Source organism: Vicugna pacos, chromosome X (genome assembly GCF_048564905.1).
Source record: "Vicugna pacos chromosome X, VicPac4, whole genome shotgun sequence".
NCBI classification, from domain to species: Eukaryota; Metazoa; Chordata; class Mammalia; order Artiodactyla; family Camelidae; genus Vicugna; species Vicugna pacos.
Window position 1 is genome coordinate 37588380 of NC_133023.1, and position 72089 is coordinate 37660468.

Here is a 72089-nt window from a genome sequence, read left to right on the forward strand (position 1 = left end):
CACTACTGATTGGCAATGCTAATCCCACCTTCCTCCTAAAATGTGCATCTGGGTCCTAAGGATGGTTTTTCAAGCAAAGCTGTAAAGCTGGGTGGAGTCACACTGAGGAGACCGTTCACACATCCCTGGTTTAGACTCATCTTATTCTACACGTTCAAAAGCAGACACAGAGCTTCCGGTTCTGCAGAAGCTGGAGTGAGCACGCTCCACCCTGTCTTTCCCAGTGAACATGAACTAGAAAACCTGGAAAGACTGCCTGGAGCAGCTCCTTGAGGCCTGCAAAGTAAATAGGAGGAGGCAGATTAGGAAAAGACCAGAATTCGAAATAGCACCAAACTGCCCGTGAGTTTACCATTACATTTTCCTCCAGCTTGCCCCAAGCCCGAACCCAATACACTGCCAGCAGGCACGGAGAACTGACAGAGAGGGAGCCAGGAGATGCCCTGGGGCTCTGGCTCGGGGAACAGGAAAGAAAACTCCAGACGCTCAGAGAGTGGGGGAAGTCCCCCAGTTTTTCCCCTCCTCTCTGTTCTCTCAGGCCACAGCCCCCAAGTGGCAATAGGGGCCCCCAGGACCAGAATTCTCAGGGATGAGGACCTTCCTCTGGGTTCAGCAGGGCTGTGGTTCCAAGAGGATGGGGCCAAACCTATTATTGTTTGGACACGGGGACGTGGGGACAGTTGTGAAAGTACGTGCCAGAGCAGAGTAATGAAATCCCCAGCTTTCTGGCTAAATAACCAGAAAAAAAAAAAAAGGTGGTGGGGGGACTGGAGTATCAGAGAGATCGCTGAGGGGGAAGAGTTCGGTAAAGAGACCCCGTAAGTTGTTTCTGAACTTGCGGGCTCACCTACAGCTTTGCATGCATGGATCTCCTCCAGAACAGCTTCCCGGAGACTTTGGGAACCGAACTGCCTAAGTCCCAGACCAGGTGGAGGGGTACGTGTCAGACACATCCAAACAGCACTGCCAAGGCTTGGGAAATTGAACTGCCATTGGGAATGCACCTCACAGAAAGTGGGTTAGAACTTGCTCTACGAACCTCACCAGGTCGAGACTGCCTGCTAAGATGAAAATATCAACATTCTCCATGGGATTTCAACAAGATGCAGAGTCTCATAACACAATATTCAAAATGTTCTGGATAAAATCCAAAAGAACTCTGCATGGAAAAAGACGATCAACAGATGCCAGTGTCACGATGACAGAGCTGTTTGAACTGACAAAGACTTTAAAGCAGCTATTATAAAAATGCTCCAAGCCACCAATCATGTGCAATCTTGAAACGTACAGAGGAAAAGAAAGTCTGAGCAAAGACATGAAATGTGTAAAGAAGAACTATTGGGAACTTGAGAACTGAAAAAGAAAGTAAGTGACATAAACACTCATTGGATGGGCTCAATGCAGCATTGGAGATAAGAGCCCGTGAATCTGAAGATAAAGCCAGAGAAATTAGCCAGTCTGAGCAACAGATGAAAAAAAGAGTTAAAAACAAAACAACAGAGCCCCAGAGATTTGGGGGACAAGGACAGAAGGTCTGCCTTCTGTGTCACGGGAGTCCCAGAAAAAGGAGGAAGAGTTTAGAGCAAGAAAATAAAATCTAATAATATAACAGCTGAAATTTCCTAAATTTCTCAAGAGACATAACTCTATGCTTTCAAAAAGCTATCCTTCAGGGATGAAGGTGAAATACAGATCTCCTCAGATGAAGGAAAGCCAAGACCATTCACTGGCAGCTGACTTCCTCTGAGATAACAGCTAAAGAAAGCTCAAAGGGAAATGATACCACAAAGAACATGAGGAATGAAGGAAAAGAGAAGTGGTAGATATCTGGGTAAACAGAAAACACTATACTTCTCTTGAGTTCTTTGCTGAAAGCAAAAATTCTAACATTGTGTATGGGGTTTTCAAAGTGTGCCAACGTTAACAGATCAGATAAAAGCAGCAAAAGAAGGGAGGATAAAGGGACCTACATCATGGTTAAGTTTTCTACAGGCCACTTAAAGTGATAAAGTATTGATTCTAAATTGACTATGAAATACTTACATTGTAATTCCTAGAGTAGGTACCAAAAAAAAAACCATACAGAGAGATACAGAAGAGATCAATTAAAATAAAACACTAAGAAAAATTCAAATAACTCAAAAGAGGGCAGAATACAAGAAACAGGTCTGAAAAATAGAGGGAAGAAACAGAAAACAATAATGAAATGGCAGGCATAAACCCAAGCATACCCATCATGATGTTAAACTTAAATGGTCTAAACATATGAATGAAAAGGCAAAGACTATGAGGATGAATTAAAAATATGAGCCACATGCTAACAAAAACTCACGTGAAGTATAATACTGTCAAGAGGTAGGTTAAAAGTAAAAAAAAAATAGTAAAAGGATAGAAAAAGGTATACCATGAAAACACGTCCAAAAGAAAGACAGTTGCCAGGTACAAAGAAGGACACTACATAACGACAAAAGGGTCAATTTGCCATGAAGACATGACAATCCTAAATGTATTTGTACCCTGCCACAGACCTTCCAAACATACGAAGCAAAAAATTGACAGAACTCGGAGGAGAAACAGGTAAATCTAAAGTTATACTGCAAAATTTCAACACTCCTCTCAGTCATATATAGAAATAGTAGACAGAAAATGACACCAACCAACTGCATCTCATATTTATAAAACATTTGAACCAACAAAATCAGAAAACACATTCTTTTAAAGGACATATAAAACATTCGCCAAGATAGACTATACCCCGAAGTACACTTTAGCAAATTTAAAAGAATTCAGATAATGCAAAATATTTTTTCTGATCATAATGCAATTAAACTAGAAACCAGTAACAAACCAATAACATTGGGAAAATGAAACTTCCCGAATACTTGGAAATCATACAACATACTTCTAAATAATGTATGGGTCCAAAGGAAAAGTCTCAAGTAAAAAAAAAATCTTTTTTGAAATGAACAAAATGAAAATACAACATATCAAGATGTCTGTGATGCAGCTGAAATGGCGCTTACAGGGAAATTTATGATCAATATTTCTATTAGAAAAAAAGAAAGATCTCTAATCAATCACCTAAAGTTCCACTTGCAGAAACAAGAAAATGAAGAGAGAGCAAAGAAAAGGAAAGAAAATCAATGAGAAAAATACCAGTTATTTGAAAATATCAATAAAATTGTTAAGCCTCTAGCAAGACTGGCAAAGCAAAGGAGAGAAGGAGAGAAAACACAACTTTCTAGTATCAGGAATGAAAGGGGTGGTATCACTTACAGATCGCACTGACATTAAAATTATAAGGGAATATTACGAACAACTCTACATACATACATAAATTTGATAACTAATACTGCTAGTGTTTTTGATGATTTTTAACATCGGTATTCATAAGGTATATTGGTCTGGGGTTTTGCCTTTGTTATTTTGTTTTTAACCATCTTTGGTATCAGAGTGATGCTGGCATCCTAGCTTAAGTTGGGAAGTTTCCCCTCTCCTGAAAGAGACTGTCTAAAATTAGCGTTGCTCCTTCCTCAAATGTTTGTTAGAATTTCCCAGCAAAACCACCTGGGTCTGGAGATCTCTTTTTCAAAAGGTTTTTTAAACTATGAATCCAGTTTTAGTAATGATTATAGAACTACCCGGGTTGTTGATTTCATCTCAAGACGGGTTTTGGTAGGTTGCAGTTTTTGCAGGAATTAGTATTCAAGTTCTTGTTGAATTCTCAAGTTTGATTCCCCTTGGATGAGGGAAGAGACAACTCGATCCAGGATTTTCCAGATTGGCACTGAAAGCTTTCCACTCCTCTTGGCAGTAATCAGATCATGGTAGGGGGAGGTTACCGGGGGATCAGGGGAGGGTAAATTTCAGGCTCCTAGCTCCTGAGATTGGCCTGTCACACTCCACTGTAGTTCCTACAGTCATCGGAATCCCTATTAGCTGGCCAGGGCAGAGGATTTGAAATGTTCTGAGTTAGCTGGGAACTGTGGGGCTGGAGGTGAGGCAGGGGTGGGAGGTGAGAGTGGGGAGTGAGGTCAATTTTAAGTGTAAAGCTGGCCAGGGGAAGGCCACGGTGTCTCTACCCTCCTCTTCCACCAGAGCAACTGCCCTTTGAACCACCTTCTGAGATTCCTCCATCTTCCACGCAGCAGACACCCAGACCCCGGTTAAGAGCTGTCATGGCTTCTGTCCACACATTACGAATAGTCTCTTGAATTCTTTTCTTATTTTGAAGAGAATTAGGCTGCTACAGAAAAAGTTTGGAAAACACTGGCCCCAGATGTCCCAAAGGAGGTGACTCGGGTTCTGGCATGGGCTCCTGGGGAAGGCGATGGGCCAGCCATTCTCAGCTCAAGGCCGGGCACCTCAATGGAGTCAGCCTGGGTTTGGAAACAAGGTCGTGGCATCCAACTGACTGGCTGCAATCCTTCCTCCATTGAGTCAGACACACAAACTGAGACTCATAAAGCTGAAGGCAACCTCATGAATCTCCCTGTCTCAGCCCTTATTTCGCAGATGAGGAGACTGTGGTCTTGTTACAGGAAGCAGCTGGCCCATGGAATTTGAACTTCAGTGGGGAATGTGGACGTTAAACAATCAGACAGATAACTAAATAGGAAATAAGGGTGGGGAAGGTATAGCTCAGTGCTAGAACGCATGCTTAGCATGCATGAGGTCCTGGGTTCAATCCCCAGTACCTCCATTAAACAATCAAATAAATATTCTGTATAGCACAACGAACTATATTCAGTATCTTGTAGTAACCTATAATGAAAAAGAACATGAAGATGAATAGACGTATGTACACGTATGACTGAAACACTACGCTGTACACCAGAAATTGACACATTGTACCTGACTACACTTCAATAAAATAAAAAAATAATAAATAAACCTAATGACCTCACCCCTCTAAAAATTTTTTTAAAAAATTAAATAAAATGGAAACGAGTATTAAATTACTAAGGAGCAATGCAAGGAGTGGAAATCCACTGCCTTAAAGTTTCTTCCCAAAATATATAACCCACCAGCCCCAGAGTCATAGTGATCCCAATGGAAAAGTTTCACTTTGGAAGACTGGGGAATTATCCTATGTGATCTTTTGGTGATGGAGTGAAATTTCATGTTGTTCAAGTCTGCAAGCCAGTGAGTGCTTTTGCCCTACATCGGAAGCACAATCGTAGACAGGGACATGGAGAAGGTCCCATGTCCTAGGAGCTAGACAAAATGATGGACACTGAAAGAGGTGATGATTCTGGCCATGAATCCTTTCTTGGACCAGGATGAAAGAATAAGGGGATTCAAGCTAAGTATGACCTAGATACTGCAGGTGAGTTAGCACCACAGCCACGAAGGCTCTGAAACAGGCTCCAGCAACCAGCCTGATAGACCCCAGAGAGCAGGAGCCCTCTGCCGAGTCAACCCAAAGTTCTACAGAGCAGAGAACGGATGAATGTAGGATTCTAGGTTTCAACACCTTGACAGTGAAGGAAGACCATGATGAAATATGCACGGATAAAGCTCCTAGTTTTAGCTCGGAATCTGATCAATGGAACACTTTGAACGGGAAACTCCTATGAAAGTTAGACAAGTCACTCTTTGGGGAGCACCCTCATGATGGAAGCATTTCAAATGTCTCTGATTGTCTCCTGTGCTTTCAAAGGATTAAACACAATCATAGAATCTGAGACTTGAGGTGTAAGTGACCATCACTTCTGCTCCACACCTGGTAAGTTACCACATGAGACAATTTAACAGAACAGACTCAAGTCTGTAGCCCAACCTGAGAATTGTATTGTATCAGGAGGTCAGGCTCTTGTAACCAAAATGATAATGATCAAAGTAAGTATGCAGTTCTATATGAAGCACAGAGCCTTCTGGAAGACAAAGCCAAGTCAAGTCACCTCCGAGATGACTGAGATAACTCCTAAAAGAGACTGTTTCCAGAAGCTTCTAAATCACAATGCAAAGTGGGGTAAACTGCACACATAGTTTGCGACAGAAAAGCAGGAGTAACTGCTGGGGATTGTTACCAGAATGGGTAAGATTCAGGACACAGCACTACCAAACAGGTGTCTGACCACCCACCTGCCTGGGCTCTTGGCTCATCATTTCAAAACCTCTAAAGGTGCTTATTTTGGTAAAAGGTATAGAACTGAAGATTTTTTTTTAAATTTCTTAATGCATTCAGCTTCAACCTCCATTGATACCTGCCAACTCTGCTGGTGTAGAAGTAACTGATCATCATTACAACAGGCTGCAGACGTCAAAAGCAGCAACGACCACCAAGGCTGAGTGGGGTCTCCCTCCTTGAAAGTTACTAACAATAGAATGGTTTAGTTCACGTTTTCCTCAGCCCCTCAGGAACTGGCCAAGTTCAGTGATTTTGTGAGTCAATGGAAAAATGACGACCATTAACCTTGGGCTCTATGTTTCTGTGCCTTGGGAGTGAAGACAGGACAGGATGAAATATGTACAGAGCTCTCCTGGTTTTATCTCAGGACGGGGCCAGAATTAACACTTATTTTTATATATGTTCACTGCTGTATCCAGAACACCTAGTACAGAGTCTGGAGTACTGCGGGACCTCCAAAGACATTTGGGGGCGTAAATTACACAATCACATGATTAGACAAAAATTCTGCCAAGCTAAAAATATCTGCCCTGAAAAAAATCACTGTTTTGTTGTTATTCGTATTGATATGAAGTATCAAGTAAGGAAGTAAATAGCAAACCAAACATTCATTTTGGTTTTTTTTTTTCTTGGTATGGTTTGGTGAAGTCAGATAAGTGAGGATAATGCATACCTTTTAATTGGTCACCAATTTTGTGATTTGGGGCAAATGACTTGGATGTCTCCTCAGTATCTATGGCCTAATATCTAAAATGAGGCCAATAATCTCTTCCTCATGGCATCGCAGTAACAATTAAGTGCAGTCATACTATTTTTGAGTCTGACACACAAAACAGTTGTCCAACAAACCCAGGATAGACTATGAGAAAACCTCTCATATTGTCCTTTGACCCCCAAACACAAATTCCAAGTAGAGGTTCATATCATCCATGTCACTTTCTGAGTTTCTGCCCAAAGAAATGAGTCCTTCAGTCATTACAGCAAGAATTCTCTACCCTGACTGCAGATCAGAACCTCAGGGAAGCTTTCCAGTCAGGTTACCAGCTCACTGGAACTCTCCAGTCGTGGACAGGGTTGGGGGGACAGAGCTGCCTGGGAGGGCTTCTCCACCTGGCCCTGAACCCCCAGGCCCCATGCCCTTAGGGAGGGAGCCCAGGTACTTGGGGACAGAGGAGCACCAGAACGGAAGTAGTCAGTACACGAGGAGCGCGATGCTTTAGAGGCGGGGGACAGGCAGGCACAGCACAGGGAGCACCAGGGAAGGATGGCGGGCCCAAATCAGGAGCATACAACCTCTTTCTCGGAGAAGCATCCTTAATTCACCAGTAAGTGAAAGGACGTTTGGAAAAAACTTCCGCAAGCTGTGATTTGACAGAAATTTCAAGGGAATATATACCTAAGCTTTCCAAAAAACAGATCTGAAATTGGCTGGTTCATTTGGCCTAAACCGTAACATATGGACTGATCTAAATGCTGCCGAAAGCTTCCATTTTTAAAGGCAACGTACGTGTTTTTTCCAATAGAAGTTTAACATTTTTTAAAGAAATCACAAGTGATGTCATCAGAAGGTCAATATACTCACCGAGATGAGCAAAAGGATTTCTCTTCAAGAGAGCACCAATCAAGGAGAAGTTGTTCCCATCTTTCCGTCCTAAATTAGCCATATGCTATTTTAGTTCTTTCTAGAACTCCAAGGATGCTGCAACGTTTTGTGACTCAGTTTCTCCACCTGTTAAAAAAAAAAAACGCAGGACGGATGAATCTAGCTAACTCTAAAGCACGATGTTTCTCTTCTGAAAACAGCATTCATTGTCACTTCTCTCTAGGCCAGGAATTTTATTACCAAATACGCTTATCTTTTAATATGTGGTTCCTGAAAAGGAGGGACCAGAGTTTAAAAAAACAACACAACGAAAGGAGGGATAAATCAGGCGTTTGGGATTAACAGATACACACTACTACATATAAAGTAGATAAACAACAAGGACCTACTGTATAGCACAGGGAATTATACCCAGTTTCTTATAATAAGCTATAATGGAAAAGAATCTGAAAATAGATGTATGCATGCATAGGTATAACTGAATTGCTTTGCTGTACACCTGAAACTAACATTGTAAGTCAACTACACTTCAATAAAAAATAAAATTTTACAAATAAGTAAGTAATAAAGACTTCTAAAGGGGGGGGGAATAACACAATGAGTGAAAAGCAGGCTTAAAGGAAGTTTTTTAGACCCCCGTTGTTCACCCCAAAACAGGATAGACCACAACGCCTCCTTTTTCTTTTAATCAAATTTCCAAGGGGAGGGCATAGCTCAAGTGGTAGAGCGCATGCTCAGCATACATAAGGTCCCAGGTTCAATCCCCGGTACTTCCTCTAAAAATAAATAAATAAATAAACCTAACTACCTCCCCCTCAAGATTTTTTTTTTAATTAAAAAAAATTCCCATAACCTCATCTCCCAAATGCCACAAACCCCTCATATTAGCCAAGGCCTGTCTTGAGATAGAATAAATCTACTTACAGGCTGGGGACTCTCTTGCTAAGTCTGTGGTTATTATAATCACAAAAGATGAGCACAGCATCGAGTCAATAGCTTACTGGGCACCCAGTGCTGCACACTAATCTGAACACCCTTGCTTATTAGCCCAGAGCTAGGAGGGGAGGATGCTGAATGCCACACTGCCCCCCCAAAAAAATCCAAGACTCAAAGAGTGCTCTCATTTAGTACTGATGATGGAAGAATCACGTATATTTTTGTGATACATACAAACTAGAATCAAGTTAACATTACCAGCAAAGGCCTCATTTTGTAACATTCTTGATAATGGAGGACAAGTCATAAAAACACAGTGTGCCCAAAACCAGACTATTTTAAAAGCATGGGATGGTTAGAGTACATGAAGAAAAATGGATTTTTCATAAATTTCAATACAGAGAAAACCTTAATATTCATTCAACACTGCATAGACTCTTTCATAGGCCTTCAATTTGATAATACTACATGCTCTAAGAACCCAATGTAACTATAGAATATTCGACTTTTTTTTAAGGACTAAGAACTGTACAAACTCCATAAGCAGAGAGATCACTCGTTGACAGAACATAAGGATTCAAAAGCATCTAACAGTGACCAAGTTAGGGAAGACTTTAACAGTTTCCTTCATTACAACAGCCCTGTTCTATAACCACTTGAAGTGTTCTCGGTTTGTAATCATACAAGTCCAATTTTTTTAAAAGTGGAGAATTATTACTGTAGCCAAATGTTAAGAAGCACCTTCGTTGAGAGTCGGTAAAAGAAAATCCATTAGGCAGAAGTGGCTTTGTATTAAAAGACAGTGTCTGCAAAGTGAAACTTCAACTCTCCATATTTCTAAGGGGAGCGTGAAGCCCTCTTTTCTTAGCCCAGCTTGTTTTTTGGGGAGCTTACCACCACGCATAAAATGTCTTACTTCTACCATTTTGAAAAGGTTCTCCTAAAAAGCACCAAGAAATGTTTAAGTAGAAGAGAACTGAAGAACCAATATGATTTTTTTCCACTTTCTCTAAGAGGAGAAATACACAAAGGAAGCCAAAATGCTATCAAAAGTGCCTGATGGTAACCTCAAGCTGTCAAAATAAAATATGGAGGTTCATGAAAAATAATATCAACCTTGCAAAACAGCAACATAAAAAGTATTTCTTAATGTGAAGATCATGTCTTAAGGGTCCAGTCTCGAATGAACATATAAACTTTTCCAGAAGTCTATAGTTACATAGGTAAATCCTTTATTTCTCTCGTATTTTTCAGAATGTGATCACATAGCTCTTAAGTTTCATTCACAAGACATAAGATGATCTAGTATGCCATGTAAATGGCTTCATTTGGAAAGCCTCCTTTCATTCATAGGCAAGAAGAATGCTTGCTTCCTGAGTTCCAGGAGACCATATTTATATAATTAGTAGTTTTTCTAAGATTTACTTTGCATGCTTCTCGTGTGATTGAGATACTGGCAGGGAGAGCCCCAGTGTTGGGTAGCAACTGAGCAGTGGCAAGATGCTCACTTTCGAGAATGTTCCCAAGCCTAACGTGGTAAGTCCTTGGTCTCTGGTGATTACGCCCCCGAGGCTTTGGTTAAGTTTCAGGTATTTTACCTGAAAAGAATAATACGGCTGACAGTCACCAATAAATTAATAAATACAACATGCTAATATATTTCTGTCAGCAAACAGGACACCAAGTGAGAGGAAATTAAAAGTGTCTCTCCTCCCCCTCTTCCCCCATCCCCAGTGGCCCAGCTGGGTGGCCTGGGGTCTAGGAAATGAGAGAAAGGAGGAGGGTTCCTAATTGTAGGTGAGAAACCTGAAAGATTGATTTACCTACTTCCCTAGGCTGCCTGAAAGGCAAGCAATTCTGTGTTGTGTTTGTTTCCACTCTCAAGTAACTTTACCTATGCACATAGGGAAAGACAGAAATTAATATGTACTAAGAAAAACACAATGTAGAAGGCCCAGTTACACAATTCATAGAAAAGCAACACATCTGTATCATTCAGTCAAGAGAAGCGTTCTGGGAAAGCAGACATTCTGGCTTCCCAAAGCCCCACCAGCATCTGCAGTTTGGCTACTTTATGGGCGGACCACAGCTCAAAAGACCTTTTGGCATCTTGGCGCCAGAGCGCATCCATCCTTCCCTCACGCAACGTCAACCGGATGATGCGTTTTCCGAGTAAGGTGACTCTGTTGTCTGAAGGAGGCTCTCGCCACATCAGTCCTCTTTGGGAGGCAGTTTCATTTCATAGAGCATCACCCAGTGGGAGCTGATCTGGGAAAGGCCAGTATGAAACTGCACTAGACGAAAACATTATATCCTCCGTGGATGTTCCAGGCCTTTTCACTACTTTCCGCCACACCAGAGTTCACTCTGATCGCAGTGCAAAAGGCAATACTCTGGGTAATGAAGCCCATAAACCAATAAAATAAGCTTCAGGCTGCATCTTCTCAATGTGTTATCTTCATTTTTATACACAGTGTCTTCTAAATTTAATCATGACTCTTCAAACCATTATACTAATTGGGGGCAAAAAAAAAAGCCCTGATGCTGTTTTAGGGTCAAAAATTACTTGTATTTTTCAAAATAACTTGTAATAGAAGTATTTGTTTCAATATGCAAAGCAGCAAAACATTAGTTTGGAGCTCATGAAATAGATGGTTAAACTATTACTTTAAAAAGAGAGGTAAATACATATGTTGTTTAAATGTGACAAATATTTTGAGAGCATTTGAAAGTATTTAAGATATCACTTTTAAAGAATAAAACCCGATTTATTAGACAGTCTAATTTCAGAAGATTTGTCTTTCATTTCAAAATTTCAGTTACTGTCATAATAAAATTGTTGGGAAAATGAGATTTACTTTGCAACTGCTGTGTAATTTGTCCTCTTTTTTTTTCCTACCTGCCAGTGTATATGAGACTGCTGTTCCAATTAAGGCAAAATATAAAACTTCCCTATGGCTTAATTTCCTTTCTAAGTAAAATGAGAAAACTGTCAAAGATTAGTTCCTGCCTCTACTTTTCAGAACAAGTAGAACTTATAAAGCACTTTGCAAATACAAAAAGCTATTTTAAAGGATCGGGGGGATGAAATTGTCTAAGCAGGATAAATATTTGTAGATGACAATTCATATTTTATAACTACCTTTTAATTGTCTATCTCCTGTATAATCAGATGTGTTTTACAACAGCCATGATCTCTAGAGACATGTTTTTAATAAATACTCTTTGAACTAAGGAACCGTCTCAGATTGGAGACTATAAAAGAGATATGATGACTAAAAGCACTGCGGGATGGGATCCTGGAACAGAAGAAGGACATAAATGGAAAAAACTGGTGAAATGTGAATCAAAGTCTGGAGTTTAACGAGGAGTTTTGCACCAGTGTTCACTTCCTGGTCTTGGTTAACTGTTCATGGAAGATTGAGGGAGCTGGGTGATGGGTAAATGAGACCTTTCTGTACTATTTTTGCAACTCTTCTACAAATGTAAGATTAGTTCAAAATAAAAAGTTTAAGAAGTTTGAAGACAAAGAATTTAAGATAACTGTGAGAAAGGAAAACAATGTTACAAGTTTTCTTAAGAACTTAAAGCTTCTAAAATAGTGTTTAAGGCATTACATACGCTTTGATTCCACTAATGAAATGATTCCACTAGATGGCACCCTATTTTCTTCAGTGACCAGAGACCTCTCTTCACCTGTCTACCACCCATCACCTGACAGAAATGTTTCCTAAGCTCATTTTATAGCTCTACTGGGCATGGTGCCCAGTATATCTTTGCATAACAGATTCTATGCTGTGATTCCCCGCATAAAACAAGGTTTGCTTTCTTTGCTGGAAATGTCTTCTTTTGGGATTCAAGCTTCATTATCATTCTAGAAATTTTCAGAGGTTTGTGAATTTGGTCTTTCAACGCATTTCTCAAGCCCTTACTTTGTGCCACCTCATCTATCTATAGCGTCCGTGGCAACTGATTCTCTTGGCCGGTGACCGACAGGAAAACCTTCGCCTCCTCCTGCACACTTGAAAAGTGCCTGAGATCTGGAAAGCAACTTTGAAGAGGGAGCAAACGGCAGTCCGCTTTGTTTCCATGACTCTGATGCTGTTCAACACCTCCCTGAGCTTTCCTGCTCAAAGGAAAGGATTGCTATTCTAGATTCCTTTTTTTTTTATATGAAAGTTAAAACCTAGGCTCCTTTTTAAGTTAAAACCAAATAGCTAAGAATCTACCTGGTGCCAGTATGGTTTGCCATCCGTACTCCAATCTTCTTTATCTGCAGCATTTCCTGGTCCATTCGATATCCTCCTTGTAAAACATCCCTGCCGTCCACACTCCTCGGTCTGCCACTGCTCTCTGCTGAGAAGCTCTAATAAACCCACGACGCCCGGTGCCATTCCCTTCTGAAGTTTCATTTTAGGAAAGCTATTTAGAACATCACTCATGTGAATTTTTTTTTAAGGATTAAAAACCATTCGGAGGCACTTATATGTCAAAATGAAAAGAGACTCATGCTGTTTACTAACCTATTTCCAAAGTTCGAAACTTAGATAAGGTTGGAAAACATTCAATCTCTGAATTTTCTAGAATAAGCATTTATCGCACTATGGAATAAACTGAAAACAGTGATTCTACATAAGCGAGACAATACTTACTTACGCCTGGCCCTAGCCAAAAGCAGAAGACATAAAAACAAGGAGATGCCCTCAATTTGGATTAAGGGGTCATGCTGCTGCAATTCTTAAATTAAAAAGTCCACAGGAATCCCTCTCTCTGCGCGCGTTTCTCATTCTCATGTACCAACAAAACCTATAAAGCATAGGATGTAATAACTAAACTCCATCTTAAAAACTCTTCCCTTTTAAAAACAATTTGCTCCAATTGTGATTGCAAAATTTGTGGATGAAATTTTCCCTAAATATAACACAAAGCGCTACAGTATAGCTTTTCTGGTGCTCTAAACTTACCACCTGTAAGTCTGGAAAATGGGTCTGTTAAATTTAAGATAAAATTACTTAAATTAGCTCCAATTTTAAATGCAACCATATACCTTTTCACATTGAAGACATTACACCGAGGGGACCTCAGAATACGTGCTTTCATAAAAATTTCAATTCACTATTTCTAAACCATTAGATTTCTTTAGGAAAAAAGCAAGACTGTTCATCAACTTGCCTGTGGGCTCACATTTATTTAAATAAATATTCCATTTAATTAATTGTTCAAAGAACTTTAGATAATATCCTCACCAAGGAAACCTGAGGCTTTCTCTTTCCTATTCCTGCCATTCAAATTCATGTACTTTCGAGTTAATTTTCTTACTTCCGTATCATACAAAAAGGGGAACATTACTTATTTATTCAAAGCCTTACCCAAATGAATAGAACTTGAGATTATCTTCCATATGTATGTGGAATATACTTGTATTTCATATACATTTTATATAGAGAATATAAAATTAAAGAGTGACCCAAGTCCTTGGAAATCTCAAATGAGAAAAAAACAAAACAGCAGAAAAAAATGGGAAAATAAGCTCATTTAAAGATTTGAGCTCAAAACTGAATATCCAGCTGTGCCCTAGGTGTAGCTCTTTGATACCTTTTTCTAGAAAAAAAAAATTATGACATCATAATCCCCAAGACACAGCCAGATGAATCCATCTTTAATGTGTGATTCATGTTGTTCTAAATTATTTCTTTGATCCAATAATAAGCGCCTGCTATATGCTAGACACTGGGTTAGGTGGGCGCTGGTATGACAATAATAACCCACGTGGTGTCCTTGTCCTTGGGGAGTTTAAGTCAAATGGGGACAAGAGACCACTCAATAATCAATGTCAACAAAAATAAAAGATGCTGTGATAGACGGCAAATCCCCTTATCTGGCTTAGGGTCAAATACTGCTGGGAAAAAAGAGTTTCAAGGAAAATAAATGAACATTTCAAAATGTTTTCAACCAGAAGGAAAATATTTTCTGATCAACACTCACATAACTGGAAATTCCACAAAATGTCTTTGCACATTTTGGCCAGTTATATTTTTGCTCTATTTATAGTCTATAATCATTCATTTAAAAAAAAAAGATAGCCTCTATGTTTATAAAAAAGATGGTTTGTCAGTTCTTATACTTTTCGACCATGATTAGAAACAGACACTAAGAAAATAAATTCAAACAAACCTTTTTGTTTCCAGTTTACAGGCACCACCAACCAAGCTTTCTGAAATCAATTGCTTGTTCTTGCTTCCCACCGGACACCTATGGCATTTCTTCCATGCAAAACCCCAAGCAAGTTCATCTGCCAAGAATTCCCCCCCAGGAAGCAAGTGGAAAAGGAGCCATATTTGAAAGAACTCGGTCTAACTTCCCTAAGATGACTCCTTTGGAGAAACAGAACTTTGTAGGGGTGAAATGAACTACTTCCATATTTCCCAGAGGGAATCCTTCCTTGCGACCAATTCAGCTGCCTTCTGTATTATAGCAATCTTTAAATAGCTCCCCTTCTACTTATAGCCCTTCTAAATTCACTATTGTTACTCACTATGAGTTCACTGGCATTAGTCAGGACAAGTCAGTTAGTCACTATATTTTTTAAACCACCAACTCCCCCCGCCCTTTCTGGTTTTCCTATCCCTTCAGTATTTTGCAACATTTAAAAGATGAGTAACTAGACACAAGGAATGCTGCTGGGCATTCTGAGTTCGTTTGTGGTTTAAACAGTGACCATATCCCCATCAATAAAAGGCGTACATGGTCACATTTCTTCTCGTGAAAGGTGACACCTACATTTTAAAACTTAGGATGAAAAATTCAAGGCATATATGTTTGCTTGACCATCATTTCTCATAAACCTATTTAGAAATAGTTCACACAAATTCTTTATTCAGACAACACGGCAGTAAATGGACACCATTCCTTCTTTTGACAAAAAGACCCTTGTCTGCTAAGATTTCTGTTAATCCCAGGAGGGGAGTGGAAAATAATCCAGGAAATTTCGGACTGGGTTCTGGTCTTTTAAAATTATCTGTCAATTAAGGCCTGATGTAATCGCCCCAACTTATCTTTTCAACCTTATCTGCCAGGACTTCCCCAAATCTGCCATCAATTTATGCTGCATTGAGGAAAAACGCATCTCTGCTGTGAGCCATTCAGAGACCTTCAAAGCCCCCGCCCCTTCCTCGCTCCATCCACACCCAACCATTGCAAAGTACATGCTCCCCTAGAACCCTCCGCTAACCACTGCAGCTGCCAGCCACTGCATGCTCTTTGAATTCATGCTACACTTTACTGTCTTAAATCCTTCCTGACCTATTATATACCTACATCCCCTCTTCCTGAGCAGACAGGAGGCTCCTCCTAGACATTCTGTCTTTACAGATGTCTCTTTAACCCACAGCATCTGGCATTTGGACACACACACTAAATTACATGCAAAACCAAATCTCCTCCATTTCCCCTTTTAAAGGCGGGACATCACACATACCCACAGCAAATTCTTGTCCTATCTGAGTAGCTTCTTTTCCATCATTCAAGCAGCTTAGCATAGCCGTGGTGTATGGACAATTAAAACAAACGTTACAAGGAAGGATTCCCCAGTGAATCAGTAATAAACAGAAATCAACATCTGCATCGCCCATTTTCCTAACGAGCATGACAAATGCACCCTCGCATATTAAAATCATCCACCACTTCACAGGGACATTTAATTCTACGTGGACACACCATCATGAACTGCCACGGAATTAGCTATTTGGACTTTATAAAATGGCTATACTGAATCGAGGAACAGTTTTTTTGTTTGTTATGAAATATTGTGACTAGACGTTCTCATTGAATTTCTTAAGAAACGGAAAAGTAGAAAGTGGTTGCCAACATGCAAATGGCAAAAGCTAGAAGTTGCTTTTGCGCTTGCCCTTCACTTCGGAGCATCCTAAAAAAAAAAATCTTCACCAATTAATTGCTTTACTTTTCTCCTCTCTCCTGTGTGTGGAGGGGATGGAAGAGAGGGGGAGGGAAGCAAGAGAAGGGCCAGGATTCATGTTACAGTGAGCATCATCTTTCCAATATGCTCGTCATATGCTATAGTTCCCAACTACTTGCAAAACTTCACTTCTTAAATCATTTATGGAAATTCTGTGGCTAGCCAGCAGTTCAATTCTGTCCAAAAGAAAAAGTTTGGTTTTGTGAAAACCTGACAAAATGACAGAAAAAGACAGCACTTTACACTTAAGATTTGTACATTTCATTGTATGTCAGTTTGATCTCAGAAGGAAAAAAAAACATTGAAAAAGAAATACTGAACTTAGAATGCAGAAGCACTGATGGGTGCCTTTTTTTTTAATGCATCAGAAAACAAGATGGGTTAATGGATGACTAGATGAACAACTAGATGGTTAGATATTTGATAAAGCAAGTATCTTAAAAGCAAGTATCTAGTGTTCACTGTAAAATTCTTTCAACTTTGCTACAGACTTGGAGATTTTCATTAAAAATGTGAGGGGACAAAATTCAATGATGTAAACTTATCTCTTGGAAGCCATACACATCCACAAAATGACTTGCTAAAGATCTTTTCAACTATTTCTTTGTACCGCCCAATTGGCATCCACAAGGCAGAAAGCCGTTGGCTTCCCTCTTGCTCTTAACGCAGAGCCCTCACTGCAGGGGCCAGATCTGTCAGGGCCCTCACTTGACTCAAGCCTGAGAATTAGCTGACTGCCCTGCCACTTGGCAGGGCTGGAGTGTGCCCCTCCTCCCCGGCATGCTGCCCCAGGAGGCAAGACAGAACCAGCTGTCCCTGCTGCAGGACCGCCCCACCTGCCCCACATCCTCAGGCTCCATCCCTGAAGTGCCAGAGGGTCTGGTGTCTCCAGGTAGCCACATGCCAGGCACATAAGCGTTTCCCCAGACACCTTAAGTTTCTCTAGAAGCCGCTGGCCACTTCCCTAAGCTTTGCTTCTCCCCTCACCCAGCCAGCAGCAAGCACCCTGCCTAGCTTTCCTTGGAGGAAATCCAAGAAGAAGCAGAGAAAAAGGCAAGTCTCCCCCACAACCCCAGTCCCGAGCCCAGGAAGGACCGGGACATTTTTCGATGATACACAGTGAGGACCACACGCTCTGCGCATAGGTCCCAGCAACTCACAGGGCAAAGAAAAAGAAGGGACTCTCCCATCCTCTGTTGCGCCTCACCCTTATCCAAAACTCAGGACCAGGGAGGGAGGAAAAAAGGCTCATTCTCACAGCTCGTGCTTGCCCAGGACAGGAAACTCCCGACACGACAGCATCCCTGAGGACAAGGACCCCAGCCACAATCCAAACCCAGCCTCCCCATCCGCCTCATCATTTTGCTCAGAGGAAGAACCGGAGCTAAGAAGAAGTGAAAGTCACACTGCGTGATTCAGCCTCCCGAACGACGGGTTCCTCCTAGTCAAAACTTTTGTCCTCTGGTCCTCCGGCAACACTGAGACTTGACCCAGAGCACAGAGGGCATTGTTTTTGTGGTTCGGCTTGGGCCAGAGTTGCTTCGACTCTGAGCTTGGGGCTGAAATCCACAGAGCCGCTCATCTATGAGAAAAGCCCAGAGTCCAGGGCGAAATCCCATTATTAACCCTCATGATCTCATAGGTCACCCCTTCCTGCCCTGCCCCAGTCCCCTTATCTCTTCCCTCTAGACACTGGCGTGAAACACAGACAGCTTGAGGAGAAAATGCCATGGTTTATGACGCCCTCCAGTAGTTCAGAGTGTCCTGCCTCCCAGGCACCCTGTCCCTTAAGGGACAGTCCAAGGGACTGTAATTCCAAGAGGGCTGGGCAGGAGTAGGGGAAACCAAGAGGAAGGGGGAAGTTGGGAACCCAAACCACTTATGCTAGAATTCGAGGTGAGGCAATTCCAGGTTTGGCGAGTATGGAAGTCCAAGTCTGACACTAAATATCACAAAGAAAAATTCGAATTCTTACCACACGTGACTGGGACTTGAGTTCTCGAGATCCTCTGTGGTTAGGTTGCTTTAACTTCCAAGAAGAGCCTGCATCAGAACACTTTACAAAAAAGACACACGACTTCCACAGGTAAGTGGATGAAGAAGATGGGGTGTCTACGTGCGATGAAATATTATTCAGCCCTACAAAAGAAGGAAATCCTGTCATATGCTACAAACATGGATGAACCTTGAGGACATGATGCTATAAACCAGGTGAGCCAGTCACAAAAAGACAAATACTGCATGATTCCATCTATGCAGTCAAACTGTTAGAAACAGAAAGTAGAATGGTGGCGGCTGGGGCTGGGGGGTGGGGTTGGCAGGGAGATGATTGATGTTTAATAGGTACAGACTTTCAGTTTTGCAAGATGAAAAAGTTCTAAAGATCAGTTGCACAACAATGTGACTATAGTTAACACCACAGTACAACATGTTTAAAAAAAGGTTAAAGTGGTCAAATTTATGCCAGGGTTGTTTTTTTTTTTTTTTAACCACCCTTCACTCTATATTTTGGATATATTCTAAATCTCCAACTCCATATTTTGATATTAAAAAAAAACCAGAACAAATATTTAAGTGATTTTTTTTCTGATTGAAAATGAAAACTCTCAAATTAAATTGCTGCGAAGATGCAAGCAGAATGATTAGAAAGCACTTCAAAGCACTGCTTGCGACAAACTTTGTCATTTTCAGCATGCGTGACATTTCCATAGCAGGAAGGAGCCTGACGTTCTTCTTGGATGGCACGCGTGGTATGCTGAATTGGCTTCTAAATCAAATGAGACTGCTGATAAGCAGCCTTTTAGCAAAGAGAAGGATGTATCACAAGACCATCTTAGAGACTGAACACTGTGGCCATTATAACAAAGGCAGTAAAATGAATAATTCATGCATAGACGGAGTGTTCAGGCATTACAGGCAACTGTGACTCCATGAACCAACGTTCCTGCATCATTCTAGCAAACCAGTCTTTACTCTCTTATTACTCGAAACGCTAACTACATCATCCATGTCTCTGAAATAGAAAAGTGACTTAAGGCGACACATTTCTAAGAATAGTAACTCAAGCTGATGAAGCAACAAAAGCAGGGCAAACTTTTATTCACCCGGCCTTCCTTTCTGAAATGGCTACACTCAAAGGAAACTACACATTTTCCAAAGCTCATGATTTCAAGGAATTCCACTCTCTCCCTTTGTCATCCTCTCCTGGCAAGACCTAACACAGCCTTAGATCCAATTTTTTGCCTACACCATGTCTGTGCCCACTACACTGCTGGAGGAAAGACACGCCCACTCCGGCACAAACCTTATTCAGGGCCACCAACCTCAAGTGGGCCCTGAGAGCTGCCTGATAATCATGATGAATTTTGCTGGTCCAATGACTCTCAGATTCTCCCAAATGACTATTTCATCCCCTTTGCTCTCTCTTCAAATCCCCAGTGCCTCCTCACCCACCCTCACGCTCAGCTTCCAATTTCACTTAAATACCGGCACAATTATAACAGACTTTCCACACGCCCTCACCATTACATCTGTCCTCTGATCTACATTTGTGCCTGTATCACTCGGGATGGGCTAGCTAATGCTACAGCAAGAATAACTTCAAACCACCAAGGACACTAGATGTCCACACCGGCCAGCTAGGAGCTCTGCTTGGTGTTATACGTACTCGGGGATATAGGCTGACGTGTGGTCAATTTCTGGACTATTACCATTCACCGTGGCTGAGGGGAAAATGATTTTGAAACTTTTCCTGCTGACAGTTCAGTGCTACAGCCCAGAAATGCCATGTGTTACTAAACATAACTCTTTGGGCCACAACCAACTGCATGACCCCACCAAGCCATAAGGAGCTGGGAAGTACAATGATATAAAATAAAACATAAAATAAAATAAAGTTAAATAAAATAAAACAGTAACAAATTTAGTACGTTTCTAATAAAGTTAAAATGGAAAACAACTAAACAACTAAAGTAAGAAGCAATCGATAAAAATCCTAATTAAAAAAAAAAACAAAACAACCCTACTGGTCTGTGGAACTTTTAGGTAATTCTGTTAATTCTGTTCTCAAGACATTCCAGCCACAGCCTGAACCAACATCACAAAGAGGTGCTGTCAGAACAGGAGTTTGGGTCTCTGGAGCTGGCCAATTGGTAGGATTTAAGAGTGATCTTCCATGGGCAGGGCTGCCAAATGATCACCTCACTACAGAGATGTGTTTTCACTTTTGTTTCATCTGTATTTCCCGGCAACCTGACAAGGTTAGTTTCATGGCAAGAAACATACCTCCTCTTTCAAATCCAAATGGACAACTTATTAAGAATCTGAAAGGTGCTAGGAAAAAAAAGTAAAGCTCAGTTAATTTGCCTAAGTAAAGGTCACCTTGAGTGCTATTACACATAAATCAGGTCATTCTCTTTAAGGTATGAGCCCCCATTTCCAAACAAATTACAATACTGTAATACAACAGACTAGACAAATTTACAAATAGGCATTTATACACTTAATCATACCCAGTGTAATTATATTTAATTAAGTCACAACTTGAAATTCAACCATCCTTGTTCTACATTTCCTTGTATGAAAAATGCAGTCGTTAGACCAGATCATTTTTAAATAACGTCCCAGATTATTTGGAGGCGCATGAGCCACATAATGAAAAGCAATGGCTTACACAGTCACGAGGCTGTTCTAACGGGCTACGATTGGAAAATAACTTAAAGAGAGGCAGGACAGAGGAAGCCAACCCTGACCAGAACAGAGATTAAACTAGGGCTATAACAAGTTGGTCCTCCAAGATCAGCATTAATATATGTATTACTTCTGAGTATAAAGAATGCATATAAAACATAAGGAATAAAGACTGAAAGGCAAATCCATCCCAAAAACTCTAGCAACTTTGACTTTCAGTGATGAGAGATCAAATAATTGGGGCCAACACTCCCACTGAAGGTAACTAAAGAAGTTGAGCAAAGGAGAAGAAAACATCTTAAAAGGTATCAAAGAGCTATCAAGATGGTGAGGAACAACTGAATACCAAGTCTGGAAGTGGATGGAAGCGTATGTACAGGGCTATTTTTGCCTGGGGTATGTTTGCTGATACTCTAGGAACAAGAGTGGATGAAGGTTACTTCTGATGGCTCTGGGGGAGGAAAAAACGGAAGGTGGGACCCACCAAGAGTAAGTCACTTCATTTCGGGATGAAAAAATAAAGTGAACAGAAAGTAACCAGCCCTCATGTGGACTTACAGCCAAGCTTCAATTCGTTGGGGTGGCTCAGATAACCTAGACTATGACGATTCCAGAGAGCTACCTTCAGGCATCTGACAAAAAAAAAAAAAAGAAGAAACATTCTCTAGAGGCATAAAACTTCCAACTTTTCAACCATAATATCTGGACACAACCAAAGATAATCACTTATGCAAGAAGAAAAGAAACCGTGAGCAAGAAAAAGCTCAACAGAGCTCAACAAGACACTGCTGGGGTGGGGGAGGACCCAAGACTCCAAATATTAGAATTGTCAGAACTGGAGTATAAAAAACTACACTTACATATATTCAAGAACGAAAAGCCAGACTCAAAAACTTTCAGTAGGAAACTGGAAACTTTTTTTTTAATGATATAGATTTGAAAAAAGAAGAAAATATCCATTGTAGACCCAAAAATACAATTTTTGCAAAATTAGAAACTCAATGGATGAAGAAAGAATTAGTGAAATGAAAGATAAGTCAGGGGGAAAAAGGTATTCAGAATGAACTACAGAGAGGCACTAGGATGAACAAAAAGACAGGGATGAGCAATATGGGAGCAAGTCTCAAAGACAGGGACATACAATGAACCATGCTTCCCAGTACTCATGAACTTGTATAATCCCCTCCCACGTTAAATCTAGGTTAGCTCTAACTAAAGCTTCGGTTAACTTTAACTAAAGGAACAGAGCGAAAGTGATAACTAGTAAGCCAGAAAAAGAAAGAAAAATACCATATGATATCATCCATATGTGGAATAAAAAAAAAGACACAAATGAACTTATTTACAAAACAGAAACAGACTCACAGACATAGAAAACAAACTTATGGTTGGTTACCAGGGGGTAAGGGGGCGAGAAGGGGTAAATTGGGAGTTCGCGATTTGCAGATACTAACTACTATATATAAAATAGATAAACAACAAGGTCCTACTGTACAGCGCAGGGAACTCTGTTCAATATCTTGTAGTAAACTATAATGGAAAAGAATATGAAAATGAATATATGTGTGTATATGTATGACTGAAACATTATGCTGTACACCAGAAATTGACACAACGTTGTAAACTGACTATACTAAAATTTTAAAAAAAGATTCTATATAACAACAAAAAAAAGTGATAACTATGCCAGTTCTGGGTTTGTGTCTTAAGAGAGCCTGGCAGCTTCCACTTTCCAAGAAGCCCTCTTTGGGGAGCCCTGAGTCACCATGTAAGAAACCCAGCTGCCCTGCTGCAGAGACCACGTGGAGAGGCCATGATGAGAGGCCAGAGGAAGACAGAATCCTGAGACTAAGATGTCCTGTCATCCCCGTTGACACCAACATCCAGATGTCCCCATCAAGCGCACCAGACATGTAAGTGAAGGCATCTTCAGTGTTTGTCCCAGCTGTCTTCTAACTGCAGCCTCGTGACAGATCCTCAGCAAGACCAACAGAAGAATCACCCAGCTGAGCCCTAGTCTACCCACAGAACCATGAGAAAGAATGGAATGGTTGCTGCTTTAAGCCACTATTTTTTTTTTTTGGAGAATATTTAACACGTATTTCATCAGATAGGGAGGAATGAAAAAAATGGGCTAGAAACAATGTAGAAAGACAATGGCTGAGAATTTTCCAAAATTCACTAAGGGTATCATTCTCAGATTCCAGAAATCCTAATAAACGCCCCAAAGATAAATGAAATCTATGTTTTAGCACATCATAGTAAAAATGCAGAAGACTAAAGATGCAGAAAAAAATTTTTAAAGTAGCCAGAGGGAAATAAAAGCAAATTACATTCAAAGGAGCAACAATTAAGACTGACAGCTGACTACCCCTCACCAAAAAAATCACTGAAGTCAGAAGACAGTGAAGTGGTATCTCCAAAGTGCTAAAAGAAACAATATGAATAGAATAGTTCCAACCTAGAATCCCATAAGTGGTGAACATATCTATCAAAAATGAAGGTGGGAAAGACACTTTCAGAATAACAAAAACTGGAAAAAAAAAACTATCACTAGCAGAACTAAATGAAATAGAAATGATGTTTGTCCAGCATAATTAACACCCCAAAGTGTTTAAAAAGTAAATAATATATCTAAGTAACTCATGGGTCAAAGAAACAAATACCCACAGAAAATATTTTAAACTGAATAACAAATATCCTGCACATTCAACTTGTGGGAATGGAGCCAAAGCTGCTTAGAATAAGAAATATATATGTTAAAAGTAAGAACAGCTAAAAATGACCAAGCTAAGTATGTATCTCAAGACATTAAGAGCAAAATAAACTAAGAAAGCACAAGGAAGAAATATAAATAAGGGCAAAAATAAAGTAGAAAAAAAGCATAAAATAGTGATGATCCACAAACGCGTAAGTTGGCTGTTTGAGAAGATTAATAAACACGCCAGGCCATTGATAAAGACTGATGAATAAAACAGAGAAAAAGACATGACTACAGACAATAAAGATAATTAAAGAGTAAATTTCAATCAACCTTATTCCAAAAAGTTTAAAATTTTGGATAAATTGGAAAAAGTCTCAAAAACCAGAACTTGTCAAAGCGGTCACAAGAAATATAAAACCTGAACAGTGCTTTAAGAAACTGAATTTGTAATTTAAAACCTTCTCATGGTAAAAAATAAACTGCATGTGCAGATGGCTGTACCAGCAAGTTCTACCAAAACTTTAAGCAAGCAGTAACATTTAACACAAAGATTTACGGATAAACGATACAAACCTTGTCATAGAACAGAGCAAAAGGCATTATCCACAGCTTGGAGTCTAGATTGAGCCAAACATAAAAACACAACTAGAACTAAACAAGAAGTGAAAACTAGAAACCAATCTCACTCATGATCACAGATGCAAAAATCTTCAAGAAAATCCTGGCACACAAAATCCACATTATTTTAAAAGAATAATATATCCTGATCAAATTGAATTTAAATCTGGAATCCACACTCAGTTTAAAATAATTTTTTAAATCAGTCAATATAATTGACCATATTAATACATTAAAGGAGAAAAATCTTCTCATCTCAATAGATGTAGAAAAAGTGACATCTATTAATGATCTAAAACATAAGCAACAGGCAGAAAATTCCTATTCTAAAAAAAGATACATACCAAAAAACTACAGTAAACATAATATTTAATGATGAAACATCAAAAGCAGTCCCTTTTAGAAAAGGGAATGAGACAGGACATCCACTGTCATCTCTTCTACTCAGCAGTGCACTAGAGGTCTTGGCCATGGCAATAAGGCAGGAAAAAGAAAGATTAAAAAGAAAGAGTTAATATTTACAGATGAGAAGATTATATTCATAGAAAAACCAAAGGGATCACTATTATTACAATTATAAAGGGTTTTTAGCAAGATTGATGACTATAACATCAAAGCTCAAAAATAAAATTTATGTTAAAAAAATAAAATAGAATTTATGTGTATATATCAGCAATTGTTATAAATAAAATTTTTTAAAATATGCCATTTTGATAATATCAAACAAATACATGGGACAAAATCTAACAAAATACGTGTAAGATCATTATGCAGAAAACGACATCAATGAATATGTTGAATAAATAAAGCCAGATGCAAGAGTATGTTGTATATTAATCCATTTACATAAAGCTCAAAAATCGGCAAAACTGCATCATCTGGGGATAAACATTTAGGTAGAAAATTAAAAAGCAAAATGAGGTTTGCATAGAGTCAGGATACTTCTGGGAGCAAAGGACACTGACTGGAAGGGGAAAGACAAGGCTTGTGAGGTCCTGGGACCATTCCAATTCTTGGCCTTGGTGGTGGTGAAATAGGAGCTCGCTGACAATATTTCTTTCAGCTGCGCACCTAAAACCACATTTCTGTCTGTAGATTGCATTTCATACATGTGCATACATGCAGAAAAGGTTTTTAAAAATCCCCATGGAAGCAGCTACAAGACAGGGGGTGGGAGGGTGGAAGCAGAATCCAATTGGGAACAATCACTGAAGAAATTTAGTGAAATGTCATTATTTTTTTTTTAAACGGAGTAAACAGAGGAACAGTTTGCCTAGCAAGATCTTCTAGAGTCAGAAAACTTGGGTTTCAATCTTCGCTCTACCGCTCACTAGCACTGCAGTATGGGGAAAGGTTTTTTAGCTAAGTCTAGTCCTCTCTACTGCAAAATAAGAATTCCACTTAACTCCCAATTAGAGAGAATATATCTACAGTGTCTTGTCACATAATAGAAGGTCAGTAAATGGAAATTGCTTTTGTAATTATCTTTGCTATAACTGGAAGGAGGGGGGTACCTTCCCGTTTTTATTAATAAGTTTACGGTCTTAAACTGACATATGAAGTTCTGAGCAAAGGCATTACCAGTCATTCAGCTAATAAAAATTGACCAGCAGAAACTACTTCACTTGAAATCATTATTAGATGACAAGTTTAACAGAACTCTCAATAAATTACATTTAACACATTCAATAAATAAGACTTTAGGAGGCTACGCCAATAGTTCTTTTCCGGAAGGAACTGTGAGAACCCCTTTTACGTGTATATAGTAGATGATCACAGTATAACCTTTCCATAAAAGTAATAAAGAGCCTTCACAGGCTGAAGACACTAAGGATCTCTATGTCGCCCATCAATGAGCATTCACATTGGTCCAAAGGTGTTCAAACACATAGGTATTCACTGTGGCAGCATGAGTTGCCCGTGAGCTTTCTTGTCCTTATTTCCACATTCACAGCCCAAGCAACTAAGGCCGTGGGAGATTCAAGCAACATGTGAGAAACAGTGTGATAAGATGCAAAAAGAATATTATCTAAGAGACCAACAGATCTGCTTGCAAATCCTGGCCCTGGCACCTCCTATTCAGGTATCCTCTTTCAGCCTCAGTGTCCCGAGTTGTCCAAATGCAATAAAACCAATCTCATGGGATCATTTCATGGAGGGTCTTCAGCGCAGAATGGTGGGACCATCATTCTGCTGAGTGAAGCTACCACTTAACTCTGATTTCTCACCCCACCAGATTAGGTCTCCTTCCCCACAAAGGTGTTTCCTTGCTAAGTGTCTCAAATGAGTTGGCTAATGCAGCCATTAACAAGACATCTCCCACGGTACGGGATTAGATCCCCAGAAACTCAGAGCTGCAGAGAGCTCTGAGACCACCAGACACTCTAGTTATAACCAGCTGCATCCACTGCAATTTAACATCTTTTACAGCATTTTACAGATCATCAGTATGATGGTGGTTAACTGTTAAGGGTCTAGAATAGGAATTCTCAAGCCTGACTGCACATTACAATCTCATGAGTAGTTTAACACACACACACACGCACATGCCCAATCTCAAATCAACACAATCAGAAATTTGAGACCAAGCACAGGCATCTATATTTTGTACAAGCTTAAGACTCCAGGTGTAGCTAGGGGATGAGACCACCACAACAGAAGAAAAGATGAAGAAACTGTCAGTACTTAGTAATCAAAAAATGGCTTTAATAATTATGTGGGCATTTTTTCTATCCTACTGAAATATGAAAGAAAAGTCAAGTGAGAAGCAACTCAAGAGATCCAGACTGGGGGGGGGGGATATATATATAGCTCAGTGGTAGAGCACGTGCTTATTAGCATGCACGAGGTCCTGGGTTCAATCCCTAGTGCCTCCTCTGAAAAAAAAAAATTAGAGCGAGAGATCCAGGCTGTATTTAAAGAATTTCATGATCAAGAGAGTCAGCTGATGTGCTGTGCACCAGAAATTGACACAACACTGTAAACTGACTATAACTCAATAAAAAAAATAATAATTTTAATTATTAAAAAAAGAGTAAGCTGAGATAACGGAATTAGAAAAGATAAAATTACCTCCTCTAGAACAACGTATTTCATGTGAAGAGCATATTTTGGTACTGTCATGCTAAGAAAAATAAATGGAAAAATGGAATGACGCTGCTTTCTCTCAGGGCTCTGCACCTTCTCTTGTGATTTTATCCAAATCCAACAGGGCATTAGCACTCAAAATGTCACACTGTAAATGATTCCATGTCATAAAAGTGTTCTTCAGAAAAAGTAGAATCAAAAGCATGACTTTTCTTTTGAGGTAGTCTCCATTTTGTACAAAATATATTTCTACCCAAGTCCTAGGGATTCTTGCTTTATTTTGCCAAATTTCTCCTCTAGAAAATTAGTTGTTACCATAGTAATATTTACCCACCCTGATATCATTTCCCGCTTGCTTATTCTAGGGCTTTTGCACATAGCAACCACACAGATCTCCACTGCAAGCTGCTCACAGCGCTCGGGTCCTTGGCAACATTCAGGAACAAATATATCTTTAAACTATGGGGACATTTAGCTGAACGCCATAGTTTCAGACGTCTCTAAAGTGCTATTTGTGCTGAATGTATCCCAGATCTGTCAATTCTTATGAGTAACATATCTCTCTTCATCTTCATCCAACTCGATTGGTGAGAGCTACGAAAGAATAATCTGGTTCATAATTTTGCTCATAATTCCTGTATTTTGGAGCTAAAGACATTAATTCCCAGCATATCTAAGCAATTGATTCTTTAAGACACAGGCATTTTATCACTTAAAAATTACTGTAAATAAATGATATCATCTTTCTTCCAATTTTGAGAATATTCTAGTCTTTAACGTAAGAACTTGGCAGTTACTAGGGTAGTGATTTGAATCAATGGAATGTTGGTGGACTGATGTGGCATGGTCAACATATTTCATCTAGAACTAAGCGGAAAGTCAGATAATGGATAATGCAGTTCTTTGCATGAAGTTTCTCCTGTTTGTTGACTAAGAAATGAGGGATGGATTAACGCCCACCTGAGGAAAACTCATCACAGTTGGGCAGGGGTCCCAACACAGAAAGAACCTGTATCTCTTTCAGGAACAAGGTTTACCAGAAATGAGACTTGGTTATACACATGCAAGCACACACAAATACGTGGATAGAGACATAAATGTATATATGCATATTATTTTAATATTATCTAACTATTTAAAAGTATTTATGCATATATAGTATGTATAGTATTTTAAAAATATACCTACAACCATATAGAACAAAGCGTTAAGGAAATTGAACTAAAATGTAAATTAAGATTAAATCCCCAAAAGTCCTAATGAGAAATGTCTTTTTATTTTTTTAATGTTTACTCTATGCCCATTTATAGTAGGAGGAAAAGGGTTTCGAATCATAATAGGGGACTTTTTCCAAATTGTATCCACCAGCAGGTCGTCCCAGTCTAATGATTCATGATCTCTTAGGTACACGATGGGGTTTCTTACCCCAGAACGGGGTTTGCAATGAGTCACCCCGTGGCTGATTCACTTTCCTCGATGACTAAGTTGTGCAGGAGTTTGTCAGTGAAGGGCCCACGGCCCACCACAAGGCGGCACCCCAGGGAAGGAAGAGCCTGAGATTGGCAGGTTTGGAAGGGAAACAGTCACTGGGCTGCAGGAGAGAGCTAGCATACATCCACGAAAAATATAAAAACATACACAGTTCATTGATGAACTACTACACTGTGTAGGAAAGTCAGCGACAGAGCAGCATCTTCAGTCCTCTGAAAAGGAGTGGTTGAAAGATTTAACGTTAAGTCCAAAAAGTGGCAGTTAATTTAACCTATGGTCAGGGCCCTAACACAAACAGATAATTCGGAAGAAGAGAAATAAAAACCTCATCAGTGTTAGATTGACTCCTTTTTTATCTAAAGAATCAAGACTCTTCCGACACCTTTGCTCAAGAATTTCACACACGTCCAAATAGCTATCTTTCATTACTGATACCAGAGGTTGACAAATCTTTCCCATAAATGGTCATACGTAGTCTCTGTCACTCTGCTGCCATTGTGTTGTTGAAATCAGCCACAGACCATCAACTAAAACGGCATGGTTGAGTTCCGATAAAATTTATATCGACAAACACAGGTGCACATTTGCCCTAAAGCCAGGCAAACACCTCACATAGGTTGGGCATCTGAGTTTGTAAAGGATTTTTAAACCCCACTGCATTCAGCGCCTCCCTCCAGTGAGTTAGATCCGCTGATATCTACACATAATCCACACATAAGGAAACTCAAGGACAAGATGACCATCAAAGAACAGGAACAAGCAGCACAAAAGATTCTTTAGTTCAAGAATCATCACTTTGTTCCAAAGACTCAAGATGTTACATGTTAGATTACTTGTAACACTGCTTGAGTTTCATCTCATAAAAACCTAAGACTTCCGAGATTCAAATAAGCCAAACAAAATATCATGGCCCAATAGCTTGTAAGCAAGATCAAGACTTCCAGATAAAATAACATCGCTTTTCTTAGAAGTTAAAAAGGAAGAAAACAATGATTCTAAATAATTACTGTTCTAACTATGCCTATTTTAAGTAAAGAGGTATACTTTAAATTTTTTTAATTTTACCTAATTATTATTATTATTGATGTATTCATCGGGGTCAAATTGAAAGGCAAATAATTCAAAAAGAAAACTTCTTTTAAAACAGCATTTCTAAGGACCATCTACCTCAGTGCTATTCAGCTTCTAATACACAAAGGAATCCCCTGGGGATGTTGCTGAAATGCACACTCTGATTCAATAAGTCTAAGGGAGGAGCCCAAAGTCCTGCATTTCTAACAAGCCCCCCAGTTGCTGGGAAGGCTGATGGCCCGTGGACCACCCTTTAAGTAACAAAGAATACATAATCACCGGGGAAATGTTGATATTCGCCCCTTGGGGATTCCTAGGGACCAGGAATTTAAAATTAGCTCCCCCCAAAAGTAATTATGCACTTTTTAAAGGAATTTAAGGAGACTAATGCACAAATGAGGCGGATCTTTTCTTTAAACACTAGAAAATCCACAACGGTTGTGTATATTTGAGTTAAAACTCAAGAAAGTCGAGTTCCATCCAAACAGGGGCACTGAAGTGGCTCATTCAGTAACATGGTACTAACTACTATACATAAAATAGATAAACAACAAGGTCCTGCTGTATAGCGCAGGGAACTATATTCACTATCTTGTAGTAATCTATAATGAAAAAGAATATGAAAACGAATATATGTATGTATATGTATGACTGAAACTTTGTTATACACCAGAAATTGACACATTGTAACTGACTATACTTTAATTTTTTAAAAATTACATCTTTAAAGGAAACTAACATTGGCTAGCAGTTGATTCCATGTCAGGCAAAGTGATGCTTTCAACACATCACTTTTTAAAATCTTTCCACTTCAGAGGAAGCACCTGCAGACAGAGCCTCTGCTTGAGGTCAGAATCTGGATTCAAAACCCACCAGTCTGTCTATATTTACTACTTTTATTTATTTCTATTTTTGTGTTTTAAACCTCTCTTTTCCCTTCCTGGTAGTAAATGGGATCATGACTCCCAATTACTTCTCCCTCTCTAAAATCGGGTTGCTCAACCTGTGGGCCGTCATGGGGGAGAAGTGTGTGTGCCCACCTGGCGGACTCTGGGTTTGGCCCCAGGACACACTTTGATCACACTTTGAAATGTGAGCAGATATGTCACCAACCACCTGCAAGCAGAGGTTTTAACTGTGTTGCGTGGTTTGGATTGTGTTCCTGCTCTCAGCCAAGAGAACAGCATGTCCCAGATAGTAACTGTTCTCTCAGTATTACTTTTAATCAAAAATTGGAAACAATCTACGCCTATTAAAGATAATAAAAACACATGAGAGGAAAAAATACATAATGTAAAATGCAAGAAGTACAATGTGACTATGATTATAGCTGTGGGAAAGGACGACATACATATGCATGGGAACAAAAGGACTCCAAGGAAATATATCAAAATATAATCAAGATTTTGGTGAACTTTCGGTCAATTTTTGTCCTCTGTTGTCTACGTCTGTTACAGTGTCATACGGCTTCGATAAAATTCCAATTCATCCTCAGATTTGAAGGCAAGGCTTCTTAAAAATTAGTATAAATCACGAGTATGTGTTGCAAAAAAGGGAAGATGTCACATCTCAGAATTTCTCTCTTTATGTGCAGTGAACCCTCAGGGTCACCAGTTACTAGCAGTGTGACCTTGTGTAAGTTAACCGCTCTGTGCCTGCTTCCTCATCTAAAAAGGACTTAATATCTATTTCTTGGATTATTTAGCACATTCCATATGGTGACAGGCAGAAAGCGCATGACTCAGAAGGGACCTCTCTTTCACTACAGCTAAGATCACAGAAAACCGATATGATTATATCTGTTATAGAAAAGAATTTATCAGTGAAGCATTAACCAAAAATAATATTCAAGACAATCTGAGACCCGCAGCAATCCATGAACTTTAGCTCTAAGGAGATCCTACAGCACATACCACTTTTAAGGACCCTTGTGATTACAGAGGGCCCACCCAGATAATCCAGGATAATCTCTCTATTTTCAAGTCAGCTGAGCACTCTTAAATTCCAACTGCAACCTTAATTCCCCTTTGCCATTTCACATGTTCACAGGGTTCAGAGATTAGGACACAGACATCTTTGGAAGGCCATTATGTGACCTAACCTAGTACATTGTGGTACTTGGTGTAAAATAACTCAAGATTTAATGACTAGCTGATGTCACAGATTCCCACAATACAGCACAATGTGCACCTCTCTTTTCTGATTTTATATCTTGATGTTCCCTGTGGTTGAGCAACATTCAGCCTCTTAAATCAGAAAAGCACTTCTCTACATAGCAAGTGTACTTGAATGAACGAATGCGTTCCTGCATGTATTCAGCTGCGAGGGCCAAGTCTGAGCGAGAACCGCAGTCCCTGCCCAGGAAGCACTCTCTGAACACGGAGGGGGCAGGGGACAAAACTGGAAATCCCAGTGGCACTGAAATCGGGGCTGCGAGAGAGACTGCCGAAGTTCTGTGGAGCTGCCGCTGAGGATGCTGGTAAAGACTTCCCTGAGGAAGGCACCCCAGGGGCAGAATGCGGATGGAAGAAGAGAAGCAAGGGGCCGGAGGCATGGCTCAGCTGGGTGTGTCAAGGGTGCGAGGAAACAGCCCCCCTCCGTGTTGGCTGGAAGACCAGAGAAGGAGAGCGGGCGGGGGGTCTCTGGGTTGCTGCTGAATTGCCCTGCAGAAGGACATCATCCAAAAAAAAAAAAAAATCAGACGAGGAGAAGAAAGCCAGCCTAGATCCCCGAGGAGGGATCAAAGAGGCCAAAAGGAGGACGAAGTGCCCAGGAGCTGGGGAGCAAGTTGTCCCTATGAGAGGCCAACAAACAAATTGCAACCATTGGGGGAGTGGGCGGAGCAGGGGGCAAGAGAGAGGCAGAGAGTGAGAAAAAGGAAAGAAAAAGAGGAGCAAGAGGGAGACAGAGGACAACAGGGAGGGCGGGGAACTTTTCTGGGGTACCACCAAGCCCCCCCATCACTGTGCTTGCATACCCCTGCGTAAGGAATACATGGAAAAATTATATAGACAGTAAGGGGCACGGCGGTTGCCAGGGGCTTGGGGGAGATGGCCGTGGGGAGTTACTGTTTAATGGTGGTAGCGTTTCAGTTTTGCAAAACGAAGAGCATCCTGGAGACGGATGCTGGTGATGGTTGCGCGACACTATGGATGTATTTAGAACCACTGCCGTGTATAACGTAAACACGGTACAAGCTAGCAAGTTTTACGTCCTGTGTATTTTACCACAATAAAGAAAATGAAAAAAGAAAAAGAAAAAAAGAAAAGGAATGAAAGTAAACGGCTTACCCATTTCTCTTTCTAGTAGCCAAGTACTGAAAAGAAGTAGGGTGTGGGACAAAGTAAAAACAAAACAAGAAATTCTGTGACAAGCTTGGGTACCTCCGTAGGCCAAAGAGAACCAGCAGAAAGGGAAAGAAAGATAAGACACAGATAGGATAAGGGCTGGAATAAATCCTGGAGGAGGCAAACGGGGTCAGAATCAAAAGCACATGTTGTTGGGGGGGGCGGGGAGCAGCTTCGGGTGAGAGGTGGAGAACTCTCTCCTCTGAAGCGGGAGGGGAGGCACCACCACCAGGACGGGAGTGGGGGCTGTGAGGCAGGAGACAAGTGAGCGATGTCAGGAGGTTAGGGAGAAAGGAAGTGGAAAATCCCAGTGTTTGAAAGCAAAAGAAATCTCTTTATTTCGCTCCTTGACCGACATTGTAGAAGTAATTGTCCAACTCGAGGTTTAAACAGAGAGCAAACACTTACTGGTCCGAGTTGTGGGCTTCACCGCGAAGCAGCTCTGTTCCCTTAAGTCAGTTAACGTCTCTAAATTGCATCTTTAAAGGAGGAGGATTTGCGAAAATAATCCTACCATCCCAACCAGCTCTGCATATCGAGGGCTTCAAAGAGAGAGCTTACACCTTGCATACAGTGTCAGCTTACCTAGACCACTTCCCTCCCACCCACCCTCCCACAAAAAGTGAAAGGGGAACAAAAGTCAAGGTGAATATAATTTAAATACCCTTGGGCTGTTTTCCCATCTCACTTCTGACAGTGACAGCCACAACAAACAGATGGTTACTGCTGACAAGGTGTCGTTCCAGTCCTAATGATAATGGACGTTTTTACAGCTCCTTAGTGTTTATAAAGAGCCTTCATACATGAAGTGAAGTTTTAGTGAATCGTCACAACAGCCCTGAGAAATAGGTAAGAATGCTCTCCTATTCTACCCATTTCCGGTTGAGAAAACTGAGGCTTTATAGACATTGAAGATGTGCCCGAGGCCCCCAAGCAGATGAACGATAAACCTGGGATTTGAATCTAGGCACTCACAACTCAAAGGTACTTTTTTTTTTTAATTGTTTCTTAGAGAGAGACACATAGCTTTTGGTGTCGCAAACAGAAAATCCATGAGTCAAAAGAAATTGGCATGGCCGTATTCTTTTCATTGATCCTGCAATATAGTTTACTGAAATGCAAGTACAGTCTTAATTTCCAAGTGAGGAACGACTGGAAGCCAAAGGGCAGAGAAGGAGAGGACTAGGATTCAACTATTTCAAGATCCTCATCCTCAGGATGAGAACACAGGCGTCTCCTGGGACAAATGACTTGTGGCAGGCAGAGCTCACACTAGACCTCAGAGCTCCCACTAGCCCCGGGGCTCTCGGCACCAGCCACGTCTCACACAGCTTCAGAGAAAAGTCAGCAACACAACTGCTCCCTAACAATGAAATGGTTCCAATTTCAATCATTTGAGGGGCTCTTTCTCTCCTTTAACATGTGCAAACCATATGGATGCTGTCTATTCATGGTACTAGAATTCTTTGCAGCAAATTCGTCTTACGAACGGGAGGGTCTGTAATGACAGTCGTGCCTCATTTTAACACAAAATAGAAGAAAATGTATCCAAGAAGGAATCCATCTGAGAGAGCTTGAAACCAACGGAAACTACCTCCATTACCATCTTCTACCTACAAAAAGGTTTCTAGACAAATTAAAACTGAAAAAAACTGAACAAATGCAATGGAAGTATTTTGAAGGGGACCATATTGTTTAATATATTCCCATTTTCCTCCTTTGGAAGGATTGGAATGAGTCAGCAGGTGCTTGCTACCAAAATTACTTTTATCACGAAGCTGAAAAATGTTTCACGTTTAAACAGAAGACCTCATGAGCAGAATAGATGAGGACGTGAAAATGATGCATTCTGAAATTGCAGATCCCATTTTATATGTTTCATGCAGGGAGGAAAAAAAAGGATGAGTCTTCCATTAGACCATAAAGGACTCCAAAAAAGATAAAAATGTTATTTACAAACCAGAAATAGACAGACACAGAAAATAAACTATGGTTACCAAACGGGAAAGAGGAGAGGGATCAATTAGGCACTTGGGATTAACAGATAAACATTACTATATGTAAAGTAGATAAACAACAAGGAGCTACTGTATAGCACAGGGAGCTATATTCAATTTCTTGTAGTAATCAATAATGGAAAAGAATCTGAGAATATATGTATATATATATATGTGTGTGTGTGTATATATAATTGTACACTTGAAACTAACATTGTAAATCAACCACACTTCAATAAAATTTTTTTTTAAAAATACTGAAATATTTTAAAAAAGAATAGTAAATGAAGGGAGCCCTTCTGAGGTGAGCAGATAATCACTGATCTTCCTGTGGGAACTTTGGGCTCATATGGATGAGACTTAACCAGGAGAAAGGATTTCTACTGAGGAAAAGAAACCAGCAAAGCTTTTCTGATGAACATGCAAAAGCCAGTGTGACAGATGGAAAATACTGCCATTTGTTCCGTTCTGGAGCTGGGAGAGGGAAGCTGAGCTATTAAGGCTGAAGATTTCTAAAAAGTCAGAGTGAAGTCTCCAGTTTCACAGGGCATCGGAGATGAAGTTTTTATCAACGTAGGAGTGTGGCCTCAAATACATAACCAGCTTTCTCCTTGAGACAATCACAAGAATTTGAAATTAAGGGGACAGGAGACTAAGCCCAAGACTGCCAAAGGGGAAAATTTAATCTCCCACGGTCTTTCAGCGCTAAGAAGGCAAAGATCCTCTAAAGTTTCAATCAAAAGTCCAGGAGCGAAAAAAAAAAAAAGAAAGACACTTGCAACCTGTACATTCAATTTCTGATGGAGTGAAGGTGATCAGCACCTCACTGTGATTTATCCAACAGAGGAAAATAAGGAAATCGTCTCTGGAGGAAGATGTAACCTACAACTAGTAAGATTCTTTCACCCACTGTGTCTGGCACAAAATTAACAAATTCTTAAGACATGAGAAAAGCTGCAAGTAAATGTAACCAATATTCAAAAGGAAAAAAAATACAACAGATGCAGGCTCACAGAACATTCAGATTATTGGATTCAGTATACAAGACCTTTAAACTAACTGATTATCTGGTTAAAAAGGAAGGAAATGGATGAAAAGATGGAGAATTTCAAAAGAGAATTAGAATCGATATAAAAAAGTCAAATGGGCAGCCTAGAAAAATTAAGTATCTGAAATTAAGAAAAATACAGTGTCTGATATTAACTCACTGGATGGGTTCAATACCAGACTAGAGATAGCAAAAGACAGGATTCATAAACTTAAAGATAAAGGTTGATAGAATAAACAACAAGTTTCTACTGTATAGCTCAGGGAACTATATTCAATATCTCGTAGTAAGCTTTAATGAAAAAGAATATGAAAAGGAATACATGTATGTATATGCATGACTGAAACATGATGCTGTACACCAGAAACTGACACAACATTGTAAGCTAACTATACTTCAATCAAAATAAACAAATCAATAAATAATTCCAAAAGAAAGGTTCAGGGAAAACATCCATATTAAAACTCAAATAGAAAAGAGGAAAGGAAAAAAAAAAAAGAACAGATCCTAAGAAACATGATTATGTGATTGGAGAGCCAGAGGGAAGTGAGGACAGAAGAGGACAAAAGCAATTATCTGAAGAGCCAATGGCTGAGAATTTTCCAATTGATGAAAGACATCAACCTCCAAATTCAAGGTCGGCAGACCAAAACAGGATGAATATAAGGAACACCATACCTGGATTAGTGAATGTCACATGCTTAGTACAAAAACTTGGCAAGCACTGAGGAAGTCACATAGCAATGCCCCCAAACTTAGTCCAATACAAACTTAGCCTTCCTATTCTTGAAAAGGTGAGGATAAAGAGGTCAGTGTAGGGGTAGGCACTCCATTCAACATTAAGTTTACACTCTTTATTAAGATTATAGTCACTCTGCTCTTGACCCACTACAGTAAAATTCTACAATGGCATAAATCGTAATATACTATGATGGATCAGTGCCTCCTGGTTTCCACCTAGCCACTGATCGCCTTTCATTAACCTTACTTATAATCATGTAATTCTACATTTTATGCAATCAAAAAATTTTAATCGCAATAATAGTTTTTAGAAGCTAATAAAATTAGGGGGAAAAAAACACAACCACAGCCTTAAGACTGATGGGGTGTCAAAATAAGACGGGACTTTAAAGATAAATAGTCCAACCCTTATGTTAGAGATGACATAACTGAAGCCCAGAGCAGTAAGAATGATGTGTCCAGCCCCATGGCTATTTAGAAGCCTACTGGGAACCAGAGCAGCAATGTTTCTCTCTCCACATAGTATAGATGTATTTATACATCAGTAAATATACACATTATGCAACATGTTGGGAATATGATACATAAAATGTTTTACAATATTGTCTATAATATCAAACTAGCTCTTTTAGAAAAACAAAGCATGAGTTAACCTATAAATGCTATCTCAATCAGCACCCTATTGCAAGCTGCTAAAATTCCTTGATTTGATAAATTTTTAATAGAGAAAAAATATTGATTTTCTAACTCAAAATTGTCGTGGCCTTCTGAAAACATTTCACTGTGGCCACTTGAATTTATGTTGTCATGTTAAATAAACTGCGCATGCAATCCAGAGATTTAATAAGAAACTGATCGATAAATAGGGTACAGTAAGTGAGATAAGAACTACATCTTTTGTTCGCTAAAAAACAAAAGGAAAAACATCTCATAAGAAAAAGCTCCAAGAAGATATTTTTATCACAAGTGAAAGTTCTATTTTCACCCATAAATAGTAGCACATCTGTTATGTGGACAGAGGCTTACTTGAGTTGTGGATTTTTCATGCCTCTAAACTGTGTCAATGGCCGATCTAGGAGTGGTGCAGAGCAGGAGAAAAACACGTGAGAGAGGTCATAAGGGGTCTTTAGGGGTCTTAAGGCCCTTTAAGTGCCTCCTATTCTTTTAGGCTTTTTGGCCGCCTATCAGTTCATCTGTATCTCTAGGATTAGTAGAAATAAGCTCGAACGATGTAAAATTTTTATCTGTTTTCTTAAACTCCTTCAACCAGCTCTCCCGAAACATACAGATGTGTACTAAAACCAAGTTCTGGGCAAACTCAAACCTACCCATGGTTACTATATTATCTCTGGAAAACTGGCCTCGCTCATGCTTTACTAAGAACATTTACTAGTGTACATTTCATGTATATTGCAGCTAGGTTCCTCCTTGTATAGAGTAAGGATGCTTCCTCCTAATGTGCTCTCTTCCTTCTATAGGATTCTTCAATAGGTAGTAGATCAGAAACATTTAGATTCATGTGTCCACTCTGAAGAGTTTGTAACAGCTGGAAAAGCACACAAACACGAAGACTAGGTAAACTGCTGCTATTTCTCAGTAGGAGGACAGCTTCAATTTTCTCACGTGGTAACGGAGAACACGGATGCACAGCCCAGATCAATTAGATCTGTTTTCACTTCGTGACATTCTCCTCTTCCAAAAATGCCTCTTAAATCAGATGCTAGAGACAAATCCGTGGCAAATTCTCAAGGGTGCTCCGTAACAAGGAGGTCCCCAGGGCCCGAGGGTATATACAGCAGAAGACAGCCCACAGCACCAATGGTACTTCATCAACGCCAGAGGAAACTGGGACTGTCTCAAATATACTTTGGATAAAAGGACAAGGAGAGAGGACTTGAGGGGAGCGCCGACGGAGGATGCTAAGAACCACGGGGCTATCTTGGTTGGGGCTCCTCTTAGATGCACACAGACGCCATTAGTCAGGGTCAACTTTTGTTCTCCCTGCTGGTGACCCAAGTGGAAGCAGCCCTCTGGCCCAAGCCTCATCTAATCTCATATTCCTGTTCCTAGCTAAGTGTAAAAATGGCTGTAATTAATCTCTCTCTCTCTCTCGCCATCCCTCTCTCTCTCTCTCTCTCTCTCTCTGCTCCTTGCGACATGACTGCAGCTCCTCCCTTCAGGAGAGGGAATCTATTTCCCCACCTCCTGAATCAGGGGTGGCTTTGTGACTTGTTTGGGATAAGAGAATTCAGAGGAAGTAACCTGGTACCCATTGCAAACCTAGCCCTCAAGAAATCCTGCATGCCTCCACACTCGCTTAGAACCCTGCCACCCACAGTGTTAACAAGTCCAGGCTAGCCTGGTTAAAGCTGAGAAATCATGTGGAGAGGAGCTGAGGCCACCCCGAAGGAGCCATCCCCCAACTCACCCAGCAAAAAAAAACGTGCCCAGATCCAAAGAAGTGTCCAGCTGAGTCCTGTCCAAACTGCCAACCCACAGAGTCAAGAGCAAACTAAATGCTGGTTGTTTTAAACCACTAACCGAACCAATATTGCGGTGCTTTGTTAAGCTTCTTCATGAATTATTTATTTAGTGAACATTTGTTAAATGCCTTCCATATCCGCAGCAGTGTTCTGGGGGTATAAGGATTAATATGCGCTAGTGCCTGCAATTACGGAATCATGCCTCTAACTGCACCGAAGGAAGTATGAATAACAGGGTCGACTTCGAGGAAAAGAAGGCTTGCTCGAAAGAAGAGGTCACGTGTGAGCTGGCTTTAAAGGGAAAAAACTGGGAAGTCACCAGTGGACAGGAACAGACATCGAAGTAGAAGCAGCAGTGTGTGCCAAAGCACAGACGCAGGAAAGAACTCAAGGAATGTTCTAGGAATGGAAAATAGTTTAAGACAGATGGCTTGCGGGGAGGAAACGGCCGATGACAGAGCCGGAGAAGCAGGTTGAAGGCAAATAATGAAGGGTGTCATACTGTAAATCAGGTGACGGGATTTGAATGCCTCTCGGGGGCGTGCAGAGCTACAAATCATTTTTTAGGAGGAAATGACATGATTAAATCTGTCTTTTAGGAAAAGAAAGCTGATGACAGGTGGAGGATTAGAGGTGAGAGGAAGAATCGGGGAGATCAATTGGGAGGCTATTATTACAAGCCCATGGGGGACCTGAACCACAAGGTAGCAAATATAGAGAAGAGAAGATGCCTTTGAATGATGTTTCAGAGACAGAAGAAGGACCCAGCAGCCTTGACAACCAACTAAATCTGGGCTATGAGGGTGATAGAAGTTGCATGGGAGGATCGGGGGCAGTGCCAAGATTTCTACTTTGGGATCCTAGATGAATAGCAAATATATTAATGAAGGCGTAACAGCAGAACAGCAGACTGGAAAGGAAAAAATGGATATCTTTTATAAAGTTGCCGGGGTATCTAGTGGGAGATGATTAAGAGGCAAGTAAGAACATGACCTGGACCTTGCATTGAGGGATGGGTGGTGGGAGCAGGAGATCTAAGACCTGGGGAATCTTCAGGACACAGGGCAGGGGGAGAGGGACAGCTCAAGACAAGAGCAAACGTGGACACGAGGCATTCAGGGGAAAGATGCAGATGGAGACGAGAAAGCAGCAGATATTTCAGAGGCAAAGGAAAGAAGTAGCAACAAACAAGGGTCAACCCTCCTTTGGGGATGGAAGAGAGGCAGAGAAGGATCATTCAGAAAGTCTGGATGACAATTAAGGAAAAATTGGAGACCATCCATTTTGCCACACTCTTTCCTCTGGCCAAGTCATCATCCACTGGGCTCTTCCCTAGGGTTCCTCCCACTTTAGAGGGACCCTGAGGTCATAACTGGGGGGAGGAGAAGGCAACAGGAGCCACTAGAGTCAGAGCATCTGTGTCCATGTATTTTATTGAAAAACACACTTTTTTCCAAACCCCTCCTGGCACCTGCTGCAGCAAAGAACATCACTAACTTTCATCTTTAGGGTGCTTTTTTGGAAATACACTTCTGGTTAATTTCCTGCATCCAAACTGATTGCCTTTATATATTCTCAGTTAACTAAAAGGGAAGGTTTTTTTTAAAAAATAACCCCAAAGGGGTCAAAGATTTTATGCAAAGAACACAGAAAGCAATAGCCATAAAAAATGGATTATTAAAAATCATCAAAAAAAATACCATGAAGACAATGAGAAGAAAAGCCAGATTGGGAGAAAAAATCTGCAATACATACATCCAACAAAGGACTCATGTGCAGAAGATAAAAGAAGTCTGACAAAGAACAAAGAAAAAGACAAAAGATTTTAACAGGAATTTCACCAAAAGGTATCCAAATGCCAAGAAGTAACTGAAATGGCATTTAACAACATTACTCACCAGGAAACATGAAGTAGGACCACAAGGACCATCTCGCACCCATTAGGATGGCTACCATCAAAGAAACAAAAACAAAAACAAAAAAACAAAAAAACAGAACATAACAAGCATTGGCAAGGGTGTGGAGAAACTGAAACCTTTGTACGTTCTTGGGAATGCAAGATGGTGCAGTGGCTATGGAAAACAGTATGGTGGGTCCTTAAAAAATTGCAATAGAATTACCATGTGATCCAGCAATTCCACTGCTAGGTATGTACCCCCAAAATAAAACCAGGGTCTCAGAGAAATATCTGTACACCCATGTTCTTAGCAGCATTATTCACAATAGCCAAAAGGCAGCAGCGACCCAAGTGTCTGCCGACAGACAAATGGAGTAACAGAATGTGGTGTAGAGTCATGCGATGGAATGTTATTTAGCCTTAAAAAGAAAAGAAATTCTGACACATGCTACAACATGAATGAATCTTAAGGATATTATGCTAAGTGAAATAAACTAGTTATCAAAGAACAAATATTCTATGATCCTACCCATATGAGGAACTTAAAGTAGTCAAATTTATAGATAGAAAGTGGAATGGTGGTCGCCGGAGGCTGGGGGAAGAGATAATGGAGAGTGATTGTTCAATGGGAACAGTTTCAGTTTTGCAAGACAAAAGGAGTTCTGGAGATGGATGGAGGTAATGGCTTCACCACAATGTAAATGTACTTAATACCAATAAGCGTACATTGTTAAATGGTTACAATGGTAAATTTACGTTACGTCTATTTTGCCACAATTTTAAATTTTTAAAAAGTTTAAAGACCCACAAGGAGGTAGCACTATGCCCCCACAAAACTAGCTAAAATTAAAAAAGACTGATAAAACTAAGTGTTAGTGAAAATGTGGAGCAACTGGAACCCTGGTACACTACCGACGGAATTTAAATTGTTACAACCCTCTTGGAAAACTGTTTGGCAGTATCTGTTAAAGCTAAATATAAGTCTTCTCTGTGAGCAGGCAATTCCATTCCTAGGTATATGCTCAAAAGAAGTAAGTGTGTGCACCAAAAGCCACAAGAATACTCATAGAGCCTTTACTCATTTTAGCCAAACACTGGAAATAATCCAACAAACCAACAGAATGGTTAAACACATTGTGGTATGTCCATAGAATGGAATTACTACTCAACAATAGGTGAGAACGAACTACAAATACGCATAACATGGATGAATCTCAAAGACATTATGTTCTGTAAAAAAAGACACACACACACAAGAGTCCCTTCCATGTGATATTATTTATATGGGGGTTAACAGCAGATTAAACTAGTGGCTGGAGTTTGTAAAAATCACAATGTGAAAACAAAATCACAATGTGAAAACAAAATCACAATGTGGTTGCCTTCAGCTTGGCAGTGGGATGAAAACTGACCAGAAGGGGAAAGAGGAAGAACTCTTCTGGGGTGCTGGAAATGTTCTCTATCTTGACCTGGGTAGGGGTCCCATGGGTATATACACATGTAAAAATTCATTGAGCAGTACACTTTAGATGATTGCATTTTGTACACTTTATTGTGTATATGTTATATCTCAAAAATAAAATAAAACATCTCTAAAGCACCTGGTGTCTCTATCATGAGAATGCTCTAATTCCAAAAAGGAATAAAATCTCAACGCTGTGCTTTTTCTTTCTAACTTGGATTAGACCCTACTCCTCTTAGACCCACGGGGCGAGGATGAGTTACTGCCCAGTTTACTGAGTCAGATAATGAATTCAAATCCCACAAATTCCCGTGCAAATTCCCGTGTTCCTAAAGGTCTGTGGGCTTTCCTGAAGCCACTCCATCTCCATGCGATCTTTCCAGTAAACAACCCTTTCAGTCTTTAGAGCCCCCAGCGTGCTTTCTATTGGTAAAGTGTCCCATTTGATCTTTAAGTTAAGCGTCAAAAACAGTATCTGATTTGTTTGACACTCTCACTGGCAGGGGCTAAACAAACCCCTCCACAGCTGTAAAGGCAGAATGTCAAAAAATCACAAGGTATCACCACGTTCTGGCAATGCATGAAGGCATACACCCCCCCCCACCCCAGGAAAGAGAAAGCTTCATTCTCGTAACTGCCATTTTGATCCCCGCCGCCCATGCACAACCACCATCATAGTAACTTTACTTTCCCTGTGAAAAAAAAGGCACCATTAGCTCTGGCCCACAAATTTAAGGAAAGAAAATAAAAATCCACAAAGGTGAACTCTGCCCTCTGCTCTGGCTTCTTTTACTATTCATAATAGTATGCTAGCCAGTGGGTGAAAAAGGGTTTTAATAGGCCAAACTTTGTCATTTAATGATGACCCAAGGCAAATTCTTTTGAATTGCGTCACAAGGAAACACTTTCTGAAATTGAGACCTTGATTGTCTTTGATCCCATATTAACCCCGCCGTTAGCTGAGTCAAGTGGGCGAATTAGGAAGGTATCTCTGACACGCTGGGCTTGGAAAAGCAGCAAGGTAGGGAAGAATGACAAAATGCATTAAAAACAGAAGGGCTGGTTTAAAAGAGGCCGCCTAATGCATCGGTATTCTGATAAGTGAGATGTGCAGTCAACAGTGAGACACCGTTTTTGGAAAAAGCAAATACCATTCTGCTGGCTCAACCCAGTGATTTTGGTAACAGTGTCCCAAAGTAATTTATTCAGAACAATAAAACTGGCAGTTTTATACAGTTTCCGGGGAAGTGCCTTTAAAAGCAGGGACCAAGAAACAACGGGTTAAATGCAAAGGCACGTGGGCACCTCTGTTTTCGAGCAGTCAAAAGTAATGCAGTTTAATAACAAGCAGTATTTGTATTTAAATACACTGTCTGAAATAAAATACACTTGTTTTCTCCTTTGAGAAGACCTCAAGATACATTACACTTCATAAAAGTCTATGTAAATGTCAAGATTCTGGAATGCAATCATTATAAAGCTGGATAGATGGATTAATTGCTCTACATACCTGTGGTTTTTCAGACCCCTGTGCTTGCTTACTCGGGTATATTCACTCTTATTTTTCGGAAGCCACTTCTGGAAGCTCCCGTCTTGGCTTCTACACTGCCACCTGTAGACGTAAAAGCGAAATAAGCCATGTATTATTCATCAACCACGAATCTTTCCTAGGCATCTGTCAGGGACAATTGGAGGCAAAGTGGCAAAATATTTGCTCCAAGAGATCAAAGTGTTCCTTCTCCTCTGTGTGGAAAACTGGTGAGGTGTCCCTCTCCCGCAATGGTTTGATAAAATTATCTAGAAATTGAACCATAGATAAGTCTCAGATCAACACCACTCTGATCAGGTCATTAAAGAGACGGAGTCACAGAACCATTTTCACGCCAACCTACAACGCATTTCAAGACCCTTCCTTTAAAATTAGAAGACAACTTGACGATTTTGTTAATCGGGTAATTAAGAATTCTGTAAATTGCTGCAAAGACAAAAAGAGGGAAAGATCTAGGCAAAGATGACTTTGTCACATGGTGGTAAAATGTCTATTTAAAATAATATTAATGCTAACACCAATTAGAGCTTTGTCCAATCTAAACAGCAATTAGGTGGGGCATTTTCATCATAAGGCCCTATTCTTGATTTGAATGTGGGTGAGTGCTGAAAGGTCTTTCTGACACCCCACAGATTTTAATACGGGTAGGTATTTTATCTTAAAAAAATGGGGGGTGGGTAGAGCTCAGTGGTAGAGCTCATGCTTAGCATGTGTGAGGTCCTGGGTTCAATTCCCAGTACCTCCATCTTAAAAAAAAATTTTAAACGTAGATGAATAAAAATCCATGAGCAACAACTACCAGTCAAAGCAACCATGAGATGAGAGGGATGTGTGGAGAGGGGAGGAGAGACAGACAGACACACACACTGAGATTCTAGAGTTAATTTAGAATAACAGATCAAACCAGGCTGTGTGTGGTGCGGTGTGGATGTGAGTGAGAGACAGAGACAGACAGACAAGCAGACTACGCCAGGGTGGTGTGTGTGTGTGTGTGTGTGAGAGAGAGAGAGAGAGAGAAAGAGGAAGAAACAGAGACAGACAGACACTGAGATTTCAGAGTTAACTGAGAGTAACAGACAGCACCGCACAGCTGTTGGCCTCCTCCTAGTCCCACAGTCTACCCAGGACAAGTGTCCCAGCTCCAGCACCTTAAGCCAAAAACAACATGCAGCACCCCCTACCCCCCACCCCCACCCCCTAGGCGAGGGAGGGCCAGAAGCCACCCAGCCAGCAGGCCTGCCGAACCCGCTACCCGACCAACCTGGGGGCCGTTTTAGCCCCACCAGGGACCCGTCCCCACTTACCAGTAATTTACTTTAACGCCCCGAAAGCCTGGCTGGGTTTAAGGAACTGCAGCAAATCCAGGAATATGAAGTCTCCTTGAGCCACGCTCCTCCTCCGCCTCCCTAGGACGGACATTCACACACACTCACACTCACACTCTCCCTTCCTTCCCAACCCCGAACGCGCGCTGGGCCATCCCAAGAGGCTCTTTTGGGGGCCCGCCAGCGACCAAGCCTGCTCCCACGTGCCTCCATTAAGCCCTGGTCCAAACGTGCACAAGGCGCCAAGTGCGTGTACGCAGTCAGCCTCCGAAGATAAGTTCAGCAAACCCATTTCCCGCCCCCCCCTTCCCCCCAACACCACCACCTCTGGCCCTGAAAGCGCGAGGGGAGCGCGCGGACTCAGGCACCCGCCCCGGCAGACAATACTCGAGCAACTCCTGCCTTCCCCGCACACGCCCCGGCTGGTCCTGCCACCCCTCTCCCCCGCCCCCAAGGTTCCTACAGTCCCGCGGGCCCGGAGCAGGGGCGTCCTGATGGTGGCTGGGTGGGGATCGCGAAAAGGGGGGCGAACCGCACACACCAGCGAGACTGCAGGCGAGGGTAGGGGGAGGCGCAGTCTTCCCAAGCCGCTCGGGTGGTCAGCTCGTCCGAAGAGGGTTGGGGTGGCGGCAGGGAGCCCCAAGGGAGTGAATTCCGAGGGAGGCAGCTTTTCGGCACCTCTTCCCCACCTAGCACAGCGCGCGCGCACACAAGCGTGCACACCCAGGGGCCGTGCGCCGTCCTCCGGCCCCCGAACCTGGCCAGCCCTCGTCCCCGAGCTCAGTGGCCTGGAAGGGATGGCATCCGGCTCGCGGCGGCCCGGGAGGGGACCGAGCGCCGAGCTCGAGGGTGCCCACCTGCGCGCAGGGTAGCCGTTGCGGCTGGTGCGCCCGCCGGCTGCGCTGTCTCGGCTGCAGGAGGAGGCGGCGGCGGCGGCCCGACCCCCGGCCTCCCAGCGGCTCCTCGCTGCTCCGCGGCGGCGCTCCTCGCTTCCCTTCCTCCCCGAGGGTGAGCCTCCCACCTAGCCCGCAGGTTCTGCCACCGTCCCTCTGCCCGCCGGAGCCTGAGCTGTCCTCCCCGCCCCTTTCCCGCCGCCCCGCGCAGCGCCGCGCTGCGCTCCGCCCCTCGTCCTCCCCCCCGCCTCCCATCCTCGCCCGGGCCCTGCCAGGGGGGCCGTGGGCCCCGCGCCTCGTGCCGCAGATCCCCAGTCCGCGGCGGAGAAGGGTGGAGGGGTTCCGCCTCCACCCCGCGCTCCTAACCCGCTCCCCTCTCCCCCGGCCGGCGGCGGCCGCCCGCACTCGCCCCGCCGCCAAGGGTGTGGGTACCAGGCGCTCTGCCCTCGCTCTTCCGGTACCTCTTCACTCCCCGCAAGGCACCTTCCACGGCCCCGAGGGTGCCTCGTGTCTGGGGTGGGGGGGAGGAAGGGGGTTGGTGAAGCGGGGTGGAGCGTGCCGGAGAGAGGAGGCGAAGAAATTAGCATGTCAACTGCCACGGGATACAAGTTGCTGCCTGTGCCTTGTTTCTGTTACATGAAATACCTGGATGTGCTGCTTCCCGTGTTACCACCGCAGCGATATTCAGAAGCATGACTATAAGATGTCCACGCTAACTGGTTGTGGGGGCTTTTTTTTTTTAATTCAATGATGCAGAAGACAACAGATTCGCTCTTTTTAAAAAGTTCCTTGATATGTATGGCCACATCTCTAATTTTTAAAAATAGCAAAACATAAATAACAGAACAGCTGTGTTTTACAGAAACAGATCCAGCGTGTATGCGTTATTTAAGCCTTCTGTAATTACATTAATTGGATTCGTTTTAAAGTGTATTGTAGGTCTTGCTTAAGAAAATGAGTTCAGATTTTAGGGCTTAGGAACCCGCAAGTTTTAATTTGGCTTTTTGCCATAGTTCTAAAATGTCAATTTCATGGAAATTATTAAATGTGGTTATGTAGGAAAATGGATCCTTTTTCTTCCAGGTTGGCAACATTCTTAGATTTGGCAAAGGACAGATTTATTTTTTTTTTAAGCCAAGAAATAATAAAATTCTCATTCATTTTCTCGTGATGGAATATCTGGTCTGGCAGCTTTTTTTCTTTAGCGTTTTTCTCTGAGACAAACTTTCTTTCTGTTTCCTCTTACACTTGTTTTTTGCAAAAATTTCTCCCTACATATAAAAAAAGCTAGAGATGCCATGATTCTTGAGCTTGTGTTTGCTTAAACGAATAGGAAGATTAATTCTAATTGATTATCAAAATCAACCTTCGGCTCACAATGCTCAATTTCGCACTGATTAACCCTATTCTTCAATTCTGCTTTTAGTAATTTAACCGAACGCTTGAGAACCAAGCAGTTTTTTTTTTTAAGTTTTATCCTGATAAGAATGAAATGCACACTGTTTAATTAACATTTTGAACCAAAATTAAATTCATTAAATTAATGAAAAGCATATTCGGAGTGTCTTTGTTGCTGGGTAAATGAAGACAACGTGCATGATAAACAGCAGACTGAAGAAGAGGCTCCCAAGCAAAGAAAACAGTCTTTAGAAAAACTGATGATCCCCTCTTCAAGGCAAGGATGACAAATACCAGTAATTATGCAAAGAATTGACTGCTGCCTCTCTTCTCTCTGCTTTGGTTTTGTGGCCGGGCCTGCATTTATCTCTTTTGATCATCATAATAAAAGTAAAGTAATTCAGCATTCCAGTGACATTGCTTAGTAAATTAGCAATTTGAAAATGCTTTTATTACCTAATTAATCCAAGCAAATGCCTCCGATAAATCCGATTTTACTCTTACATTTTTGTGTGTGTGCTCCTCCGGAGAAACACTTGCCTGAAATAAAAAAAAAAAAGCTAAAGCAAGCTGGAGAACAATTGCCAACCAGATTTTTCTGCGCTTGTGCGTTGCAACACCGTTGATATTAAGTGACCTTTGGTTCTTAAATTATATATCAGATATTGGTTATGAATTGCTCACTGCTTGCTTCTTTAATAAGTTCCTGTGTGTTTGCTTTGCCTTGCTTATTCCCCAAAGCATGTTTTTTGTCTGCCTCATTGAATCTACCTTTGTCTAAACTATTTTCATTGAACTTCTATCAAAAACTCAGACCCTAATCCATAGTTCACTTGACAATCATCTTTGTCCTTCAAGTTAAGTCTCCCTTGAGCTCTTTGGTAGGAATTCAGCATGATCAAACATCCAAAATTGGAAGGAGAACTTCATCAGGCATGGTTCTAACTAAGAGATAACAATCAGATTTCTCAAAACCAGGAGGGTGTGTCCTATTTGAATAAAAAGAAGAAACAAAACCAGCAAATCCGTTTTGTTCAGGTCAAAACTGAGCCAACAAAAATCACAGTTGAGATCCTTTCTAAGCCCGAATTATGCTGCTATATAAAAAGCACAATTTAAATAACTTTATCCGTATTTTGCTTCACCACTACAAATCCATTGCTCACTGACCAAACATCACTGCTTTTCACATTTGCCTTTTCATTCCTGTACTGTTGAGAATTTTTCACTGATCTTGAAATAAGAAAGTGCAAAACAATTTTTTAATAAAAGAATAATAAGAAAGTGCAACTGGACACAAGTGCTGTCTCCAAAGAATCCTGTGTCACTCGTCATTTGTTTTTTAAAACATTTTATAATGTCATTGATAAGGACAGATCTGAACATCCCATGCAGACCCAAGGAGAGGGGGTTCCAATTAAAAACATGTTTGTTGTAGCAGCTTAATCCTACTGGCATCTCCCATTCCGATCCTCACCCCAGTATAAAGAGTTTTATAAGGCATTAGCTTTCCCCCATGAGAAACTTACTATTTCTTTATTCATTTACTCTTTGGGCTGTGTTATCATTTATAGTGAGCCTGAACATAGTGCAGAGTCTTCTCTCCTTTCTTTCCTATGAGAACTGGGAATTGCGGACCTGGGGATGATTTACAAGGGAAGGGAAGATGACAGGACAGCTCTTTTGCCAGAGCTTCCTCTTCTGGTTCTAAGAAAAGCATGAACTCAATTCCTTCACTTTGGTGGATTGAGGTTAGTGAGCAACATCACTGGCTCAAATTTGCAGAATGCCAGTTACTTTCATTGGTCTCCTTGTGCTAGGGAAAAATGGGACCTGTTATCTCACAAGACAATGGTGACAAAGACAATACCACCCACATAATGCTCAGATTGAAATGTTGATGCTGTGAGCCAAATAAAACTGTGCATGCGTGTGTGTGTGTGTATGTGTGTGTGTGTGTGTGTGTGTGTGTGTGGATGTGCGTGCATATAATTCAAAGCTAAATAGAAACCTGAATACTGTGCTAGATCCTTCAGTTACAAAACCCTTGGTGAGCTCTCTCTTACAGTTTTGGGGTATGTGATAAACTGTTGAGTACCTCAATATTTACCATACTCACAGGAAAGTACCATTTCAGATCCAGATCTTCCCATAAATTTACCAGCTCCAAATATTTAACCATATCATTATATGATAAAAGAAAAGAAAGAACCAAAAACAAAACAAAACAAAACAAAACAAAGGAAGGAAGGGCCAACGTGATAGGATGAATACATGTAGAACTGGTTTGTACGACTGATAAGCACATCAGGTGAGTCAAATCATGGTTGCCTCCCCTATGGACCATTTTGTTTTGGTCTATTTATGGCTGCCAATCAAAGCCTTATTCCTAGACATAGACAAACATTGTTGGTCACCAGATGTTGTGGGTGGAATTGCATCCACCCAAAACGTAAGTCCTGACCCACAGTACCTGTGACTGTGACCTTATTTGGAAGTAGGATTTTACAGAGGTGATTAAGATGTAAGTTAAGACGAAGTCATCCTGGAGTAGGGTGGGTCCTTAATCCAATAGGACTGCTGTTTTCACTGGAGGAGAAGAACAGATACAGACACAGGGGGAAGACACATGTGAAGATGAAGGCAGAGGTAGAGTGATGCTGCCATAAGCCAGGGATCACCTGGGATGCCCAGAAGCTAGAAGAGGCAAGAAAGCATCCTCCCATGGAGGCGCTGCCAGCACCTTGATTTTGGGCTTCTAGCCTCCAGAACTGTGAAACAATACATTTCTGGTTTTTTTCAGCCTTAGAAAAGCAATTCACCAGGGAATCATTAACTCCTGGTAATGCCAGCCCATCCTCTTCTGCACCTAGCACAGAGGAAATGTTCAAGTGTGGGATGTTCAAGAATGATAGACAGAATCATTTCAATACGTGAAGGACAACAGCAGGATAGAATCTTCCAGAAACTGGAAAGAATCTTGAGAATTTACTTAATCTAATTACTCCTCCAAGATGGGACTTGGCTACAACTGAGAATCATAAAGTCACAGAATCTTAATCTGTTCAAAGACCTTAGAGATTTTTCTCTTCTTCTGAGATAACATGATACCTAGACGGTATGTCTTTAAAAGGTGCAGAATGGGATCCTCTGTACACATTGTGCCCTCCCCCCATTCAATTCCATCTCCAGTTGTTGGGTTAAAATAGCTTCCACCTTTTGTCTTAAATTAGCTTTTGGTCTTCAATAGTCCCAAATTAAAATGTAAATCAGTCTGGAAGACTTCCCAGCCTAAACTCTTGTCAGTTCCCAACTTGTACCCTTATCAGTGCGTTGTTCTGTCCCGCCGTCACCTAGGAGAATGCTGAGGTCATACAGTGTCCTCTGTAAGTATTTGCCAAGTTGAACTGAGAAGCCAAGGTTAGCTGGAACTAAATGAAGGATTGAGTGAGGTGGATAAAGGAGAGAGATGGAGAAGAGGGAGAGAAGGAGAGCGCAAGACAGACTTGATTTCCGAGCTCTATGTAGGAGAAAACCTGACAGGGGGCTGAAACATAGGAGTGAAAGGTCAGCTCAGAGCTTTTTTCCTTTGCTCTTCCCAGTCTGCTAAGCGTTTGTGGTGAGGAGGTGAGGCAGGGGGATTTCACCCTCTCTAATAACCTCCATCAGCTCTCACCCCCTCTCCAGCCATCCCCCTAAAATATCTAAGCTGAATAAAAATGATGGACTTGAAATGGAAATATAGCTTCAAGCAAGCCCCACCACAGATCCCATTGCCTGCCCCCACCTCCAAATTCCACTTAGATGCAGTACCTATGTCCTTCCGGAATAGAAATGCTGGAGCTGTCACTGCGAGTGAGGAACTCATTTTGAAACGTATGCCTGGGTGGGTAGCAGGGTATAGCTCAGTGGTAGAGCGCGTGCTTAGCGTACAGAAGGTCCTGAGTTCAGTCCCCAGTGCCTCCATTAAATAAATAAATAAACTTAATTACCTCCTCCCCCCTCCCCCCCCCACAAAAAAAAACCTAAAAAAAAAAAAAGAAATGCCTGGGACAGATCCCAATATAAATCCATAGTCAATATCACAAATCCACCCACTTGTCAATATCACAATTCCCCCCCCACTTGTCAATATCACGAATCCTTCCCCCTTGTTATATTATCCATAAAAGAGAACCCAACACATTTGAGAGAAGTCGGCCCCACTTGAAGATGAATAGAGAGTCTTTAGTCAGAAGTGCCAGGAGGAATACTAAAGAAAGTGTCAATTTTCTGAAGAAAGGAAAACTGGAGTTAATTCTCTGTATGCCTGTTGTTGGATCTTGATACCTAGACTGCACAAACTTTTGAAAAACGTTTGACACGGTCAGGAGCTGCTTGAGGCCTCCTGGATTTATTTCTTCATGAAAATGTGCAGGAGTAATTTAACTATAGCCCACAACGGGAATCAAAGCATTACAATCGAATAAAAACAATTTTTATATTAGATTTTTTTTAAGTTGGGCTTATGAAGAAAAGTCTAAAATGTACTAGTAATCGACTCATGGTATTTTTTTATTAAAGTATAGTTGATTTACAATGTCGTGTTAGTTTCAGGTGTACAGCTAAGTGGTTCACTTATATGTACATATATTCTTTTTCAGATTCTTTTCCACGATAGGTTATTACAATACTCATGGTATTTTGTTACGATGTCTTCAGTAAAAATCTCTTGTCTTTACAATGCACATAAATTCCATCAACCACTAAACTACTTGATGGTATAAATAGGGTGGCCGACTCCTTCCCTGCAAGTTCCACTCAGCAGTTGGGTCCCAGGTCACCAAACCTACTCTGATTCCCTAGGGAGCCAATTCCAGCCAAGAGTGAGGACAAAACTTCCCCAGTGCCCCAGACCAAGGTGATTATTTAGATGGTACCTGAACCTTCAACCCCACTGACCTTCTACCTCCAACACCTCCATTCCCTGCTTTAAATTTCTCTGTCTCACCTGTTTTCATCAAGCATCCTTTCTTTCTTCCTCATCTATTTTTATTGACCACATCTCTGCACTGGAATACACATTCCCTGAGGCCAGGGATTTTTGTCTATTGTGTTTACTGCTGTGGCCCCTGCACTGACAACAGTGTCTGACACATGGTAAGTGCTCAATATATATTGGTGGAAAGAGTGATTGATATAAACATTATGACTTCATATATTTCATGGAATGTTCAAAGCATTCACCTGTTTATTGATAGGAAAGGCAGTTCATTTTTTTTTTTTGACTAATTTTATTCTTTGGAAGCAAAGACCTCAGAATGAAAGGTAGTGTCCAACATTCATGATGGGTACTTCATGTTTTCTTTCCTTTCATCAGCTCAATTTTTATTTCTGAATATATTAACAAAGATATGCCTGATCAGTTTTGAATCATAAGATTTGTCCACCCAAGACCTTTTTGTTTTGCATAAATTTTGTCTTCCCCTGGTTTCTGTGCAGTAGCCCATGTTCCAATGGTAAAGATGGGGAGGAAGGGATTCTGTGATTCAAAGAACATAAGATTCAGCCAAAGGCTGCCCTGGAGAGTGAGGACCATAAGGAAAGGCTCTTAGGACTGTGGGTTTTCTGCCTTCTTTGCTCTCTAGCTTCTGTCCTGCAAATGTCAGATCACACCTTTTGGTGTCTATGGCTCAGAGACTTCTGCTAGTGGATGACTCGCAAAGGGTCTCATACAGAGACTCCCCTTTTTTTGTTGGAAGTAAAAGTATTTATTGATGTGTTTAAACCCTGTAAGTTCTCCACAGGTTAGATTAAGGAGTTCATAGGTAAAGTTTATCTGTGTATAGTTAGTGGGAAAAGGCATGGGGAGGAAGAAGGAAAACATCTGTCGCAGGGCAATAGGAAAAAAAAAAATACACCATCGGTTACCAGAATGAACAACTTGGGACATCCACGTTGGCTCAAAGGAAAACCTAATGGTTGTTCTCCTACCTCACCGACTCAGAGGGTACAAAGAAAGCCAGTCTCTCAGCCTGTTGACTCAAAGAGCAGTGGACCAGGAAAAAGGCAGTGACCATCCCTATTTTGCCTGACCCTGGATGTAGACGTGGTGATGTTTGTTTCCCTCAAGACTCAACACTACTTGACCTTTTGCAACTCTGCATTGAGACAGGGGAAGTGGGCGGGGTCACGAGGCCCTGCCTACTTCATGGGTCCATGAAGCCCGCCTACTCAGACTCTACCCCCAGCGATTCAGATTTCATTGATCTTGAGTGGGGTCCAGGGATTGGAATTATTTCAAAGCTCCCTAAATATTTTTCCCATGCAGTTAGAATTAAGAACCATCATTCTCGCTCTGGGGAATCATTAAATTCAAAAGATTCTTACAGTTACAATTGACACCTGCATACAAACTTCTCTCTAATTCAATAACTCAAAACCCTGACTCTGAAACATTTTCAGCTTATCCAGGGTGAAATCATCATGACAACATTCTTTAGAAAAATTCTCAACCCATACATAAGTTGAAAACTGGAATCATGAATCACCCTTTGATTCCCTTTTCAAAAAACAAAAATGGCATGAAAATGGCATATTTTCTCATATAGAAAATTGATATAATTTGAAGTGTTATTACTCATCGTCATTCACATTAGACTTGAAACAAAGCTAAACAAGAATATTGCTAAATGGAAATTTATTATCACATCAATAGAGTTCACAGTAACACTTAAAGAAAAAATCCAAACTCATGTCAAACATCTTTTCCCTCATCTCCTCCCTGAAGAATAATGAGTGTGAAAGCACTATTGTGGGAATTTTATCTGGGAGTAAGCCTCCAGGGAAGGTCAAAGGAGAGCGCAGCCCACTCCTATGAGGCTTAGGAGAATCTTAGCATCCTCTCGTATCCCAGGGAACCAAGGTCTTCCTCAGAAGCGCACCTTTTTTTTTTTTGGTTGTCAAATAACCCTTTATTAAATTTTTTTTTTGTAGTTCTTAACTTGCTGGGCATTCCACCACACTACTGTTGATGTCCTGTATGATGGCATGAGGGTGGTGGCCATCAACATTGCAGTCCACAGACTGAGCCGTCCCAGGGTCCCTTTAATGGTCCCAGAGAGTTCTCCAGCTAAAGATCGCTGCTGCATCTGTCGGGCAATGTTGACAATCTCATCAAAAGTGATGTTTCCACTGTGCTTAATGTTTTGCTGCTTCTTTCTGTCTCTTCGTGGTTCCTTGAGGGCTTTGATGATCAGGGCAGAGGCAGAAGGGATGGTTTCGATCTGGGCCTTTCTGTTCCGAACGGACAGTTTCACTGTAATCCTCAGACCCTTCCAATCACCAGTTGCCTTGGTGATGTCATCACCAACGTTTTTTGGAGACAGACCCAGGAGACTGATCTTGAGGGTCAAGGCAGGTGTGGCACTGTCTTCCCCACTGGTGCACCTCACATGGACTACTTTTATCTCGCTGGGGTGAAACCTAGGTGGCATAGTGGAGGTGGAGGCAGCTGGTGTCAGATGAACCCAGATTTGGGACTACAGAAGAAAGTTGCACCTTGGCCTCCTCTGAGCCAAAAGCCAGAAATGCATCTTGAGAAGGGCACTCCATGCTGCCCTGGGTGATAAAGGCCATTGTGGTATTTGAAAGACAATAAAAGTCAAAGCCTTCTCCCATCCTCTTCTGCAGCCCTACATCCCTTGTTGAGACTCAATTTCTTCCCAGATTTCCAGACACCTGCTCTCAGTGCCACTGTTGAAACCACTGAGTGTTCTATCAGGAGAGCTCTGCAGCCTTCCTATACTCAACTGGCTCTGCTTGGGTTAGATCTTCTGTGAGACCACCTGAGAGTCCTTCCTTGAGGGGCATTTCAGATCCAGGTAGAGTGACCAACCCTGGGTCCCAGATTACCCAGGACCATCTAGGTTTCAGCACTGGAAATCTGGTATCCTAGGATACTGTTGGTCACCTTAGATACAAGGCGTCACTCAAGAGCTCTTCCAAAGCCTCCTGGACCTAAAAATGTACCTATGAAGAAAGTTGTGCTTATTTATTTTTCCCTAGGATTTTGCCTAGCTGTGTGTTAAGCAGCTGCAGATATGTTTCTGGAAAAGCTCTGTAGCAGATCATGCTCGTGCTCTGGTCAGATCCCCTAGACGCTCTTTATGGATTCTACATATCCATCCCTTAGCATCCACGTGCTTTGCTCCTAACTACTCTCACAGGCAACTGTCTTCAGAGCCCCACCCTCGGGCTCCTGGATCCACTTTGCTGGACCTGATGGGAAGCTTATGTGGCTCCCCAACCCATCCCCCTACCCTGGGCAATGCATAAGCAATAACTAACTGGAACAGAAATATGGAAGCTCCCCCTTCCCTTGCCGCAAAGGAAACAACTCTGAGATGCAATTTACACTCATGAGCTCCCTGTAGGTTTAGGCTGAGGCTGGGGTATCACCAGAACTCACACTCTTGGCTTCTTCGTCTTCCTTGTCTAACTTGCCCCATTCCTATACTGGTTTCTCCCAGGGGCACCCCCTTCATTAATAACATCTACTTGAATTCTCTTCTTAGTCTCTGTTCTGGGGAACCTGACCAAAGAGAAGCTTGACTCAGGAAGGGCTTATATGATAAAGATATCTTTGCTTAGATGTCTGCTGGGGAGAAAAGAATATCTCTGGCTTTACAAAGTCAAGGGGAGTTAATAGATCATCAATCCAGCAGTGATTCCTTCCACATGTTGTCAATAGAGAATTTTCCTGAAAACACCAAGTGAACTTGGGTAATTTTTCCATTCTCCCATTACATTTACCAGTACTATAGCAGTTCCTTCGTGGTGTTATACTATTGTTTTGGTTCTTCTCATGAGGTTTTCTTTTTAATTTTTAAAAACTTTTAAAAAATTAAAGTATAGTTGATTCACAATGTTGTATTAGTTTCTGGTGTACAGTATAGTGATTCAGTTATACATATATATTCTTTTTCAAATTCCTCTTCATTACAGGTTACTACAAGCCATTGAATAGAGTTCCCTGTGCTATTCTGTAGGACCTTGTTGTTTATCTGTTCTGTACATAGTAGTCTGTATCTGCCAATTCCAAATTCCAAACTCCCAGTTTATCCCTCCCTCCCTGGTTACCCATAAGTTTGTTTTCTATGCCTGTGAGTCTCTTTCTGTTTTGTTAATAAGTTCATTTGTGTCATTTTTTTAGATTCCACATGTAAGTAATATCATAAGATATTTGTCTTTCTCTGACTCACTTCACTTAGTATGATAATCTCTAGGTCCATCCATATTGCTGCAAATGGTGTTATTTCATTCTTTTTTATGGCTGAGTAGTATTCCATTATATATATCACATTTTCTTTGTCCAGTCATCTGTCAATGAACATTTAGGGTTGTTTCCATGTCTTGGCTATTGTAAATAGTGCTACTATGAACACTGGGGTGCATGTGTCTTTTTGAATTAGAGTTTTCTCTAGATATATGCCCAGGAGTGGGATTGCTGGTTCATATGGTGTGTTATACTAGTTTGTGTGCTCAGTCTGGTAATCTTAGCAGACCATAAGCCACTAAAAGGCAGAAATAAAGCATTTTCTTCCTCATCACAAGTCACATGAAAGGGTGACTTACAGCACAGAATTCAGACTTACATAACTGGTAGCAACACCACACAGAAGCATTGAGAATTTTTGCCCACTCTAGAAAATATCCATTTCACAGACTGTAAGTTGGAGTTTCAGCAATAAGAAACAGAAGGCACACTCAAATGGAATTCTGAAGACGGGAATATTTACAGAGGTGACAGCAGAGAAATGAGAACCGGCAATGGATGCTGAAGCACCTTGGATTTAGTAAGGATGAGAAGCTACTATTATCCTTAGGCCTAACTAGGAAAGCGGGGAAGAGAAATTGTGGGAACCCAGTGATACCTGTAGGTTGGAAAGAGCCACTAGCCAGGAGCCAAGGCTCCAGCAGAACTCAGCCATTGCCCATCTGCAACTTGGTAGGGTAAGAATCAGAAACAAATAAATACTCTGATCTTGCTCTCCTCCTGCTCTCAGATCTCTTCCTGGAGCTTTCCGTTGGACAAACCCAACTGGAAGCCATATAATAAGGGAACCTGGGTGATGGAATCTGAAGGGGTTCAAATCAGGGCAAAAAAAGCTGGAGAATGAAAATGGAAGGGCAAATGGGGAATAACCTGAACATTTAACAAATTTCCAAACTCCCCACCATACACAGCTCTTAACAGCATGTAAAAGCAAACCATGGACATTAGCTCCTGTTCTAGGTCTTTGCTCCAGAATACTCTCCGTTTGCTATTTTCCACCCATTTCCATTTTTTCCTCTCTCTTTCTTAGGTTCCTGTCTCTGGATCTGCTTCTAGCTTTGACATTCAGGACATACTTTGGATTCTTCCAGTTTCTTAGACCTTTAGCTTTCTAGCACATTCTTGGCTCTCTATTACAGATTCCCATTTCTGCATCTCTTGAAATCTCTAATGAGAAACTTTCCACTGTTTCTTCAGCCCTGTGGAACCCCACTGGGCATGGCCAGTTGCCTGACCAGTTGGAAATTTAGTGTTCAAGGAAAAGTAGCTTTTATAACCAACCATTCACAGACCAACATAAGATGGTGGCTTTGACGTGGGGCATGTGCATAAGAATTACGGGGATTCTAGCTTTGAGAGGGTCATTTATCAGAAAGAACTCAGCCTGAAAGTTGTTTGTTTCTGCTAAACATTAGGTTGATGTATGAAACCCATCCATGCAGGCAGAGAATGGGCATAATTTTTCCAAAGGGAAAATGAATGTGGAGCCATCCATTTAGGATTCCATTTTTGCATGTATCTCCCCATCAGCAAGTGTATAGAACCATCAGCGATGTAGACGTTATGATGTGAATTCTCCACTCTGAGTACTGGCGGCTGGAAAACAAAAATTTCCTGCAGTTCACCTATCAGTTCTAACAAGAAAAAGTGAGTAGGGCAACATGACTCAGCACGGGTAGAGACAGGAATTGGCCACGATGTTCAATCAGTAGAAAGAAGGTGAAGATACACACAAAATCAGAATAGGGGCATTTGGAGGGGGGAGGGTATAGCTCAGTGGGAGAGCGCATGCTCAGCAGGCACGAGGTCCAGGATTCAATCCCCAGTACCCCATTTAAGTAAACAAACAAACAAACCAAATTACCCTCCACCCCCTTCCAAAAAACAACAACAACAAAAAAAAAAAAAGAAGGAAAAGGACGTTTACTTTAGCCAGACCTGGTCAAGGGTTTTTGTGAGGAGCAATTGAAAGTCAACATCAGAACTTCCCTGTAATTAGCTGAGATATTTACACCTTCCCCTTCACAAACACACTGTTGGGAAAAGACCTTTTATATGTAGCGAGTTTTATCATTTGTGATCCAGATATGAAAAAAAAGGCTTACTTCAGCAGGAGGTCAGTGTCAGATTGCCGCCAATTGTCTAGAAATCACTTTTATTTTAACACGTGACAGCGTAACACCATCTACCAACTTCACTAACCAAATGATTGTGCTCAGAAAGTGAACACTCTCTCAAGAAAACAGTCTACGGATTATTCTTTGCAACTTAAAGGCACCACCTGCTAAAGAGAGAATTCATATCCAACACACGTTACTGGAAAATTCACTCTGTGTCAGGCACTGGGGCTAAAGTCTGGATCATTGTTATAGAATTTTGCTGGGATGAATTAGAAAATCCGATCAGGAATCTTACACCTGACAATTAGAAGTTGTGCCAAGCTACTCTAAAGGCAGGATTAAGCCGATAGTCATGGGATGGATAGTAACATCCAACTTTTAATCACAAATTCAGAAGCTAAATGAAACAGGCATTGCATCTGGTTTCTTTAAGAGTTTCTCTTTGGCCAACAAATCATAAGGTCCACATTACAAAGCGGTACATGATAATCACAGGGTTAGAAAGGCAAATGATCTATTGCTTCCCTCAACATGGCTGTGGTAGGCAGAATAACCACCCCCACAAAGATGTCCACATTCCAATCCCCAGAACCTGTGGATGTGCTGTATTTCACATGGCAAATGGGACTTCGCAGATGCAAATAAATTAAGGATCTTGAGATGGGGAGATGAGCCTGGAATCGCAAGGGCTCCTATAAGAGGGAAGCAGACTTTTGACCTTCAGAATTGTAAAAGGATAAATTTGTATTTTTCTAAGCCACTAAGTTTGAAACCAAAACAATGGCTGACTGAGGAATGTCCCTTGGAAATGACAGTGAACTCACCTTTGTAGAAATCAGGGTGGGTGGAGACTACCTGAAGGAAGCACCGAGGCACAAATGTTGTTGGAGGATAGGTTCTTGCATCTCACAGGAAAGAATTCAAGAGCAAGGCACAGTAAAGTGAAAGCAAGTTTATTTAAAGAAATACACACTCCATAGACCGTCTCAGAAGGCAAGAGAGAGAGCCACCATGAGGTGTGGAGTTGTTAGGTTTTATGGGCTCAGTAATTTCATATGCTAATGAGTAGGAGGGTTATTCTGACTACTTTGGGGAAGGGGCGGGGATTTCCAGGAATTGGGCCCCGCCCACTTTTTTGACCTTTTATGGTCAGCCTAGGAACTGTCACGGCGCCTGTGGGTGTGCCATGGGTCTCAAGGTCTACCGGAAGTCAAATCTTCTGCCATCTTGGTTGTAACCAGTTTGTCCTGTCCTCAACTGCTATGTCATTCCTTCAATGGTTGTGCCCTGCCCCCTTCCCTCCTGTCTCCCAAGTGTCTCTCATCCAGTATGGCAATTGTGAAAAATGGTCATTAATTCTTCGTCAGATCTCCCCTCTGTACCCGACCCTTGAATCTGGCTTCCCTTCAAGACTGCTTCAACCCATACAGTGTGGAAATGCTGACATATGACATTTGAGGCCAGGTCACAGAAAAACCATGCCCTTTCCAGTGAGAAATGTGCGTATTCTTATGTTCTTTTTCACTCTGTGGAACTATCATTTGATAAATGTTCTCATCGTTAAGGGCAAATACCAGCAAGAGTAAACACATTTCATCAAAGAAAAGAAATTAAGCTGCACTGCGTTTAAAATTCCAGTTCAAACAAATTATGGGCAATTTTCCTCTGCTGTGTTTTGTTTTGAAAGACATTGTACCAGTCTTTGGGCTCATTTTCTTACCAGGTTTGGACATATTTCTTCTTTCACCCCGTGTTTTGCCATTCTTATGTAACAAGAATTATTTTAAGTGCCACTCTTCATGGGTTACATTGGGTGGCGGTGAGGGAGAAACAGTTTCTACTCGCCAATCTGGAACATAAGACTAAGGGCTAGCTCCAGCAACAATGACTTGTATTATTATTATTATTATTATTATTATTATTATTATTATTATTATTATTAATTATTATTCCCATACGTTCTTATCTCCAGCCTTTACCATGATTCTTCTTAGACCTCTCTCTTCTACCTTTTCAGCTTTCAAATATTTATAAAATTAAAGATTCATCTTCTAATGACACTTAAGATTGCTCTTCTCCATTCGTCTTTCTCCTTCCTTTCTAGCTTAGAGAAGCCATCATTTTCCTGGGGACAGTTGGCCCTATCGACAGGCAACTCCAAAATTATTTCTGATAAAATGTTTGTTCAACTTTGCATAATTAAAGAGAGGACCTTTCCTTGGAGCTTCCATGAGTATAATGAATTTTTTGTGAACACGTGGTGGCTCTCAATCAATGTATAAAGTCACTTGAAACCTCATATGTAGAATTCTAGTTGAGGTTAAAAACCCCTCAAATGTGATTTTTATAGGTAGATTACATGGCTGACCAGGAAAAGTATATGATTTAGACAGACATTTTGGGGGAAATGTTCAATTTTGATATCATTTCAAATTTAAGGGTCTCTCATACACCTTTCAGCCTGATTCATTACTAGTTTACATTTTGCCCCCTTTGCTTTATCATCCTCTCTGTGTGTGTGTGCATGTGTGTGTGTAATTTTTTTTCCTGAACCATTTTAGAGTAAGTTGATGACATCATGTCCCTTAAATCTTAAATTCTTCAGAGTGTATTTCCAAAAAGGACATTCTCTTGCATGACTATGATATGATGGTCAATGAGTTAGACAGACTTTTAATATCTGTTCCCTCTATAAAGTCTAGGTGTCTTTCAAAGGAAATCTCAGAACATTTTGCTATAATCAGGTCAAACCTATAGGTGCTGCGTGGTTTTTTATAATGGTAGCTCCTGAGGGTGGAAAAGTCCTCTCTCCACTGCTATAGATGTGCACATTTTGTCCAAAGTTCCTTTTGTCCCAGTAAGTCCTGGGTTGGAGGGGAGGGGACGGGAGGGGAGAAGGCTTCTGAATTCAAGACTAAAAGGAAGCCAGAACTTTAACTCATGAATCCACTGTGTGCATGCTTCCCCATATTCTGGTCTGATTAGCTTTGCTAAGTCTTTCTAGATTTTTCTGACAGTCTGATCTCAAATGGTCATAAACTGGACTTAGATCTTTGCTGTATCTACACAAAAATTAAGAGAAGGTCACTTTTATTTAGTGATGCAACTTGCACTTTAAGTTGATCTCTATAAGACTGATTTTTTTCTGGACTTTGAAAAGTCCACTTCATGCTACATCAGGCTTGTCCAAGTTTATGAGAAGCACATCTTATTATCACCTTCTGAGAAAACATTGCCTCATTTCTAATTTTCTACCGAGTTCCTACTTTCAGCTCAACTCCCTAATATGTTTATTTCACTTACTTCTATATTTATCTGGATGTATAAAATTCATTTTAATATCATTTATCTATTCTTTAGCTTCACTTGAGTAACTTAACCATCAAAATTAATAGACGCAACTGTTTATAGTGCCCATGTTTTGGGCTGTTTGACAAGTTAATAAACTTGATTTCCCCAAATGCCACGATTTAAAAATCATTATTTTAAATGTCAAAATATAGTTTAAAAATGTTCAGTAAGATATGTTATTACTGAATAAATTTCATTCTACTTTGTACAAGGATGATGCAAATTGTGTGATTAGTTGAAGGCATTTGATAGCAAAATACAATGGGGAACATGGAGTAGGTAGGAAATCCCTGGGTTGGAGCAGCTATTTCATTAGTGAAACTGTTGAAATTCATAAATACAAAATTGAGAGGGACTATAATCATCCATAGACTTAGATTTATTCCTAGGTTATGTAATGGCATCTGAAGCTATTGTAGTGACATTGTTTTTTGATTTCATTTTCCAATTGTCTATTGTAAGTATAGAGCAATACAATTTATTTTTGTATATCAACCTTGTTATTTTTGTATATTAAGCATACAATCTTGTTAAACTCACTTATTCTACTATTTTTTTTGGTAGAATCCTCAATGTTTTCTTGGTAAACAATCATCACATCCATAAATAATGACAGTTTTCTTTTTTCTTTCCAATCTTTATGCCTTTCTTTTTTTTTCTTCCCCAATTTCCTTGGCTAGGAATCTTTAAACAATGCTGAATCAAAGTAATGAGAGCCAGTATCTTTCCCCTTTTTCTGATCTTAGGAGGAAAGTGTTTAGTATTCCACCATTAAGTGTGAGCTGAGCTGTAGATATTTCATAGATGTTCTTTATCAGGTTGCAGAAGCCTCCTTCTATTCCTAGCTTGTATAGAAAACCCTGCATCTAACACAAAGCTAAGCAATTAGCCAAAAATAAAAGTCAAGACTGCCTTGGAAAAAATTCAGAATATGTGAGGTTTCTATATCTTTATCTTTTACCTTTGAGTCTCACACAAACCCTTCCAATCCTCTGAACTTGTTCTAGTACCCTCAACTCTGGAGCAAACAGCATCTCTTAAGCAGAAGGTTAATTCCCAGTCCTAAATGTGCCTCCAGGCAACAAGGTCCTACACCTTCCATTAAAAATCCAGAAAGACACCAAAACCACCTAAGACCAAAAGCCCTTCCAGTTCTTACAATCTCTTTAATTTTCCTACCAAAGTCCCACCCTCAATCTAGTGAAGGCAAGCAAAATCAAAAAAAGCAAAAAGACAAATGAACATAAATACAAAACAGAAACAGACTCATAGACATAGAATACAAACTTGTGGTTACCAGGGTGTAGGGGGGTGGGAAGGGACAGACTGGGAGTTTGAAATTTGTAGATACTGACAGGTATATATAGGATAGATAAACAAGATTATACTGCATAGCACAGGGAAATATATACAAGATTTTGTGGTAGCTCACGGTGAAAAAGAATGTGACAATGAATATATGTATGTTCATGTATAACCGAAAAATTGTGCTCTACACTGGAAATTGACACAACTTTGTAAAATGACTATAACTCAATAAAATAAATTTTTTTAAAAAAGCAAAAAGAGAGAAGTCTCTCAGCTTTTCTGCTTCCAGATGCCTCTCTAGATAAGGATCTTTTAAGTGAACATGAAGGGCACTGTATAGGTCTAGGAATAGGTGGTGAGGACACAGGTGGTGGTGGTGAAAAGAGCCTGGCTCAGCAGTAAGGACACCTGGGTTCTGTTTCGTACTCGGTTCCTTTCTAGCCACTTGACCTTGGAGAAGGCTCCCTGGCGACCTCCTTGGCTTCAGTGTCTTCACCTATAAAATGCATGAATTGAACCAAAACATGAACTCCAAGTGCCCTCTGATATTCTGGACCACTTGATTCGAGATTAGGACAACTAAACATACAGAAAGACTGATGGTTACAAAATGACGAATCTACTAGATAACAAATGCAAATACTCCGTGCAACTGTTTACTAGATAACTGGAGCCACATTCACCGCAAGGTTATCAACCTAGGTTGTGACCTTAGATATTGATTACTCTGTTCCACATTTATCTCCTCAGCTGGATCACAGCTTCCCAGCCAGTAAGAAATTTACAAGGTAAGGCTTACAAAGTAAGTAAGAAATTCACACAAGAAACAGAAAATGTTCCCCTGCAGCTTTGACGGGGAAGAAATGGGTAGAAAAATCTCAAGTTATAACACTGCCCCAGAAGGAGTGAAGAAGCAGGGGAGGGGACACTGGCAGCTGGAATGTCCCACCCCTTTTAATGGGGGAAAAAGCAATGACAACTCACCTACATTAATGAGAGTGCTTTATTTAGAGGAATTCCCTGGAGATCCAAGATGTCCCAAGACTACAGATTAAAATTAGTTGGGGACTTGGGGACCAGAGTATTATGGTTAACAGGCGTAAGTCAACAGTTTCAAGCTCCGTCATTGCTCTATTGAAGCAGACATGGTCTTGGCTTTCTTGGGACAGTGCACATTTTATGTAATAAAGGCCATTTGTAAATGCATAACTATGGTGATTTTAAAACATGGCTACAAACTCTTTGATAACTTCCATTGACAGGTGGGGATCTATATCCCCTTCTTTTGAATCTTAGCAGGCTTCTGGCTGCTTGAACCAGTAAAGTCCAGTAAAAGTGGTGCTATGTGACTTCCGAGGCGAGCTCAAAATAAGGTGATGCAGCGTAGAACATTCTCTCTTGGAGCCCTGAGCCACCATGTGTGATGGCAGACTATTTTGAGACACCAGGCTGTGAAGAAGCCCAAGTCACGTGAGAGGACCATGAATAGGTGCTCCAGTAATCATTTCTAGTCTTTGAGTCATCTCAGACCCAATGCCAGATATGTGAGTGAAAAAACTTCTAGATGATTCCAGTACTTAGGCCATTCAAGACACTTCCAGCCATCTGAATCTTCGCAGCCAAGGCCTCAGACATTTTGGAAGAGCGATAAGCCACACATGCTGTCCCCTGCTTGAATTCTTGACATACAGAATTTGAGAGCATAATAAAATGATTGTTGCTTTCTGCTACCAAGTTTGGGTGATTTGTTACACAGCAAGAGATAACCAGAATAATAACCAACAAATGCCATTTAATCATTGTACCAGATACTTTTCATATTCAAAAACTAAAAAACGAAATCTTTGCTCAGAGAAGGTCTCCTAATTTTTCACTTGGGAAGTAGGCTCACCGTTATCCGTCATCCATCATGAGATCCATCCCCCCAGATGAAAAGCTATTGGAGGATTCAATGAGTATATTGATGTGTGAGTCAGTTGATATCTACTTAGCACTCACTTAATACAGAAATCAGAGTAAGTTTAAAAACAATACAGAATACAAGACACATTCTGTCCTTTAGGAATTTGCATCTGAAGTGGATGGCTGGGTCAAAATACAGGACAAAGGCAAATCTGCTTACAGAAGGGCACATTATCCTAGCTCTATGCAGTAGGGCATAGTAGTTATAAGAACAGATCAAGGATCCCAACCACCTGGGATCTGGCTCCTCAGATTCGAATTCAGATTCAGAACCCACTCCCTTCCAGCTGTGTGACCTCAAGCAAGGTACTTAACCCCTCTGGGCCTCAATTTCCTCTTCTGTAAAATGGGATGATCAGTAGTACCTTCTCATAGGGTGTTCAATGAGATTGCACATAGAAAGCATTAGAATGGTACCTGGCACATCGTAAGTTCTCCCTAATGTTAAGTGTCAACATTACAAGAGTATTGCGAGGGTGCTGAAGACATACCTCACACAGGCAAATGCAGACTAAAGCAAAGTTTCATTAAAATGTCACTTAAATAGTCCAGGGACTAAAGGTTCAGCTGTGTCCCCAGGAGCATAGCGCTGCCTGCTAGAATCTCAGTGACAGTCCTGCATCAGTCCTTCTCTCCTCCCTAGTCCCTGACTTCCTCTGGCCCCCCTTTCCCACTTGGCTATGGGTGTGATGGAAGGGCTTGGATTTCAAAGTCAGACAGATGAGATGAGTCCCCGCCCTGCCACTTACCTTTGTGACCTTGGGCAAATGAGCTAGCATTCCTGAGTTTCTCCATCTGTCAACTGGAGAAGACAATAGCTCCATTTTTGAAGTGTTATGAGGACAAAAGTGACAAAGAACCTAGCGCATAAGAGGCAGTTTAGAATAACTCCTTTCAGAATGGGGAGAGGGAAGGGAAGGGAATTTAGGGAGGATGCCTCCCAATATGTTTTTATGAAGGTTTGCCTTTTTTTTAAAAAAAATATTTATTTACTTACTACTTTTTAAAATTTTTCTTAACGTTGTCAGGTGGGGAGGTAATTAAGTTTATTTACCTTTAATGGGGGTACTGGGGATTGAACTCAGGACCTTGGGCATGCTAAGCATGTGCTCTACCACTGAGCTACACCCTCCTCCCTTATGAATGTTTGTTTATACACAGTTCTGATTAGTGTATCCTCAGAACAGCCTTATAAAGCAGTGGCCTTACCACAGGTGAGTTTTTTTTTTTAATTTTGCTTTTTGTTTCATCTTTTGTTATTATGAAAGAATGTGATCTGATGAAAACGTGTTAATGAAATTTTGCTAAGATTCAAGTATTTGAAGCTAAATTTTTGAAAAGAGACACCTGTTCGGAATTACTTCTTAAGTATTTAAAACCATGATTTTAAAGTAATTGATATAGACTTAGTATGTCCTTAAACACACAGTGCCATTGGCTTGTAGACCCCATAGATGGGTGTTACTGTCTCCGTCCAAACAGAATCCAGACATTCAAGCTTTGCGGCATCCAGGCTTCTCGTAGGTCAGAAAAAGAAAAAAGTTTTCTGTTTTTGTGTTGGTTTTTATTCAACTTTAGTGTATTTAAAAGTTACTCTGAAGCTGCCATGGAGAAGAGGGGCAGGCAACAACATCTCTGAAGCTTGCAGACATCATGGTGAGAAAAAAAATAGACACAAAAAAGAGTACACACTGTATGATTCCATTTATGTAACATTTAGGAAAAGGCAAGACAATTCTATGGGCTTGAGGGCAGAATTGTGATGACCTTTATTGGGGTCCCGCCTGGGAGAGAGAATTAAGAAGGCTTTAGTGGTTCTGGAAATGTTCTAAACCTTGATCTGGGTTGTAATGCGGGTGACTCCATCTCTAAAAACTGTTATCAAGCTGACCGCTTAAGATTCGTGCACTTTACTGCATGTGTGTTAGACCTCATTAAAAAATGTCCCAGGAAGATGCTGCGTTACTACGTCCCTTTCATTTCCAGGTGGTGAGGATGAGGAAGAGGAGGGTAGTGTGGGGGCTCTTATGTCCGTCTCTGGTTGTAGATCAAAGCCTTCAGGTTGATAATTACTTTTAATTTAGCAGAAAAGTCCTGATGCAGCAACGAGAGTGTGATTCAGCTCCCTGCTTTCCCACGGCATTCTGCAAAAATGAAGACACGGCGGGGGGGACATATGTATTTCTTTTCTTCATATATAAAGGGCTTATAAATAGTAATACCAACCTCAGGGCCAGGCATTTCCTGGGGAATTAATAGCTAGCTGGGGTTAACGGTCCTTGGTTTGACTTTGGGCCATCAGCTCTTCTTGCTGCTCATTAATTCCCAGAAAGTACCCTGTGCCTTGATGGTTATTGCTTAAATACGTTAAAATCAAGTCTGACTTCATGTTTTGCTGTGATAATGTAAAACACAAGGAAGAACTCCCACCAGACACATTCACTGCTGTGTGTTTTTATTTAACTCATTTTCTTCTCTATTTTTGAGTCGCACAATGGAATGATGCATGTGGACAGTTTCACAGATGGTGTTGCTGGTGTGTGGGTTTGCGCTGAACGCTTATAACTAATAAAACAAGACCTGCCCAGATACCTCACGAAAAAAGACTTCACAATGGGTTCACCATTTCAGTGAAAATTTTCCATTTGGATCCAAGTGTTACATGAGAAAATAGTTTAAGAAAACACGAGTTAAGGAAATGATCAGTTCTGCGGGAATCTCGCATAAAGACATTCACAAAAGCGAGAACTTGGAACATGGGAAGCAGTTCTTTGTAACAGCATTTTCCCTGTGCCTCTTTGGAGGGTGGACAGAACCCTTCCTGGGGCTTTCTGCTCAGCAGAGGAGAATCTTCCAAGCAATTTTTGAGTAGGTTACACATTTCTAAATGTTTTAACTCCTGCCGGTTTAATTCAGTAAAATATGCATTTGTTGCAAACCTCCTTAGGTGCCAAGGCAAGGCAGGGGAGAGGTTGTTCACTGTGAATCGCTTGCCTTTGGTAGCTCACTGGCAAGTGAGAGAAATGGACAGACCCAGACCAGAATACAAGGCAGAATACGGCCATCTCTATATTCAAGGCACAGAGCGCGTGCTTCAAGAAAATAGTTCAGTGTGAACAGAGGAGGATTCTTGACGATCACCCACGTTGTGAGAAGCATTTGGACTAATTCTCGACTTCTATGAATCAGTTTCCAAGAAAGGATATGACTAGATGTGCAAGGCCCCCAAGCCAAGGATACTTCATTGGAAAACATCTTGAGGGCTATTTGGGGCTCTCCAGCTCATTTGTTTGAATGTGTGGAGTCGGGGGAGGTGGTTGCTTAAAATTCAAATTCATTGGCCCTACCTGAGAAATTAAATCAGATCACTGTATCTGGGGAGGTGGGACCCCAGCACCTCATTTAAACACGTTGCCCTGGCAATTGTTTTAGTGTGCTGAAGTTTGAAATTGCTGAATTTGGGTCTCTCAAATGTACAAAAAAAATCTATTCTGCCCTAACTACTACCACCATCGCCAAGAAAACGCCTTGTCTTGGGAAGAGCTAAATCCTTAGCATCCAAAATTTCCCAAGGACTTTACAGCTAGTTTTATGATTTCAGACTTGTGTTTAGCTTCTTGCAGGCCAGGACTACTTTTGATTCACTCTTTTTTTTTAATTGAAGTGTAGTTGACTTATAATGTTGTATTAGTTTCTGGTGTACAGCATAGTGATTTAGTGTTTTTTATATATATATACATATGTTATGTTTCATACTCTTTCATTTTTGGTTACTACAAGCCATTGAATATAATTCCCTGTGCTATATAGTAGGACCTTGTGGTTTATCTCTTTTATATACAGTAGTGTGTATCAGCCAATCCCAAATCCCCAATTTATCCCTCCCTTCCTCCTTTCCCCTCTAGTAACGATAAGTTTGTTTTCCATGTCTGTGAGTTTGTTTCTGTTTTGAAAATAAATTCATTTGTATCGTATTTTAGATTCCACATATAAGCGATATCATATGATATTTATATTTCTCTATCTGACTTACTTCACTTGGCATAATCATCTCTAGGTTACTTCGGATTCACTCTTAACCTCCTGGCCCAGAGAGTGCTTGGCACACCAATGATCCGCTTGATACATATTTGATAAGTGGAGGGATGGATGAACTAGTGCAGATAAGTTCCTATTTGAATGGCTAACAGCTTCCTTTCAAAATGTTCCCATAACTGAAACACTCATCCAAGATAGACATTAACCTGGAAATGTCTGAACTCTGTAAGATTAGCAATTACTGGGAGATGTGTGCATGTGCAAATCCCTGGTTTGGATGCTACACCTGGGAAAGGCAGAACCTGGTAGCTTCAGACATAGGATGCAAAAGAATGATGTGCAACAGCTATATCAGCAAAATTGAGAAAATCTGCAACAATTAGGAGAGAGACCACTGGGGTTTGCATTCAATTGAAACTTAAGTGTCTACATTTACAATTAAAAATAAAATCCTATAATTGATTCTCTCTCTCTCCACCCATCCATCCATCCATCTGTAACCCATCAGTGATGATTATATACACCTTTTCTACCTCCCAAGGTTGGGGAACATCTATGTGAAATTTATAAATTGTGTAGTGTTATATAAACATGTACTGTTATTATCACTTCTACTTTCTTTATGTAAATATTTCACTTGATATGGGTCTTCCCCATCCCAGCACACTCCAAGGAGCCTGTACCCCTCACCACCAGACTGAGGTGTGCCCCTTAGGCAAAGTGAAATGATTTTAATAGTTATTTCAGAGAAAGACAGCAGTGGGGGGGGGGGCATGTAACTCAGTGGTAGAGCGTGTGCCTAGCATTCACAAAGTCCTGGATTCAATCCTCAGTACCTCCATTAAATAAATAAACAAATGAATAAACCTAATTACCTTCCACCGCCCCCCCCCAACACACACACAAAAGGAAAAACACAGCAGGAAGGTAAATGTTAAATGAAACAGAATTTTTCAAATATTATCCTGTTTTGGCTCATTCACGTGCTTCATTTTCTTAGATAATCAAGAGTTAACTGCCAACACACATCGTGTCCAGTTTACTATGATAGCTTGGAGAGATCTTTACCAAAAAGAAAACGTTGGCCATTTATTTATTGTTTTAGAAATGGCATTTAGCTGATACACTTGACTCTTCCCCATTTCCCAAGCGGAGTTGTTTTTTTTTTTTCCCAGATAGCCAAGTTATTTTCATCATATTTCTTTTTATCTTAAGTTCATACAATCCCTAGAACCTGAATCTAGGACAAAAGAGGAGAGAGCAGACCTAACGCTATCGATTGATTGATGTAGCACTGTTGGCTTTGATTTTAGAAGGTCAATGCCCTATGGTCCAAATTTGTTCAAAGGACAAATACAAGATAATGATATAGTGCTTCCTCCCTTCAAAAACCCAACCACCACTGTTTAAACACAGCTGAATATCAGTGAGAAAATGTAATGTATATTTTTAAAAGTAAGTCTCTGTGTGGTTTAGAGTCATTCTATAATTGTTTCAAATAAATGATGACCTTTTAAAATATATAATAATAATATCATTGCTACTTC

At 40.9% G+C, this 72089-nt stretch overlaps 1 long non-coding RNA gene and 1 pseudogene across 2 annotated transcripts; both read right to left on the reverse strand.

Annotated features, from left to right (window-relative positions):
- Positions 1 to 7779: 7779 nt before the first annotated feature.
- On the reverse strand, positions 7780 to 47190 carry LOC116277747 (uncharacterized). 2 transcript variants are annotated; one of them, XR_012067422.1, is made up of 4 exons: positions 47014 to 47190; positions 46136 to 46237; positions 44793 to 44894; positions 7780 to 7862 (listed from the first exon to the last, which is right to left on the reverse strand). It is a non-coding gene; the product is annotated as an uncharacterized lncRNA (long non-coding RNA). The 2 variants fall into 2 exon arrangements; XR_012067423.1 differs by lacking the exon at positions 7780 to 7862 and adding an exon at positions 18642 to 18786.
- Positions 47191 to 55425: 8235 nt separating this feature from the next.
- Positions 55426 to 55937, reverse strand: LOC102545411 (large ribosomal subunit protein uL11-like; annotated as a pseudogene).
- Positions 55938 to 72089: the final 16152 nt, after the last annotated feature.